Consider the following 72,089-nt stretch of genomic DNA (forward strand, 5'->3'; position numbering starts at 1 on the left):
AGACACACACACTCACGCACGCAGGTATGCACACAGAGCACACATACACACATATGCAAGCACAAAAAAACACACACACTGACACACATTCACGGACTAACAAAACCTCACAATTGCATGCACACACTCACAGCTGCGCATACACATACTCACAACTGCATACACACTCAGGCACGCGGGCAGGCAGGCACACAGACAGACACACCGTTATGCAAAACTTTTCCCATTAATATGGACGAGTTAGGCAGAAAAATGTACACGACTGATAGAGAGCAGGAGTCTTCCCAGCAAACCTAAAATTGGTTCTGAAAATCAGTTAGGTCGATGCAAATGTTCTCATGACACAAAAGCTGTCCAGTTGTAGATTATAGAATGTTTGTTTAAAACATTTGCCTGATGTTGCAAGAACGTTCCTAGAACACATTTACTCTGTTCTTTAAAGGTTCCCAGAATGTTTAATTAGGATTTGGCAACATTGTGGGGACATGGCAACCGATATGTTCCCAAAACACAAACATTTGCAGTTGTGCTAACACTCATATAAATGTTTGTTTCAGGGTGCTCAAAACATTGTTGTTGATGTTGGAAAGAATGTTGACAGAGCAGCCATTCTGAGTTCTTTAAAGGTTCCCGGAACATGTAATTAGGTTGTGGGACAAGAGATATGTTCCCAAAACAAAATATGCTCAGTTGTTATGACATTCATACAATGTTAGGCTCAGATATACTCTACTAAAAGAGGGGATGTCTTCATTTCGACCATATTTATAAATTTAGTCAAATGAAAAGTGTAATCAATAAAATATTGTGTTAAAATGGACTGTTCAACTTTAAAGAATGCACCCGATATATTTCTTACTTGAAGACGCTTGATATGTTCCCCCTTGGCTTATTTTACATGATCTGAAAAGCAAAAGTGATCTTGTATCAGCACTCATAGTCTTGGATACCTTGTAAATATGGGTGTAGAAGTACGCAGCATATAAAGAGGATGGGTGAAGTGATGGTGAATAACCCAGTTACCAGAATTGTCCTTGGGTTAGTTCTGACTAAAGCCCCATTTATACCTGGTGCTAACATGGGTCATTTTTCCTGAGCTTGTCTAGATTCTGATTGTGTCCACATTTCTGGACAGGTGTAGATGATTAAAAGACGCATTGTGATCTGATGATTGTGATCAAACCTTATAAGTGGAAACAGACAAGATTAGGTCAAGATCAGTACAAAATCAGGATGAAGGAGGCAGGTTAAAGGCAGGTAGAAACATGTCCTAAGAAGACAACAAAATTAAGCATAGGATGAAAGACCTGGCTTGGGAATCTAACATTGCATGTTCAGACCCCACACGTGCAGATTGTCAACAAATGAAGTGTAAAATAAAAAAAGAAGGTTATATGTGTATGTTCAAATGCTGTTGAAATTTCCTATGAATAAAGTAATGTGCAGATTTAAATAAAAATGACATTTGTCTCTGTATCACCTATAATACAGTCCTCAAATATGAATTGCTATTAAATCTGGAGAGAAACATGAAATGGAAGTAATCTGATTTCTTATGCTTTAATTTGCATGCTGAGAATGTTGTGGTAATATTAGGTCAAACTTAAAAATGTATATTGCATGAACATCAATGAAATATTATGTTAAACTTAAAACAAATATGCTATGAACGTCTTAAATCTGACTTCTTTCATTCTTACTACCTAACTTAAACATTGTATGAATGTCATCACAACTGAGCATATTTGGGGTTTTGGGAACCTAACTCTTGTAATGTACCCACACTGTTCGCACATGCTCTGGGAACCTTTAAATAACTAAGAAAGGCTGTTCTGTCAACATTCTTGCAACATGAAAGTCAGCAGATGGACAGTTTTTGTGTTTTGGGAACATTTTTATTTTTACCTTTATTTAACTAGGCAAGTCAGTTAAGAACCAATTCTTATTTTCGATGACAGCCTAGGAACAATGGGTTAACTGCCTGTTCAGGGGCAGAATGACAGATTTGAACATTTGAACCTTGTCAGCTCGGGGGTTTGAACTCGCAACCTTCCAGTTACTAGTCCAACGCTCTAAGCACTAGGCTACCCTGCCACCCCATATCTCTAAGTCATATCACGACAATGTTAGCACAAATGTATGAAACGTTCTGGGAATGTTCTTGTAACATCAAAGTCAGCAGATGGACAGTTTTTGTGTTTTGGGAACATATCTCTTGTCATATCCCAACAATGTTAGCACAAATGTATGAAACGTTCTGGGAACGTTCTTGTAACATCAGGTGAATGTTTCTTCCACCCTAAAATAAACATTGTACAACTATTCAAACAACTGGACAGTTTTTGTGTTTTAAGAACATATATTTTGTGATGTCCCCACAATGTTCACCCAGACTGTTCCCACAACCTAATGAAACCTTTAAATAACAGTTTCAATGTTTTAAGGAACGTTCTTGCAACATCAGGCAAATGTTTTAAACATGTTATGAGAACATTTGTCGCTACCTACCGAATGATCTGGGAACGCTCATCAAACTAATTTTGGTTTGCTGGAAAAATATTACTGGTCCATTGAGTTATCAAATAAAATTGCATTTGTCACATGCTTACTTACAAGCCAACAAAACAGTTTTAAGAAAAAATAGAGTTAAGAAAAATATTTACAAAATAAACTAAAGTTTAAAAATCAAAGTAACGAGGCTATATACAGCGGGTACCGGTACCAAGTCAATGTGCTGAGGTACAAGTTAGTCGATTACATATGGTTAGGTACAGGATAGTTATTATATAAGGTTAGGTACAGGTTAGTTATTACCATAACAGGATACCTACTGTAATAAGATATTTTGGGGAATGTTCTGTGGTGGTTATTACAGGTGCACATTTAATTTAAAATCTCTTTTGAAAATTAAAAAGATTTTGTTATCAAAAACATTTTGAATGTACTTGGGGATGTTATCATCCTAATGTTAGATAAAACCCTAACTAAAAAAAAAACCTTGAGTTTTATATATCTGTACATCACGATATAAAGAGGGACAATTTATTGAAGCCAATAACAAATTACAATCACAAAGATACATACATGAACAGTAGATAAGACATTTCCACACAAATATGAATCCAGTATTTTCATAATGAAGTACATGAACTTTAATTGATGTGGATGTGTGTTCCAGACCGTTAGACCACTCAGGTTTTACCAACCAGTAGCAACGCAGCTTGTGGAGGAACAATTTACATAAGGTCATTACAGTAATCAAACTAATTGGCAACGCCACCATAAAACTAATTGAGCGTGAATGCCAATCATGATTATACAATATTTCAATGTTTGGCAGGGGTGAATCAATCAGACCCCTCTTTGTACAACGTGAATCCACTGCAGACTGACTGACTAACTAACTGGGAGGATATTGATATTAACACACATGCACGCTTGCGCACACACACATGGCCACACACACATGGCCACACACACACACACACACACACACACACACACACACACACACACACACACACACACACACACACACACACTGCCCCTGACTGGGGCGATGTTGTTCATATTTACTCAGGTCAGGTGGAATGTTGTTGTTGTTTCCCAGCCCCTAAATGCCACTGCCTCCGTACATGTCGTTGAGGAGAGACAGACATTTAACAGGCTGTTAGGTGGGCTGCTGTAACTGTACATGTCGTTTAGGAGGGACAGACATTTAACAGGCAGTTAGGTGGGCTGCTGTAACTGTACATGTCATTGAGGAGAGACAGACATTTAACAGGCTGTTAGGTGGGCTGCTGTAACTGTACATGTTGTTTAGGGACAGACATTTAACAGGCTGTTAGGTGGGCTGCTGTAACTGTACATGTTGTTTAGGGACAGACATTTAACAGGCTGTTAGGTGGGCTGCTGTAACTGTACATGTCGTTTAGGAGGGACAGACATTTAACAGGCTGTTAGGTGGGCTGCTGTAACTGTACATGTCGTTTAGGAGAGACAGACATTTAACAGGCTGTTAGGTGGGCTGCTGTAACTGGAACCTTCTGGTCAAGTTTTCCAGGCTGCTACACCTCAACCAGTGACAGCAGCATAGAGCATCACCCCTGTGGATAAAGGAGCAGTGGACAAGCGGATAGTAACTCCACAATGCCACCAAGAGGTGTGGCTGTGTCATGGTAGGGCCATATAGGTACTATGGCTGACACATGGATGCCTCGGTTCTGTGTGCCGTGGCGAACCAACGACTTACAACATTTAACAACAACACCTGAAATATGTCTGAAATATGTCTTGAAATTGCTGCTGCTCTCTCTCTCTCCCCCCCCCCTCTGCCCCCCCCCCCCACACACACACACACACACATCAACCAGTGTGAGTTGCTTATTCAGGACAAATAGTTAAAGTTTTCCTCCAAAAACCTGAGAGCCATTGATAAGGGCTTTTGTGGAGAGAGCAGACTGCAGGATAGGAAGAGCTGAGCACACATGCTCCTCTCTTAGTCAGCAAATACCATGCAGTATCTATCCATACAGTATCTAATCTAACATAGACAGTAGAGGACCCAGGACCGCAACAGCTTTCAAAGGATTAATACTACACTGTGTTTCAGGGTAGTTGCATTGACGAGTGAATATTTCATAAAGATGAACCCGTTTTCCTTAGCTGGATCCAAAGCCACAGTAAGTGTTTCAATTGAGAAATATTATGCTCTCAATAGGAACCCATGAAGCAGAGGATCATACAGTAAAGTTTTAGCCATATTTAAGCTGTATTTTATATTTGGGGCAGAAATTACTTCATTAGCTTAGATCTCATTCTCACAGAACTCAAAAAGCAACACAAAAAACAACAACACAAAAATAACTAAATACTATTGACCTACAGAATCGAATCTGACAATTTGACTGGTTCCTTTTGTGAGAAACAGCTCAAACACTACTATAGCAAGTGGACAAACAGAGTTAAAAGCCTTGCGAATTCCTTTCTCTGTCAATGGAGAATTGTGCTCACAGTTTAAAACCTTGGATAAACTTCCAGTAAAGGAAAGACTAACACATTGGGATAGAAAACCTTATACAATAACCACTCACTAAGGGAATATATTCTCTCTCTCTCTCTCTCTCTCTCTCTCTCTCTCTCTCTCTCTCTCTCTCTCTCTCTCTCTCTCTCTCTCTCTCTCTCTAGTTAAATTCAGTATACTTTATTGACATGGAAAGTAAACACTTACAATGTCAAAGCAAACATATAGAGATGATGGTGAAAGACAGAAATGTACTAAACTGTGTGTGTCAGGAGGTTGCTAAAACACAGCATTTTGTTTTTCGCCAAGTATGGATTTATGTTTGTCTCCATCATTCAGGCTTTCAAATTCTTCGTATTGGTTCATCATTTTGGGGAAATAATGTATTTCTCATGTCAGAATATCTGTTACAGTTTGACAGAAAATAGAGCTCTAGCTCTGTCTCTATCTCTTTGAGAGGGCAGAATGAGCTCAGCCCGTCCTCTCTGGGCTGCCAGGTTTGCCTGTGATGACCGGTCTCTATGGCCAGGCTGTGCTCGTTGAGGGCTTTGTAATGGTAGGAGTGGGGGTCACTTGTTTTTTTATGATTATAACACTTGTTGGCTGTTTGTTGGATATTAAATCAGAAGAGGTAATTGGCCTGACTCTGCTCTGCATGAGATGTTTGGAGTTTTTCTCTGTACTCCGAGGATGCACTCTGAAATCCATCTATGCTGCACAAACCAACTAGTCAATAAGCCCCTTTGGACACACACACACACACACACACACACACACACACACACACACACACACACACACACACACACACACACACACACACACACACACACACACACACACACACACACACACACACACACACACACACACACACCCACCCCCTGGCCACCTGTGAATCAATATAGTTCAGTTATAATGAATACACTCACTCTCAAAGCCCATGGGTCACAGCATCCCAACCCCCTCCAGTTCACACACTTCACTGTGCCTGATGGATCCACTAACCCCCTTCCCTCCTTTCTGACCTGCAGCTCCGCCCCCATCCTTCACGGCCGTTAAGAAGAAAATGACACATTACAACGGAATATCAAACTCTATTAATGCTTATGAGAAAGCAGAGAAGTCAGGTTAGAGATTTGTTAATATCAAACTCTGTCTCTAGACACATGAACAGCAGTATACAGTCTCACTCAGTTAGTTAGCCTATTAGCCTACAGCCTTTGTGTGTAAAATGGTGTGAACCAGAGCCATAGATATGTGGTGTAAAAAGATATGTTGTACCTCTGTGTGTGTGTATAGTTCCTTGGCACAGTGACATTATATTGCCTGCAACTGTCTACTGATGGTGTGGGACAAACCTCACAGGATAGTGCTCTTAATAATAAGTCAGTTGTACAAAGCTCTTGATGTATTCTGTACATGCAGGTAGGTAGACTATAACTGTATATCATTTTCAGCTTCCACTTCTTCTGGACCCCAACGTTTCATCACACACTGCCAGTAACACGTTGATGTGAAGTCATTTGTCACAATACCAAGTGGCTTAACTCACATTCTCAAAAGCATCGCTAGCGTTCCATACAGTAGACAAATGGTCCAAGAGGAAAGGCACACTATCAAAAAGGATGTGAAAATGCACATTATGGCGACCAAGCTATCAATTCACTTCACTGTGCAAAGTGTTTGTCTAAAAATGGTATATAATCGGTCATATCTATGAGAGATGAAGGTGCAGACAGACTGAGGCTCACAGTACTTGATGTATGATTCCTATGTGATGGTCACTGACTGCAAGGGAGAGATGGAGTTTAGGAGCATAAACTCCTTGGAAGTTGTGGGAACGTATGTTTTTGGTATTCCATTGGTTCTGGGAATGAAGCCATATATTTCCTGGATGGTAAAACTGAACATTTTTTAAATGTTCTGAAAATGGAAGGGAAAAATGTTGCTTGTTCTGGGAAATACATTTTTAGGTAGCAGGGAGGTTCTGAGAATATTTTACTATGGTTCCTGAAAGTTTTCCTGGGAGGTTTTATTAACGTTCTGAGAACGGAAATTATAGGTTATTTGAAGGTAATTAAATAACATTCTGAGAACATGTTTCAATAAGACTTTAAATAACACTGCTAACACTGCTAGCTTAGTGTGGCTGAACTGTTTTAAACTCAGACAGGACACATGGAAAATAATTAGGCATTAATCATGCAAATACATTTATTTTTTATTGTGACACAGCGTCAGTGAAATGCAAACCTATGATCTTCTGTTCTCTCTTGTCATGACATTGGCCTGTGGGTAAGGTTAATGAGCCCCCCCCATAAATACCTTTCTCTCCTCTCTCTCTTGACTCTACTTAAGGACTCTTGAATAGCCGTTGTTAAACATAGAGAGTCTGGGAACATCAAACGGTGGGGGGAAAGGAACCATATTTCGGTAATCCAACCAGTTGAAAATATGTGTTGGTACTTAATGAATATGATGTCAGTTCGGTTGTCATTTGAGACATTATGACTGATGACAGGATGACATAAACTGTATCTGGGAAAGTCTACACATTATAGTTATCAGAATCACATGGAATTGTTGTGCAATTTAAATGCAATTTAAATTAAACTATTTGTGAAAAGATTAAATGTAATTTTAGCTTCCAAATGAGAGATTTGTGAAGAGACATGGTTTATAAACTATGAAACACACCCTTCTCTCCCTCCACTATATAAGCCCTTGACGAAAATGTAACCTTCTGTTTCAAGGACGATAGGACGACGGTCCATACGTTGAAAAGGATGAACATGTCAACTACAGAACTAAGCCAACCTCAGCGTGAGGTTGGTTGCGAATGGTATGAACTTTGAACTCTTATTCACTACAGAAGTGATACCTCCTAGCCGTTGAGTTAGCAGCGGCCACTGTAAACGTGGGCTAGGAAAGGACGGAGACACCACCAGAGACACTCTTCAAAGGACTCTCTACCACCAACCTATTGAAGCGCAGCTCAGAGTAAATATTTATTGCATTTTCTTTTTCCAAATGGGCGGTAATTTAGAATACATGAGATTCTGTATTTACGATAGAGTAGCTGCCTACGGCCCGATAGAGACATAGCTTCTCCCTTTGTTCCTCAAGTCTTCCCGCTCTTTCACTCAAACCCAACCTCCGTTCTTTGTGTAACCAGCTGTCATATCTATTCCGTCCGCTAGGGACATTTTCCTTTATGACATAATTTGTAATCAATGTATGATTCATTCTGTGTATATGTCATTCTGTGTGATTAGTTTGGTATTTAGTAAATAAATAATTAAACCCAATTTTGTATTGCTGATTCAACTTGTTAGCCAGGGTTTGTGAAGATAACCAGAAAATCTACGATGTTCAGATGAGACTGAAATACGGTGACAATTAATATTGACTACTATTGATGTAAAATATTACTAGGTCTTTCAGAGTTTATTTGGAAGATAACAGCTCTATAAACACTCAAGTGGTGCCCCGACTTTCTAGTTAATTACATTCACATGATTAGCTTAAATCAGGCAATATTAATTACAGAGAAATTAATTACAGAGAAAGGATTTTATAGAATAGCATGTCATATCACTTAATCCGGCATAGCAAAAGACACAACACTCTCCATGGAATGAAGATGGAGCTAGCATGCCATGTTTTTTAAAAAGTTGTTAATTTTAGTCTATTTAAACAGACGCCATTTCAAAGGTAATAAGCACTCACCGAGATCAGGTGTGGCTAATTAGTGGGCGCACCCAACACACCCAAACACAGTTAACAATATAGAGAATAGAGAGAGTTTTGCTGTTTTTAAATAACATTCTAAGGACGTTCTCTTAACAATACTAAAGTTTTCTTGTGGTTTTTACGATAAATTTTGTTAATGTTCTCAGAACAATTTTAGAGCATGACTTTAAATAAAAGCATGAGGAAACCTGTAGGAAACCTTATGCTGAAGTACTGAAAGTCCCACAGAAGAACGTTGTTTCTTAACGTTCTGTTAACTATTTGAGAAAATTCTCAAAGTCAAACCGTTGGAGAACGTTCCTAGAACATTACTATAATTTAAATGAACTGTAACCATGTTTGAACTTTTAGGAAACGTTCTGGTAAAGTAATGACATACCAAGAAAATAACGTATTTTTGTCAAGTTCTTTAAATGTGCTGAAAATGTTCCAAAGCCAAGAAACTATCCTGCACCATTCTCAGAAAGTTGTGGGACGGTTATATGCAAAATACCTATAGGACAACCACAGTCTCACCAAGCTCTAAGAAACATATGGTTCCTAGCACGTTATGTGCTAGCTGGGTCTGTAGCTGATGGCTTTACAGCTCTAGACGTCACACTGAGGGAGGTAGCTGTCAGGTCTGGCACAACTCTAGTTGTTTTTGCCGCAATGAAACTTGAACACACAGTCACTCGCATGCACACATGCACACACACACATACACACACACACACACACACAACGAAAAAGTAAAACATTATTAATCAGTAAGCTGCTATACTGTATGGCCTGAGCTCTGTCAGGATCTTCTACCAGGCTGTGCTGGTTAAATGATGAACATGTCTATAACGTATGGCGGCACTTACAGCCTAACGTTACATTTTCCCCTCTCCTCACAGAGCTCTGCTTCCCTTGAGATTGATGTGAGAGGGAGAGCAATGCTTTCCACGCTTGATTTTGAAGTATTCTAAGACGGTAGAGAAAGTGGCAGCTCTTTATAGTGAAATAACTTTATAGTTCATCAAAGCACAGAGCTGTCACCACAGGCGTAGCAGAAATGACAGCACAAAATGAAGGAATGTTACAGGGTGCCGAGATTAAACGTTTTCAGTGACTACAGTAGTCTCTGGTACACAAGGCAAGGGGGGCAGGTGTGGCACACAAAACACGAGAGTTAAGGAAAGAAGGGAACTTGGCTGGGAATGAGAAGAGGTTGACATTGACATGCAATCTAAGCTGATATCTGTCTTCATGGCATTATAAATAGATTCACTGTCATTTGATAGATGATTAATGGAAATGTAGAAAACTGTTTATTTTAACCTGGTTTCTCAAAAACCTACCCTAGTTGTTCCATGCACCTGACTTCATCTGATCATCACAAATCTGTGTTGGGCTCAGCATCAAGAAAAATCTAAATTGGAATTTTGGAACACACAATCAGAATCAGATCACTGTGGACCAGGTGGCCGGTTTCTAAGGGCCACAGTGATGGGGAAGAAGCTGTTCAGGTAACCGGTTGCTAAGGGCCACCGTGTGGATGAAGAAGCTGTTTAGGTTGCCGGTTGCTAAGGGCCACAGTGTGGATGAAGAAGCTGTTCAGGTGGCCGGTTGGTGAGGGTCACAGTATGGTTGAAGCTGTTCAGGTGGCCAATTGCTAAGGGCCACAGTGTGGATGAAGAAGCTCTTCAGTTGGCAGGTTGGTGAGGGCCACAGTGTGGATGAAGAAGCTGTTCAGGTGGCTATTTGGTGAGGACCACAGTGTGGGGGAAGAAGCTATTCAGGTGGCAGGTTGGTGAGGGTCACAGTGTGGATGAAGAAGTTGTTCAGGTGGCAGGTTGGTGAGGACCACAGTGTGGATGAAGAAGCTGTTCAGGTGGCAGGTTGGTGAGGACCACAGTGTGGATGAAGAAGCTGTTCAGGTGGCCTGTTGGTGAGGGCCACAGTGTGGATGAAGAAGCTGTTCAGGTGGCCTGTTGGTGAGGGCCACAGTGTGGGGGAAGAAGCTGTTCAGGTGGCAGGTTGGTGAGGACCACAGTGTGGATGAAGAAGCTGTTCAGGTGGCCTGTTGGTGAGGACCACAGTGTGGATGAAGAAGCTGTTCAGGTGGCCTGTGGGTGAGGGCCACAGTGTGGGGGAAGAAGCTGTTCACATGGCCAGTTGGCAAGGACCACAGTGTGGGGGAAGAAGCTGTTGAGGTGGCAGGTGGTTTTGATAATGACTGAAATCAAAAGTCCTAACCAAAATACACAAGTTAGCACAAGTATGAAAACAGCAAGTAGGAAACAGGCTGTTGAAGGAAGAAGATCTGACAGCTCAACATTGACCCCTTGTGGTGAGAGAACAACACTGTGGTATGGGAGGGAACTTTGGGACTGGATGCCTGGGGCTAACAGGCCTAGGGAGAGGGACCATTTTGCACGACTGCAGATATCTAAATATTAGTGAGGAAAAATTGTTTTGTTAGCATTCCACAGATAGCAGTAATGGTTTCGGTAATTAGATGAAGCAATTTCAGTTATTATGATAATACATTTTGTAATTCCATTCAACAACTCAGTTGACTTTAATGATTTTAATGTAATGACAGCTCTCACAGCATTAAGCCTGGTGTGTGTGTGTGTGTGTGTGTGTGTGTGTGTGTGTGTGTGTGTGTGTGTGTGTGTGTGTGTGTGTGTGTGTGTGTGTGTGTGTGTGTGTGTGTGTGTGTGTGTGTGTGTGCATTCGTGCGAATGTGTATGTGTTATAATAAAGTGGAGAAATCCAGAGTGGATGAATCCGTCTTGGCCCAAGCAGGAAGCCATCAGGACAGTCTGATTATAACTATTACCAGTCCCCAGCCTCCAGGCATCCTGCCCTGTCACTCTTACTACACGGGCCCTTTCACCCAGCAGACACACACACACACACACACACACACACACACACAGTAGTAGTGTGGTGTAGTGTGCTGTGGTGTGATGTAGTGTGGTGTGGTGTAGTGTGGTGTGGTGTTGTGTAGTATAGTGTAGTGTGATATAGTGTAGTGTAGTGTGGTGTGGTGTGATGTTGTGTGGTGTAGTGTGGTGTAGTGTAGTGTGATTATGGTGTAGTGTGGTGTAGTGTAGTTTGGTGTAGTGTAGTGTGATATGGTGTAGTGTGGTATAGTGTAGTGTAATGTGATCTAGTGTGGGGTGTTGTAGTGTAGTGTGATATAGTGTAGTGTAGTGTAGTGTAGTGTGCTATAGTATGGTGTAGTATGGTGTGGTGTGATGCAGTGTAGTGTAGTGTGATGTAGTGTGGTGTGATGTGGTGTGGTGTAGTGTGGTGTGTTGTATTGTAGTGTGATGTGGTGTGGTGTAGTGTGTTGTATTGTAGTGTGGTGTAGTGTAGTATGATGTCGTGTAGTGTGATGTAGTGTGGTGTGTTGTGGTATAGTGTAGTGTGATGTGGTGTGGTGCAGTGTGGTGTGGTGTAGTGTGGTGTATTGTGGTGTAGTGTGATATGGTGTGGTGTAGTGTGGTGTTGTGCAGTGTGATGTAGTGTGGTGTGTTGTGGTGTAGTGTAGCGTGGCGTGATGTGTAGTGTAACGTTGTGTGATTTGGTCGCTGTGTAGCTTTGGGCCCGGACAGGGCTTTGTCTGTGTGCTAGTATTTCACAAACAGTAGCCGTCAGAAGGAGAGTGATGACCTCTAGCCCTCTGATAATCACCCTGTCCGATCGACCCTATCGGTTCACCAGCCGGGGGTTAATACATATACATACACATACACATATATATATATATATATATATATATATATATATATACACAGTGGGGAGAACAAGTATTTGATACACTGCCGATTTTGCAGGTTTTCCTACTTACAAAGGTAAGTAAGTAGAGGTCTGTAATTTTTATCATAGGTACACTTCAACTGTGAGAGACGGAATCTAAAACAAAAATCTAGTTTTTCATTAAGAATCCTTCCTGTTCTCCACTCATTACCTGTATTAACTTCACCTGTTTGAACTTGTTACCTGTATAAAAGAAACCTGTCCACACACTCAATCAAACAGACTCCAACCTCTCCACAATGGCCATGACCAGGGGGCTGTGTAAGGACATCAGGGATAAAATTGTAGACCTGCACATGGCTGGGATGGGCTACAGGACAATAGGCAAGCAGCTTGGTGAGAAGGCAACAACTGTTGGCGCAATTATTAGAAAATGGAAGAATTTCAAGATGACGGTCAATCACCCTCGGTCTGGGGCTCCATGCAAGATCTCACCTCGTGGGGCATCAATGATCATGAGGAAGGTCAGAGATCAGCCTAGAACTACACGGCAGGACCTGGTCAATGACCTGAAGAGAGCTGGGACCACAGTCTCAAAGAAAACCATTAGTAACACACCACGCCATCATGGATTAAAATCCTGCAGTGCACGCAAGGTCTCCCTGCTCAAGCCAGCGCATGCTCAGGCCCATCTGAAGTTTGCCAATGACCATCTGGATGATCCAGATGAGGAATTGGAGAAGGTCATGTGGTCTGATGAGACAGAAAATAGAGCTTTTTGGTCTAAACTCCACTCGCCGTGTTTGGAGGAAGAAGAAGGATTACAACCCCAAGAACACCATCCCAACCGTGAAGCATGGAGGTGGAAACATCATTCTTTGGGGATGCTTTTCTGCAAAGGGGACAGGACGACTGCACTGTATTGAGGGGAGGATGGATGGGGCCATGTATCGTGAGATCTTGGCCATCAACCTCCTTCCCTCAGTAAGAGCATTGAAGATGGGTCGTGGCTGGGTCTTCCAGCATGACAACGACCCGAAACACACATTCAGGGCAACTAAGGAGTGGCTCCATAAGAAGCATCTCAAGGCCCTGGAGTGGCCTAGCCAGTCTCCAGACCTGAACCCAATAGAAAATATTTGGAGGGAGCTGAAAGTCCGTATAGCCCAGCGACAGCCCCGAAACCTGAAGGATCTGGAGAAGGTCTGTATGGAGGAGTGGGCCAAAATCTCTGCTGCAGTGTGTGCAAACCTGGTCAAGAACTACAGGAAACGTATGATCTCTGTAATTGTAAACAAAGGTTTCTGTACCAAATATTAAGTTCTGCTTTTCTGATGTATCAAATACTAACCGGTATGTCATGCAATAAAATGCAAATTAATTACTTAAAAATCATAAAATGGGATTTTTGGGATTTTTGTTTTAGATTCCGTCTCTCACCGTTGAAGTGTACCTATGATAAAAATTACAGACCTCTACATGCTTTGTAAGTAGGAAAACCTGCAAAATCGGCAGTGTATCAAATACTTGTTCTCCCCGCTGTATATATATATTCTCGCTCTGCTCAATGGGAATTTACATAAAGTCATCCACCTTTGTTTCCTGTCACAGAGCGTGACACACGACCCCACCCTCACCTCTGTGGCTCAACACAGGAGGGTTAATGGATAGATATTAGGGGTGTGTGTGAATTCTTTCTGGCATGCGTACACACATGCATGCATGTGTGTGTGTGTGTGTGTGTACTATATAAAATAAAGTATTGGCAGAGCACCAAAAGTGTTGCCCTGCCAATTCATATGGGCAGGTCAGGTCTGGTCTGTCCCATCTAGGGCAGCAATGAAATTCACATGGCCTGTAAACCCAGGGAAGTGGTCCATGCCGGACACTCAGCACCCTTAAGTAATCCGGCTGCACTTTAACACAACAGCCTCTCCTCTTTACAGCTCCTAGCTCCTGTCCTGCAGAAGAGAGATATCTGCATTCATGGCTGTACCGCAGGCATGGCCAAGGGCCCGGGAATAACAAGGAAATTACTACCCTCTGGACTGGTGGAGAAGTGTGTCTGTGCGTGTGCATGTGTGTGTAAATCTTCACATTAAGAAACCCTCCAAAGAGTACATTTTCTTCACCTGTTCTCACTCAAGAAGTACTCCAGCCATTTTTATTTATTTCACCTTTATTTAACCAGGTAGGCAAGTTGAGAACAAGTTCTCATTTACAATTGCGACCTGGCCAAGATAAAGCAAAGCAGTTCGACAGATACAACGACACAGAGTTACACATGGAGTAAAACAAACATACAGTCAATAATACAGTATAAACAAGTCTATATACGATGTGAGCAAATGAGGTGAGAAGGGAGGTAAAGGCAAAAAGGCCATGGTGGTAAAGTAAATACAATATAGCAAGTAAAACACTGGAATGGTAGTTTTGCAATGGAAGAATGTGCAAAGTAGAAATAAAAATAATGGGGTGCAAAGGAGCAAAATAAATAAATAAATAAAATACAGTAGGGAAAGAGGTAGTTGTTTGGGCTAAATTATAGGTGGGCTATGTACAGGTGCAGTAATCTGTGAGCTGCTCTGACAGTTGGTGCTTAAAGCTAGTGAGGGAGATAAGTGTTTCCAGTTTCAGAGATTTTTGTAGTTTGTTCCAGTCATTGGCAGCAGAGAACTTGAAGGAGAGGCGGCCAAAGAAAGAATTGGTTTTGGGGGTGACTAGAGAGATATACCTGCTGGAGCGTGTGCTACAGGTGGGAGATGCTATGGTGAACAGCGAGCTGAGATAAGGGGGGACTTTACCTAGCAGGGTCTTGTAGATGACATGGATCCAGTGGGTTTGGCGACGAGTATGAAGCGAGGGCAAGCCAACGAGAGCATACAGGTCGCAATGGTGGGTAGTATATGGGGCTTTGGTGACAAAACGGATTGCACTGTGATAGACTGCATCCAATTTGTTGAGTAGGGTATTGGAGGCTATTTTGTAAATGACATCGCCAAAGTCGAGGATTGGTAGGATGGTCAGTTTTACAAGGGTATGTTTGGCAGCATGAGTGAAGGATGCTTTGTTGCGAAATAGGAAGCCAATTCTAGATTTAACTTTGGATTGGAGATGTTTGATATGGGTCTGGAAGGAGAGTTTACAGTCTAACCAGACACCTAAGTATTTGTAGTTGTCCACGTATTCTAAGTCAGAGCCGTCCAGAGTAGTGATGTTGGACAGGCGGGTAGGTGCAGGTAGCGATCGGTTGAAGAGCATGCATTTAGTTTTACTTGTATTTAAGAGCAATTGGAGGCCACGGAAGGAGAGTTGTATGGCATTGAAGCTTGCCTGGAGGGTTGTTAACACAGTGTCCAAAGAAGGGCCAGAAGTATACAGAATGGTGTCGTCTGCGTAGAGGTGGATCAGAGACTCACCAGCAGCAAGAGCGACCTCATTGATGTATACAGAGAAGAGAGTCGGTCCAAGAATTGAACCCTGTGGCACCCCCATAGAGACTGCCAGAGGTCCGGACAGCAGACCCTCCGATTTGACACACTGAACTCTATCAGAGAAGTAGTTGGTGAACCAGGCGAGGCAATCATTTGAGAAACCAAGGCTGTCGAGTCTGCCGATGAGGATGTGGTGATTGACAGAGTCGAAAGCCTTGGCCAGATCAATGAATACGGCTGCATAGTAATGTTTCTTATCGATGGCGGTTAAGATATCGTTTAGGACCTTGAGCGTGGCTGAGGTGCACCCATGACCAGCTCTGAAACCAGATTGCATAGCAGAGAAGGTATGGTGAGATTCGAAATGGTCGGTAATCTGTTTGTTGACTTGGCTTTCAAAGACCTTAGAAAGGCATGGTAGGATAGATATAGGTCTGTAGCAGTTTGGGTCAAGAGTGTCCCCCCCTTTGAAGAGGGGGATGACCGCAGCTGCATTCCAATCTTTGGGAATCTCAGACGACACAAAAGAGAGGTTGAACAGGCTAGTAATAGGGGTGGCAACAATTTCGGCAGATAATTTTAGAAAGAAAGGGTCCAGATTGTCTAGCCCGGCTGATTTGTAGGGGTCCAGTCATCCTTAAGATGTGCTTGATTGAGCTGGCCTGGAACAATGGAACCAATGGAATACCAACCATAGAAATATAATCTCATTGTGTTAATGGTTTAATCTGTCCTCTGGAAATGTAGAGCCAGAAAGACTGTTTAAAAACGCTGGTTACATTTATGACTCTATTTACGACTTAGACATACTCTGAATAACAAATCAAATCAAATCAAATCAAATTTATTTATATAGCCCTTCGTACATCAGCTGATATCTCAAAGTGCTGTACAGAAACCCAGCCTAAAACCCCAAACAGCAAGCAATGCAGGTGGAGAAGCACGGTGGCTAGGAAAAACTCCCTAGAAAGGCCAATACCTAGGAAGAAACCTAGAGAGGAACCAGGCTATGTGGGGTGGCCAGTCCTCTTCTGGCTGTGCCGGGTGGAGATTATAACAGAACATGGTCAAGATGTTCAATGTTCATAAATGACCAGCATGGTCGAATAATAATAAGGCAGAACAGTTGAAACTAGAGCAGCAGCACAGTCAGGTGGAAGTTGAAACTGGAGCAGCAGCATGGCCAGGTAGACTGGGGACAGCAAGGAGTCATCATGTCAGGTAGTCCTGGGGCATGGTCCTAGGGCTCAGGTCAGTTGAAACTGGAACAGCAGCATGGCCAGGTGGACTGGGGACAGCAAGGAGTCATCATGTCAGGTAGTCCTGGGGCATGGTCCTAGGGCTCAGGTCCTCCGAGAGAGAGAAAGAAAGAGAGAAGGAGAGAATTAGAGAACGCACACTTAGATTCACACAGGACACCGAATAGGACAGGAGAAGTACTCCAGATATAACAAACTGACCCCAGCCCCCCGACACATAAACTACTGCAGCATAAATACTGGAGGCTGAGACAGGAGGGGTCAGGAGACACTGTGGCCCCATCCGAGGACACCCCCGGACAGGGCCAAACAGGAAGGATATAACCCCACCCACTTTGCCAAAGCACAGCCCCCACACCACTAGAGGGATATCTTCAACCACCAACCTACCATCCTGAGACAAGGCTGAGTATAGCCCACAAAGATCTCCGCCACGGCACAACCCAAGGGGGGGGGGGGGCGCCAACCCAGACAGGATGACCACAACAGTGAATCAACCCACTCAGGTGACGCACCCCCTCCAGGGACGGCATGAGAGAGCCCCAGCAAGCCAGTGACTCAGCCCCTGTAATAGGGTTAGAGGCAGAGAATCCCAGTGGAAAGAGGGGAACCGGCCAGGCAGAGACAGCAAGGGCGGTTCGTTGCTCCAGAGCCTTTCCGTTCACCTTCCCACTCCTGGGCCAGACTACACTCAATCATATGACCCACTGAAGAGATGAGTCTTCAGTAAAGACTTAAAGGTTGAGACCGAGTTTGCGTCTCTGACATGGGTAGGCAGACCGTTCCATAAAAATGGAGCTCTATAGGAGAAAGCCCTGCCTCCAGCTGTTTGCTTAGAAATTCTAGGGACAATTAGGAGGCCTGCGTCTTGTGACCGTAGCGTACGTATAGGTATGTACGGCAGGACCAAATCAGAGAGATAGGTAGGAGCAAGCCCATGTAATGCTTTGTAGGTTAGCAGTAAAACCTTGAAATCAGCCCTTGCTTTGACAGGAAGCCAGTGTAGAGAGGCTAGCACTGGAGTAATATGATCAAATTTTTTGGTTCTAGTCAGGATTCTAGCAGCCGTATTTAGCACTAACTGAAGTTTATTTAGTGCTTTATCCGGGTAGCCGGAAAATAGAGCATTGCAGTAGTCTAACCTAGAAGTGACAAAAGCATGGATTAATTTTTCTGCATCATTTTTGGACAGAAAGTTTCTGATTTTTGCAATGTTACGTAGATGGAAAAAAGCTGTCCTCGAAATGGTCTTGATATGTTCTTCAAAAGAGAGATCAGGGTCCAGAGTAACGCCGAGGTCCTTCACAGTTTTATTTGAGACGACTGTACAACCATTAAGATTAATTGTCAGATTCAACAGAAGATCTCTTTGTTTCTTGGGACCTAGAACAAGCATCTCTGTTTTGTCCGAGTTTAATAGTAGAAAGTTTGCAGCCATCCACTTCCTTATGTCTGAAACACATGCTTCTAGCGAGGGCAATTTTGGGGCTTCACCATGTTTCATTGAAATGTACAGCTGTGTGTCATCCGCATAGCAGTGAAAGTTTACATTATGTTTTCGAATAACATCCCCAAGAGGTAAAATATATAGTGAAAACAATAGTGGTCCTAAAACGGAACCTTGAGGAACACCGAAATTTACAGTTGATTTGTCAGAGGACAAACCATTCACAGAGACAAACTGATATCTTTCCGACAGATAAGATCTAAACCAGGCCAGAACATGTCCGTGTAGACCAATTTGGGTTTCCAATCTCTCCAAAAGAATGTGGTGATCGATGGTATCAAAAGCAGCACTAAGGTCTAGGAGCACGAGGACAGATGCAGAGCCTCGGTCCGATGCCATTAAAATGTCATTTACCACCTTCACAAGTGCCGTCTCAGTGCTATGATGGGGTCTAAAACCAGACTGAAGCATTTCGTATACAGATATAATAACAGATATTATGAGGGAATATGTGGCTGCTTATCTATTGTTAAAGCAGAGTCTGAGGCATCAACAACATGCATAAATTCCTTCATTTATTTTCCAATGATGATAAATGCAAATGTGACCACAGTAACACAGCTCACAATCTGTGGATGCAAAATGCCTACTTATGACTCGGTAAAGACAAGGTCATCTTGATTCATATTGTATTTGTGGATATGACAACTGAGCACTAGAGTCGAAAGCTCTCACAAACTAGTGATTGGCAGTTTCAATTAAAACAATATGGCAAGTGTTGGGCACAATGTAGGACTATACCTTTGTGTGGCTTCCACTGCAACCATTGCCCAGTGCCTCTTGAGGACAATGTCAAGAGAGCCCTTTCCCCGTGAGCCAGCCTGTACTGTATAAGGTGATAATGAGGGAGCAAGTTAATCCACTGTTTCTGCTCAGAAACCATTACATCTGACTATATAATATTCTTCTGGTTAAAATATCTAACTATGCCCCAGGTATTGGCCCAGTGAAGGTGTGCAGGCTGGCTAAGCACCTGCTTGCAAACATTCCCCACCACTGGACTGGACTGGACACAGACAGCGCATCATACAACCTGCCACTGTGGTGCCTATTTGGACATAGAGCACCCTTCTGGACGACTACTGTTTCAGACAGATAGCAGCACAGCAGTCCCTCATCATCAGACAGACACAGGGAGTGGATCCAACCTCGGCAGTTAGTCTCTCTCTCTCTCTCTCTCTCTCTCTCTCTCTCTCTCTCTCTCTCTCTCTCTCTCTCTCTGTGTGTTAATGAGCTTTGATGTGTTTCTCTCTCAGGTGTCTCTCAACTCCCAGATATGTGTGTTTGTTTGTACCTCATGAACTATTTTGTGAATATGTTGCTACACTCACCACATGGGATCTTGTTGGTGGAATATCTAGAGACCCAGAAACACCATTAACAGGATCAATAGAGATCATACAATATGGGATGAGACCCTGGAATGTTCTCCTGACCTGAAATGACCTTCCTTTCTTTCAGGAAATGAGCTTGGCTGGGATCCATGATAAACACAAGTTAAAGAATTACAGCAAGAAGAAAATCGATATTCACAGTGAGATGACGGGGAATGAGGAATCCAGAATGAAGAGCAGTGTTTTGTCAAAGTGAGTATATATGTTACAGTGAGATGAGGAATCCAGATCTAGTACTTTGTCAAAGTGAGTATATCTGTCAGGAGCCACACTGTCTTATCAAATACTCTATTACTGTTTTGGGCTGTAGAAAAATACATGTTTCTAACCTCAGAAAGAAAAGCATTTTCTTATGTCTTATTACAGTCTGCAGTATAGACGGTAATTACCAACGGAATCCTGTCTCCATACATGACCATAAGAGACTACTTTAAAAATGACTACAGTTCACAAGGACTTATTGGCAGGGGAGATAGAGCAGAGTGGAGCGGAGTTGAAATACATTGAGTAATTGGCTTTTCCCAAATGTTCAGTCTCCATCTCTATCTAATTTAACCCAAAATCAAATGTTTCTGTTGTTTCTGCTTCTTTTTAACCTGCAATACAGCCTATTGATAGGCCAAGTAGATTCTGTACAGGGAATAGTCTAATATCTGAACCAATCTCTTCATAATGAGCATATGTTCTTGATACACTCCTCAGAACCCAACCCCGGTAACCAAGACAACCCGCCATGAAACCTTGGAGCGTAAATTACAAGCAAATGAGTTCCAAACGATGGCAGGCTGAGGCAGGGAGACTTGCAGGCGGTAAGGCAAACAGGCAGTCATGTAGGCAGTCTTGGCAGGCAAAGAACCAGGCAGGCAGTGTGCTGTGCCTCTGCAGTCAGATCAGTAGGGATTAACCCATTCGGTGATACAAATGTACCCTAATCATTCCTATTTGGTCCTGTGACTAATCAATGTGAGCAGAATGTGTTGCTTTTGGAACAGCTGGGTGGAGCTTACTAAAGCAGCCCTAACCCTCCAGTGCCTGTAACGACTATACAGATTGTTCCCACAGAATAAAACAATGGGCTTTAAAGGCTGATCTGCCCTGTATTAATATACAGTGCCTTGCGAAAGTATTCGGCCCCCTTGAACTTTGCGACCTTTTGCCACATTTCAGGCTTCAAACATAAACCATAAACCTGATGGAGTCTGCAAAAGACCTGAGACTGGGACGGAGATTTGTCTTCCAACAAGACAGTGATCCAAAACATAAAGCAAAATCTACAAATCTACAAAATAAACATATCCAGGTGTTAGAATGGCCAAGTCAAAGTCCAGACCTGAATCCAATCGAGAATCTGTGGAAAGAACTGAAAACTGCTGTTCACAAATGCTCTCCATCCAACCTCACTGAGCTCGAAGCTGTTTTGCAAGGAGGAATGGGAAAAAATTTCAGTCTCTCGATGTGCAAAACTGATAGAGACATACCCCAAGCGACTTACAGCTGTAATCGCAGCAAAAGGTGGCGCTACAAAGTATTAACTTAAGGGGGCTGAATAATTTTGCACGCCCAATTTTTCAGTTTTTGATTTGTTAAAAAAGTTTGAAATATCCAATAAATGTCGTTCCACTTCATGATTGTGTCCCACTTGTTGTTGATTCTTCACAAAAAAAATACAGTTTTATATCTTTATGTTTGAAGCCTGAAATGTGGCAAAAGGTCGCAAAGTTCAAGGGGGCCGAATACTTTCGCAAGGCACTGTATGTTAGCTAGCTGGCTAAGGCTATCCAACACTGGAACTCTTCCAAGTCAAGGCAAGCTTTCGATTGTGTTAATTTATTGCCACCTTTGCCCGCCGGTGTAACTGCTAAACTGTTTGCTGTACACTGTACTACATGATTGTAGCGGGTTTACTAACGCATTTGTTCTAGTAGCTATGTTTACTATGACGTTAGCTAATATGCTGACAACAATTTAATGTCGGCTGTGTGTAGCGGTTAGCCGTTATGGTATGAAGGTTTGGCTTAGAGTTTTTTACACCTGGTCACAGACAGTCGTTGTGTTGTGCACTGAAATCCACAAGCCAAGGGAAAAGGTGAGAGGAGAAGAGCACATAGATGCAAGAAGGAATTATACAATGAGAAAAGTGATGATGCTGTTTGTATCTGGCTGTTATTAAAACCTCTTTCGGCTAGGGGGAGCAAGAAGCAAGGATATGCATATTATTAGTAGATTTGGATAGAAAACACTGAAGTTTCTAAAACTGTTTGAATAATGTCTGTGAGTATAACAGAACTGGTTTGGCAGGCAAAACCCGGAGCACAATCCATCCAGGGAAAAACAATTTTGAGCTAAATCTGTTTTCCATAAGATTTCTATGGCAATCCCTTTTTAATAGAAATATGCTTGCAGTTCCTATGGCTTCCACTAGATGTCAACAGTCTTTAGAAATTGGTTTATGTTTTTCCTTTGAGAAATATAGAAATAGCCCTGTGTCACTCCAGATACACTCTAATGGTTTGGTGCGCGCGACCTGGAACGTGCTTCACTTTGTTTTTGTCCGGTATTGAGCACAGTATTTCCCATCTTAAATTATAATTATTATTTACGTTTTAGGATATGTTTGGACAAAGTTTACAGGTAACTTATTAGATACAGTGGGGCAAAAAAGTATTTAGTCAGCCACCAATTGTGCAAGTTCTCCCACTTAAAAAGATGAGAGAGGCCTGTAATTTTCATCATAGGTACACTTCAACTATGACAGACAAAATGAATTTATTTGCAAATCCAGGTGTCGCCCATCTTCCCCAATTTTCCCCTGGGTATTTATACCTGTGTTTTCTGTGCCAGTTCATCTTGTTTGTCAAGCTTACCAGCGTTTGTCCTGTCAGCCCCTCTCTTTTCCCAGCCTCTCTTTTTCTCGTCCTCCTGGTTTTTGACCCTTGCCTGTCCTGACCCTGTTCACTAATTGGTCTTTTGACCAATTAGATCTGATGTAATTGGTCAAATGTATCAGATTTGGGATGCCTGTGTAAACGCAGCCATAGTGTTTGATAGTCAAATATTCTACATACATTCAATGAATGACAATAACAAGAGTAATTCAAAACAATTTGTGGCATTTACATTTTTCATGGACAAATAATTCAAAATTGATTGTGAAGCTTAAATAAATAAAATATATTTAACCTTTATTTAAGATTAATTACATTACCTTAAGATGATTTGGACATGATGCATGTTTGGACATGACACACAGAAAATGCTAATATCTTGGATATTGACTTGAATTGTTTGGTGCCACAAACACTAAAAAGTTACAATTTGGAAATAGTGGACTGGTAAACAAGACCAAAGCATGGTGTGCTGTATTACCTTGTCCATATTCTGCCTACAGGGTAAGGAAACCAATATGTAATTTTGTAATTTGGGCGAACTATGCCTTTAACTTGTTCATGAAATAGTTGAAAAGATATAAATGATATGGCTAGATGAAATGTTGGTAGAAAACAGGGCCCTTAAAACTTCTTAGGGATAGGGGGCAGTATTTTCACGTCCGGATGAAAAGCGTGCCCAAAGTAAACTGCATGTTACTCAGGCCCAGAAGCTATGGTATGCATATAATTGGTATATTTGGAGAGAAAGCACTCAAAAGTTTGTAAAACTGTTAAAATAATGTCTGTAAGTATAACAGAACTGATTTGGCAGGCAAAACCCAGAGGACAAACCATCCAGAGGAAAGAATTTGAGGTCATAGTATTTCCCAATGGTTTTCTATGAGAGGCCCTATTTAATAGGAACCTGGTTGCAGTTCCTATGTTTCGATGTTTTTCTTTTGAGAAATGAAGAGGTATGGCTGTTCTTTGTAAGTGTCACTCTGAAGGTCTCTAGTATTTTGGTGCGTGTGAACTGGAACGCCCTTCACGTTGTTTTTGTCCGGTATTGGAAACAGTTTATCCCGTCTTAAATTTGATCGATTATTTACGTTTATTTACGTTTTAGGTTGTATTAGGAACGTTGATTGAAATGTTTGGACCAACTTTACAGGTAACTTATTAGATACTTTGTAGTCATGTTGGGTGAGTTGGAACCGGTGTATTTCTGAATCAAACGCGCCAAATAAATTGACATTTTGGGGATATAAAAAAGGAATTTATCGAACAAAACGACCATTCATTGTGTCACTGAGACATTTGGGATTGCAAAAAGAAGAAGATCTTCAAAAGTAAGGGATTTATTATATCGTTATTTCTGACTTTTGTGTCGCCACCTGCCTGGTTGAAAATTATTTGCATGTGTTTGTATGCGGGGCGCTGTCCTCAGATAATTGCATGGTCTGCTTTCGCCGTAAAGCATTTTTGATATCTGACACTGCGGCTGGATTAACAAGAAGTGAAGCTTTATTTTGATGAATTACACTTATATTTTTGTGAATCTTGAATCTTGATATTTCTGTAGTTTGAATTTGGCGCACTGCAATCACTAACAGGTTTAAAAGAAATATACACTCATCAATACACATTTAGCAAAACTTGATGCACTAACTGTAAGTCGCTCTGGATAAGAACGTCTGCTAAATGACAAAAATGTAAAGTGTAAATGTTCAGTATTTTAGTGATGGGGTGTTATTATCGTCACACTTCCATTCTGAGACCTATCAGAATGAAACCACTCATTTGATAAGGTTTCAGAGGTTTCTTGGGAAAGGTATCCATTTCAAACTGCTTGTTCCTTTTCCTGAGTTGAGCAGTGGTAGTCTAAGAGTGAATTGAGCTTTGTATTTACAGAATGTCACTGCATTTATGCGCATTGAGCGTGGAAAATGCGCTCTACAGAAATAATAATAATTATAATTATTGTTCAGCATGTCCTTTTTTTGCATTTGTGAGAATAAGAGACAAGAGAATTATGTTTGCTTTTTCGTTATTTGTTTGACGTTTAAAATAAGTGAATAGAACTAGAATTACTAGAGCAGACATTCCATTAATTATTCCATTATTCCATTGCACTGTCAAATTGCAGTGGTGTGAGGGGCTTTGTCCATTCTAGATGTCCTATTTTTATGGCTCCTACATTGCTTAGAAGGAAAGTAACACAAGGTCTGTGTCTACACAGGCAGCCCATTTCTGATCTTTTTTCCCCTAATTGATCTTTTGCCCAATCAAATTTTTTTTCATTTTGAAATGTATTTTTCAGAGCTGATTTGATTGGTCAAAAGATCAATTAGTGGAAAAAATATCACAATTGGTCTGCCTGTGTAAATGTAGTCATAGAGGCTAGAAGGGTACTTAATGGGGCAATCAGCAGTTGAAACAATTACAACGCGTACACCCCACCCCTGTTTCTGTAAAAATATAAACGGGTGGGGCTAGACCACTCTCAAAGTCATAGACAGAGCTATGGATGCAAGGGTTGAACATTATTGATATCAACATTTTACTTTGACTAGGTTTTTAGGCTATTTGGTGTTTGTTTACAAACATTGGAGTAAAAATAAGCTTATTTGGGGTTCTGTTGGGGTACAACAGTTGAATTTAGCTCATGAGGCATATGTTGTATTCTTAAAAAATCAATGAGTACATATCATTAATTTCTATGTTCAAAAATGGATGTAGCAAATGCTGATTGCTCCTTTAAGTTCAAATGTACATTTCCATTTCCAAGCAGGGGATCAGAAAATAGTTGACTCCTCTTATCCAAACAAAACTCCAATCCACCCAATATGACAGTCATCACATACCAGGAGATAACTTTGAGAAAATGAAGCTGTCAGCGAGAGTGTTCAGATTTTCTGACATATAAATGAACCCAAGCTGTTGTCACAACACTTCAATATTTAATCAGTTACACAGTGACTTCTCTATCATCATGAGATGAGTTTATCATATGGGGTTAGTGTGGTGCTTATCATTGCTCTATAGCACCACTATGTGGCTTTAGTGGAGTACATCTATGCCAACCAGCCAGTTGATCTTCAGACTGTTTCTTTTTTTAAATGACAGATATTACAGTAAGCATGAGAGGAATGTGTAAGTGGTGGATGGCTATAAAAAAATGTATTGTTTTACTTGGAATGCCTTGATTAGAGTAATCTAGACACTGGCTCCCAGTAATCTAGACATTGGCTCCCAGTAATCTAGACATTGGCTCCCAGTTCCTTTTCTACACACCAATAATAAAGAATATACCGTTCCAGTCAAAAGTTTGGACACACCTACTCGTTCAAGGGTTTTTCTGTTTCTTTCTTTTTTACTATTTTCTATATGTAGAATAATAGTGAAGACATCAAAACTAGGAAATAACACATATGGAATCATGTAGTAACCTAAAAAGTGTTAAACAAATATATTTTATATTTGAGATTCTTCAAAGTAGCCACCCTTTGATAACAGCTTTGCACGCTCTTAGCATTATCTATAACTTAAGTATGCTGTTTTATGAATACGACCCAGGAGAGTTATCAGACATATTGGACTCAGACATGAGTCACAGATGTGTGTGTTATGGCATCCTCACTGAAGACATTCTCAAATATTTTACGGAAAGAGACCCTGACCCTCTCCTTGAAGTCCTGGCCCATAAACACATACAGGACAGGGTTGAGGCAGCTGTTGACATAGGCCAGAGAGATGGCCAGGGGGTACCAATTCCAGGCTTCACCTGCCGAGGCAAACCTACCATACCCAATCACCATACCTATGGTGTGATACGGCAGCCAGCACACAAAGAATGCTGCCACCACAGCCAGAATGAGCCAGAAGGTCCTCTGAGACTTGAAGTGAGCGCTGCTCACCCTCCTGCCGATGAGCAGGTAGCAGACAGCGATGACCGTCAGGGGAACGAGGAAGCCGAGGACCAGCCTGGGAACATGGGTGGCTTTGATGGCAGAAAAGAAGCCCCTAATGTTGTTTTCGCCAAGGGGGTGTACAGAGGTGCACATAATAATTTCATCATTGTCGACACTATCAATGGTCCCATTATGAATCATGGTGGGGAGGCTGAGGAGCAAGGCCAGGACCCAGGCCAGACCACACAGCAACCAGGCCAGGGTGATGCTCCGGTGGTTCTGGGCCAAGACAGGCAGGATGATCAGGACAAATCGGTCCAGGCTGATGAGAACCAGGGTGAAGACGCTGGCAAACATGTTGAGATACATGACAGAGGGGATAACCTTACACATAGCCTCTCCGAATGGCCAGTGTTGGTTCAATATGATTTCAACCAATGAGAAGGGTATGGAGATACAGCAGAGGAGGTCTGCTACAGCCAGGTTTACAAACCAGACTGTGTTGACTGTTCTCTTCATCTTCACTCCAGCTATCCAGATGACAAATGAGTTTCCTGGGATACCGAGGACACAGGTTATGCTGTAGATGACTATGGACACCACCCGTATGGACTGAATTAGCTGCTCTGATTGAGCAGTTTGAATGAACATGTCATAATAATCCTCCAAGTACTCCTCTGAGAAATTCATGTTGTCACTAGGGGAGGAATTGTTTGATACACAATGTCACTCATTGTAAAACACACCATTTTCTAAATGTATGTTTTAACTTAACTTAGCATTGCAGTAAGGGTTCTCAGTGAGGTCATTCTTATAACCAGTCATAATTAATGTCAATGGTCTTGCTGTTTATATACCATGTGGCTGCATTAATGAACAGAATTGAAATTCAAACATTAGCACCTTCAATGTGGAAAATGTTGGTCCTTAGTTTCTATTGTCATGAAACAGAGGGGTGTCAAATCCTCTTCACAAAGTTAAACAAATATTAGAAAATAATACTATCAATTATTTTTCCCAAGTTAATTATTTAAAAGGAGCTACGTAAGAGCACACCTAAAATTCAACTGAACATTTATATCAAACTCACCTCTTCCTTCAGGTCTCTGTTCTGATTTGGTCACTTATCTTTAAGGTGTTTTGTTTTTGAGGGATAGAACGTGGCAGGGAGGGACTAAATCGATGGGACGGAAAGTGACAAAATGCATATTAAAGTCAAAGAAAGAAGAAGTATTGAAAGTACCCGCTGGACACACCACATCATTTCAACGTAGATAATTGGGTAATATTTGGTTGAGACATTGAGACGACAACCAACTCAAAAAGACAGGCAAAAGTTAGCTGAATGTTCAATGAGTTATTACTATGCATTCAACCATCTAAATGCACAACTAAATTCCAATATAAAAACAATGTATACTTGTCGATTTAGTTGTCAGCCAAATGTTTATCACTGCTCTTTCAATCATTTAAAAATACAGAAAAGTTCAAATGGGAATACAATGTCAGATATTTTATTTATTTATACAATATATTATGTTGTCCCTGTGCTTCATCTAATAGCAGAACCAAACTACCTGGATTGCAGTTGAGATTACATTAAAAGTACATGGCGAAAGTAATCAAAGCCATTCGAGATTCTGCACAGATTATTACAGCACTTGTGAAGATCTCCACAGACCTGCCTCAACCTATGCATGCCATCTTATACTCAAAATGTGGCCATGGATGTGTTACTCATTTTAAGGCTGAATGTTTGGCTATTTACTGTATTACAAAAGTAATATTGTGTTTGGTTGACAATGCAACCAAATATCAACATTTAAAGGAGACGTACCCTACTGTTTGGATAGTTTAATCTGAACCACTGGCTTGATCCCATTCATTAACTTCATTAACTTAATTCAATTTTTGGTTTTAATGTGACTACAACATTTCATTTGTTAACATGTAGACAAGTTATTAGGCTATTTATTGTATTCCAAAGGGGATATGGAATTGTGTCTACACAACCAAATATCAACATTTGAAGGAGATGAATCCCATTTGATATGCAGGGGTGTAAAGTACTTAAAGAGAAAAACTTTAAAGTACTACTTAAGTAGTTTTTTGGGGTATCTGTACTTTACTTGACTATTTATATTTTTGCTAACTTTTACTTTTACTTCACTACATTCCTAAAGAAAATTATATACTTTTTACTCCATACATTTTCCCTGACACCCAAAAGTACTCGTTACATTTTTTTTATGCTTAGCAGGAAAGGAAAAATGTACACACTAATCAAGAGAAGATCCTTGTTTAATCCTTACTGTCTCTGATCTGGCGGACTCAAAGACTCAGGAAACGCAAATGCTTTGTTTGTAAATCATGTCAGAGTGTTTGAGTGTGCCCCTGGTTATCCGTAAATTAAAAATATTAGTTTAATGTAGGGAATGTGAAACAATTTATATTTTTACTTTTACTTTTGATAATTTGTATATTTTAGTAATTACATTTACTTTTGATACTAAAGTATATTTTAAACCAAATAGTTTTAGACTTTTACTCAATAAGTATTTTACTGGGTGACTTACTTGAGTTTTGTTATTAAGATATCTTTACTTTTTCTCAAGTATGACAATTGGGTACTTTTTATGTGACAAAACAAGCAAGTACAATGTAGAAAATCATTGCAAACCATCTAAAACCACTCTGATTTATCTTTTCAATAACCCAAAATATTGTATTTTCAGCTGTTTGAAGCTGGCGTATAAAACCGAAAGTTAAAAGAAGCAAAAACTTAATTTAAGAATGGGAACCATAGAAATTTCTAGGTGAATTTGGTTGGGTCTCCCAAAAATATACATATTGCAGCTTTAAAAAAAAGTTTGAATTAATTTAGTCCTATTCTTTAACCTAGACTTTTGGTGGAGATGAAGGCCTATGATTTCCTAATCCGGCCCTGGATACATCTCCTTCAATAGTTGATAGTTGGCTGCAATGACAACCAAACACAATCCAATATCACTAAATATAATTACATTTGAAATCAACCAGAGCTTGAAACCCGAGGCCTATTGTCTGTTTAGTTCAATTCTGGTTTGAATTGAAACAAGAGCTGTTGATGACTTTAAAAAAATCTATTAGCATAATTGATGAGATATGAGTGATAAAGTATGGTCACATTTTATTTGCACTTTAAAACCTACCCTTAAGAATGACTTCGATAGCAACAGTGAATCTATTTAGGTGCTACGCAAGAGTTCACCTAAAATTCAACTGAATATTTGCATCAAACTTAACTCTTCTTTCAGGTCTCTGTTCTGATTTTGTCACTTATCTTAAAGGTTTTTTGTTTCAGTGGAAGAATGTGATAGGGAGGGGCAAAAATCTATGGGACATACGTGACAAAATGAGTAATAAAGTTCAAGAAAGAAGAAGTATTGAAAGTACCCATTCGGCAAACCACAATTTCAACATGGATAATTATCACATTTTAGGAAAGACCCAGATGCAGACAAAGTAAATAGTGAAGTAAGTAATAAGTAAGTAAGTAATACAAGTGTATTACTAGAAGAGGGGGCAGGCAAAACGACAGGTCAAGCAGAGGTCAGTAATCCAGATCAGAGTCCATAAGGTACACAACAGCAGGCAGTCTCAGGGCAGGCAGAGGTCAATAATTCAGTGTGGTGGGACAAGGTACAGGACAGCAGGCAGAATGGTCAAAACTAGAAAACGGGAACTTTAGAAAAGCCAGGAGCAAGGGGGAAAACACTGGTAGGCTTTACAAACAAAACAAACTGGCAACAGACAAACAGAGAACACAGGTATAAATACACAGGGGATAATGATGGGAGATGGGAGACACCTGATGGGGGGTGGAGACAAGCACAAAGACAGGTGAAATAGATCAGGGTGTGACAGGTAATACTTGGTTGAGACATTGATTAATGAGATTACAAACTATACACACCAACTCAAAAAGTTTACTGAATTTCCAATGTGTTATGATTAGGATTTCAACCATCTAAATGCAAAACCAAATTCCAATCAAAAAAACAATGTCTGTTTTGCGATTTAGTTGTCAGCCAAATGTCTATCACTGCGCTTTCAACCATTTAAAAGTTATCTCCACAGACCTGCCTTGACCTCTGAATGCTGTCTTTTACATGCCCACTTTATAGGATTACATAAGAAGAAATGTATAGTTGTTTTGTTAACATTTCGACAAGTTATTAGGCTATTTATTGTAATCCAAAAGTGATACTGAATTTTGTCTACACAATCAAATATCAATATTTGAAGGAGATGTATTTTCTGCTTGGATAGTTCCATCTGTGCCACTGAATTAGTCTGGCTTTAATTCTAGTTTGTCTACAAATTAATCCTTTGATTAATCACTCTGGATGAGAGTGTTTACCAAAATGTAAGAAACTAACGTGTGTGGTTTGGCTGGAGCAAGAAGTTAAGGTAGCCCTGAATATTATAGATAGATGAATACACATTTAGCTAAACTTAGGGAAATGTTTAGTCTTAGTGAGGATGTGTTCCCATCATCACAATTCCACTTTGAGGAATGTGGGAATAAAACCACTAATATTAATAAACAACAATGCATGTGAAAAGTTTCAGATGTGACTGGGAAAATATAATATATAATATTATTTTTTCTAAAAAAGGAACTAACATTTTAGGTCTATCACTTCTCCACTCAGAAAAAGGAACTAACATTTTAGAGGTCTATTACTTCTCCACTCAGAAAAAGGAACTAACATTTTCCAAACTTTTCATGTGCATTTTGATCTATTTAAATGAATGGTTTTATTCTCACAAGCCTCAGAGTGGAACACATCCTTACTAAGACTGAACATCTATCAAATCAAATCAAATGTAATTTGTCACATGCACCGAATACAACAGGTGTAGACCTTACAGTGAAATTCATAATTACAAGCCCTTAACTAGCAATGCAGTTTTAAGAAAATCTCAACAAAAAAAAGTTAGAGATAAGAATAACAAATCATTAAAGAGCAGCAGTAAATAACAATACAGGGGGTACAGAGTCAATGTCAATGTGCGGGGGCACCGGTGTCGAGGTAATTGAGGTAATATGTACATGTAGGTAGAGTTATTAAAGTGACTATGCATGGACAATAACAGAGAGTAGCAGCAGCGTTCCAGAGGGGGGGGGGTGCAAATAGTCTGGGTAGCCATTTGATCAGCTGTTCATGAGTCTTATGGCTTGGGGTAGAAACTATTTAGGAGCCTCTTGGACCTAGACGTGGCGCTCCAGGACTGCTTGCCGTGCGGTGGCAGAGAGAACAGTTTTTTAGACCATTTTTAGGGCCTTCCTCTGACACCGACTGGTATAGAGGTCCTGGATGGCAGGAAGCTTGACCCCGGTGATGTACTGGGCCTTACGCACTACCCTCTGTAGTGCCTTGCGGTCAGAGGCTGAGCAGTTGCCATACCAGGCAGTGATGCAAACCGTCAGGATGCTCTTGATTGTGCAGCTGTAAAACCTTTTGAAGATCTGAGGACCCCATGCCACATCTTTTCAGTTTCCTGAGGGGAATAGGTTTTGTCGTGCCCTCTTCACAATTGTCTTGGTGTGCTTGGACCATGTTAGATTGTTGGTGATGTGGATGCCAAGGAACTTGAAGCTCTCAACCTGCTTCACTACAGCCCCGTCGATGAGAATGGTGGCGTGCTCGGTCCTCCTTTTCCTGTAGTCCACAATCATCTCCTTTGTCTTGATCATGTTGAGGGAGAGGTTGTTCTCCTTGCAACACATGGTCAGGTCTCTGACATCCTCCCTATAAGCTGTCTCATCATTGTCAGTGATCAGGCCTACCACTGTTGTGTCATCAGCAAACTTAATGATAGTGTTGGAGTCGTGCCTGGCCATGCAGTCATGAGTGAACAGGGAGTACAGGAGGGGAATGAGCACCCACCCCTGAGGGGCCCCCGTGTTGAGGATCAGCGTGGCGGATGTGTTGTTACCTACCCTTACCACCTGGGGGCGGCCTGTCATGAAGTCCAGGATCCAGTTGCAGAGGAAGGTGTTTAGTCCCAGGGTCCTTAGCTTAGTGATGAGCTTTGAGGGCACTATGGTGTTGAAGGCTGAGCTGTAGTCAATGAATAGCATTCCCACATAGGTGTTCCTTTTGTCCAGGTGTGAAAGGGCAGTGTGGAGTGCAATAGAGATTGCATCATCTGTGGATCTGTTGGTGCGGTATGCAAATTGGAGTGGGTCTAGGGTTTCTGGGATAATGGTATTGATGTGAGCAATGACCAGCCTTTCAAAGCATTTCATGGCTACAGACGTGAGTGCTACGGGTCGGTAGTCAATTAGGCAAGTTACCTTAGTGTTCTTGGGCACAGGGACTATGGTGGTCTGCTTGAAACATGTTTGTATTACAGACCCAGACAGGGAGAGGTTGAAAATGTCAGTGAAGACACTTGCCAGTTGGTCAGAGCATGCTCGGAGTACACGTCCTTGTAATCTGTCTGGCCCTGCGGCCTTGTGAATGTTGACCTGTTTCAAGGTCTTACTCACTTAGGCTGCGGAGAGTGTGATCACAGTCGTCTGGAAAAGCTGATGCTCTCATGCATGTTGTAGTGTTACTTGCCTAGAAGCGAGCATAGAAGTTATTTAGCTCATCTTGTAGGCTCGTGTCACTGGGCAGCTCTCGGCTGTGCTTCCCTTTGTAGTCTGTAATAGTTTGCAAGCCCTGCCACATCCGATGAGCGTCGGAGCCGATGTAGTACGATTCGATTTTAGTCCTGTATTGAGGCTTTACCTATTTGATGGTTTGTCGGAGAGCATAGTGGGATTTCTTATCAACTTCCGGGTTAGAGTCCTTCTCCTTGAAAGCGGCAGCTCTACCCTTTAGCTCACTGCGAATGTTGCCTGTAATCCATGGCTTCTGGTTGGGGTACAGTCACTGTGGGGCCGACTTCCTCGATGCACTTATTGATAAAGCCAGTGACTGATGTGGTGTACTCAATGCCAGCAGAAGACTCCCTGAACATATTCCAGTCTGTGCTAGCAAAACAGTCCTGCAGTTTAGCATCTGCTTCAACTGACTACTAAATACTTATGTTCCACCATAATTTGCAAATAAATTCATTAAAAATCCTACAATGTGATTTTCTGGATTTTTTTTCTCATTTTGTCTGTCATAGCTGAAGTGCACCTATGATGAAAATTACAGGCCTGTCGTGGAAATTTCCTCTATTTACCAAATCATGAGCGCAAACCACACACAAGTCAGAGTTAGTTATCAAGGTCCATCTTTAATTATATCAGCTCTATCACAATCCTGTGACTCTCAGGTAAATTCAGTGTCTCTCAATGAATTCTCTGAGAGCCACTCACACATTGCAGCTGAGTTCCTTTAATAGCAAAGAACACACATAGTCAGACAGCATAGACATAATAAATCGTTCAGCTTTGTCTCCTTACTCAAACCCTAGAACCATAAACCAATCCTCCATATCAACAGGCATATATCAAATTGTCATTTAGATACAACCAACTCTAAATACAACCAATACTGGACAAGCTCACGGAGAGGATAGAATGATTTCAGACACTGCCATTCTCCTTTCCCCGATGGGAAAAGTAGGGAGTGACTGGCACACAGACACAGTGGAGCAAAAGATATGTTTACACATGATGATACTTTGACCTCTCCCCTCTCTGTGGCCCATGCAACTTAGTCTTGACATAGAACAGATACTGCAACCCTGCCACAGTATTATACAAAAATAACATTCTTGATGAGAAGTAACTTACAAACATATGATGAATATAAAACATCTTACCTATGTTACCAACCAATTCTGATTATTCCACAACAGGCCTCTCTCACCTTTTTAAGTGGGAGAACTTGCACAATTGGTGGCTGACTAAATACTTTTTTGCCCCACTGTAATCTCTGGTATACAGCATCCTCATGTGACTCTTTCTGAGTTGTAAAATCATACATTGTCAATGACTAAGGACAGAAAGTAACAAAATGTGGGAAAGTCATTGGGTCTGAATACTTTCCGAATGCACTGCATTATTGTTTTATTTTTTACTTTTACAAATGTTCACATTTTTCTCCCACTTTGACAGTCAAGTATTTTGTGTAGATTGTTGACAGAAAAATGACAATTAAATGCATTTTAATCCCACTTGTAACATAACAAAATGTGTAAAACGTCAACAGGTGTGAATACTTTCTGAAGGCACTGTGGACAATGTGGAGATCAAGGAATAACAAAAATATATTTATTAACTAAAGTAAACTATAAACAAGTAACAATCGTGTGTGTAGACAGTTGTCTGCCTTCAATTAATTTCTTTCCAACTCTCTCTTTCCCCTCCTTGCCTCATTTGACCTAACTTTTCGCAATCCCCTCCAACTCACAAGGCAAGTAATACGCTTGGCCTCATCTTTACTAGAGGCTGTTCACCTACTAATCTCACTGCAACCCCCATCCAGTTCTCTGATCACTACTTTGTTTCCTTTTCTGTCTCCCTTTCCAACCCTAACCACTCAGCCCTAACTCAGGTAGTCATGCGCCATCGCAATCTTCGCTCTCTCTCTCCCACTATTCTCTCCTCTTCTATCCTATAATCTCGCTCTTTTTCTAAATCCTTCTGCCTCCTGTCTCCTGATTCTGCCTATTCGACCCTACTCTCCTCCCTGTCTGCATCCTATGACTTGCACTGTCCCCTTTCCTCCCTGCGTACTCAGACCTCCCCTCCTGCTCCGTGGTTGAGTGACTCATTACGAGCTTACAGAACAGGGCTGCGGGCAGCTAAGCAAAAATTCAGTAAAACTAAACTTCTGAAGGACCTATTATCCTTTCACTCCCTCCTCTCTACCTTCTCTTCCTCTGTATCTGCTACTAAAGCCACTTTCCATCACTCTACATTTCAAGCTTCCTCCTCAAACCCTAGGGAACTATTTTCTTTCTTCTCCTCCCTCCTTAATCCTCCAGCCCCTCTCCCTCTCTCCTCCCTCTCTGCGGACGACTTTATCAACCACTTTGAAAAGAAGGTTGACAACATCCACTCCTCATTCACTCAGCCTATTTAGTACACTGATCCCACTCACACAGAACTACCCTACGCCTTGACCTCTTTCTCCCCTCTCTAACAAGATTATATTTCTCCCATCTCCAGAGAACTTCTCCCATTCCTCACTTGTCTCATCAACTCATCCCTGACCACTAGCTGAGTCCGCATTGACTTCAAAATGGCCCAAGTCAATCCCCTCCTCAAGAAACCAACACTCGACTCATCTGACGCCAAAAACTACAGACCTGCATCCCTACTTCCGTTTCCTTCCAAAACACTTGAGTGTGCTGTCTGTGATCAACTCTCTCATTATCTCGCTCAGAACAAATCACTTCAAAACGGGTCACTCAACCGAGACTGCTCTTCTCTGTGTCACAGAGGCTCTCCACACTGCCAAAGCTGTCTCTCTCTCCTCTGTTCTCATCCTCCTAGATCTATCGCTGCCTTTGACACCGTGAACCACCAGATCCTCTTCTCCACCCTCTCAGGGCTGGGCGTTTCAGGGTCGGCACACTCTTGGATTATCTTCTACCTGACAGGCCGGCCGCACCAGGTGAAGTGGAGATGATCTCTGTCTGCACCTTGTACTCTTACAACTGGTGTCCCAAGGGGCTCAGATTTAGGCCCTATCCTCTTCTTTCTATACACCAAGTAATTTGGCTCTGTCATATCCTCACATCGTCTCTCCTATCATTGCTATTCGGATGACATTCAACTACTGTTATCCTTCCCCCCTTCTGACACACAGGTTAGGACACACATCTCTGGGTGCCTGGCAGATATTTCAGCTTGGATGTAGGCCCACCACCTGCTCTTCCTCCCGGGGAAGGCAATAGAATACGGGCTTCACAAAAAGCATTTACAGCCTATCTATCTATAGGTAACAGGTTTGACGCGTTATGCTCGACCTGCTCAGTTTTCCACCACAAAACTGCAAAAAGAGTAGTGCCAGCTCACCTGATTTTACACTATGGGCTCTATTTGAACAAATGCAATGGTAAATGTTAGCGTTGGCGTATTTGAGCTATTTTCACAGCATGAATTATGAGCACAATAGATGGAGTTGGTGGGAAAGGACTGGGTTTTGTTTTCCGCCTGTGGGCTGCCATTGTAGTCAATTCTAGACCACGCAGTCACACAAGAGTAAGCTACAATGTAAACTCCACTTCTACAGCCTGAAAATGGGAGACTCTGGATAAAAATGTGTTTTAAGCGCTTATTTGGCAGCGAAGGACACAATCAACACGTCAAATTGTAAGTATTCTTTCAAGGGAAATTGGATATGCCTCTGTTGACTGGCAACTTTATTTGGTGAAATAGTTTAGATTTGGTTGATTAAGGACGCCAGGCTACAGAAGCTGTAAACAATGGCTCGTTGCGGAATGAAGCATACAAGGGTCTAAATACGAGGGTCGCCAGCATCTCCTCATCTCTTTTAGAGATTATACAACAGATTTTGCTCTGTCTCTTATGTGGATGATGTTAAAAACATTTGTTGGTCTGTTGGTGATTAATAAGGAGCATCCAGACGCTGCACTTGATGAATATATGAAATTGCTTCTTTCAATTATTGATAAACATGCACCTGTTAAGAAACTGGCTATTCGAACTGTTAATCATTCATGGATTGATAAAGAATTGAACAACTCTATGGTTGAAAGAGATGGAGCAAAAGGAGTGGCTAATGGGTCTGGCTGCACATCTGACTGTCTAACTTACTGAAATTGAGAAATTATGTGATTAAACTCAACAAAAAGAAGAAGAAACTGAATTATGAAACAAAGATCAATGATATAATGAATGATGGAAAAATGAAATTATGGGCAGAAAAACAAATTGAATCAGATGTATTATTCATCACAAAACCATTTAATGTTGCCAATTATTTTACAGATTTCTTCATTGGCAAAGTGGGCAAACTAATGCAAGAAATGACAATAATGAACAGTGAGCCATGTACTCATGCATAAAGAAAACAAATAATGAAAGAAAAGCTTTGTAAGTTTGAATTTTGTAAAGTTAGTGTGGGAGAGGTGGAAAAATTGTTATCGATCTATAATGACAAACCTCCTGGCATTGACAGCGTAAATGGAAAGCTACTGAGGATGGTAGCTACTCCTACAGTATCTGTCATATCTTTCATCTGAGCCTAGAGGACAGTCTTTGTCCTCAGGCCTGGAGGGAAGCCAAAGTCATTCCATTACCCAAGAGTGGTAAAGCGGTCTTTAATGGTTCTAACAGCTGACCTATCAGCATGCTGCCAGCTCTTTTAAAGGACACAACGAGAGGGAAAGTTCCGTTAGAGGTAATTGCACGTTACGATTCTTTACTTACTGAACATATCGAACTTTCGACTGTCTTTTCGGGATGTCAAAAAACAATTCAGAATGATTTGATAGCTTCCATCGTATTATCCATTAAAAGTTAGATTAAAGAGAGAGGTTGACAGCAATTTTTTTTCGCATGCGCTCAGGTAGTCTTTCCACTTTTCTACGGTATTTATTTAGCAAAAGATGATAACACAACACTCCAGACAGACACAAGCAAAAACTCATGACATGAATGTTGCAGCAGCCTAGGCTACACCTAAACATTAGAAATCTGACATTCTGTATCGGATGAAAACAAGAAGATTTTTCAGTCTGATCAACCAGTCTGCTTGCAGTCGTCAGTTACCATCAGGTATGTGGATGATCAGGCCTTTATTCAGGTACATTTGTTGGGATGCTTTAATTTGTCAAGTGTGCGAGATGTGCAGTCTGTGTTTGACTTTTGAGATGTCTGAGTTCAAGTTCATAGAGAAATTCTTTGTCCAAACCTACGATGGCGCAGCTGTAATGGAATATATCTGCTATTTGTATTTACAGCTAAGTCCCCTCCTGTTCCCTGATTTAAGAGGTGATGACTACTCCACTCCAATACCATTGTCAACTTTCTCCTGACATGAACCGAAGCCACGTCTCAGGTGCCCCCTCATCCACTGGCACATTGAATGTTTCCCCTCCAAGCACTGTGAGTACCCCTATCAATTTTCTCTCATTACTGTATGTAGAGTCAATCACATACACAATCACATTATAACACATCAATGATTTTACTCCTTGCTTGGACTAACTCATTCTAGGCTCTTTTGTCTAACTCTGTAATGTGCTGTCTTATAGTTTTTTGTCTTCCCAGTCAAATCCTGTCCTGCACTGGTCAAGCCTATGAACACCTCAACTCATGCCTCATACCCTCATTCAATCACTGCTGTGATCCATTTCCAACACGGTGTAAGTAGCCATCTCATTCCCATTCCTCTCTGATTAATGCCCTCCTTGCCTAGTCTTTGAGTTTTGGTGGGCAGCCCTCTCTTGGCAGATGTGTTGTGGTGCCATATTCTTTACATTTTTTAATAATGGATGTCATTTTTTTAGAACCCAACTCTGATCTGTACTTCTCCACAACTTTGTCCCTGACCTGTTTGGAGGGCTCCTTGGTCTTCATGGTGCCGCTTGCTTGGTGGTGCCCCTTGCTTAGCGGTGTTGTAGACTCTGGGGCCTTTCAGAACAGGTGTATATATACTGAGATCATGTGACACTTAGATTGCACACAGGTGGACTTTATTTAACTAATTATGTAACTTCTGAAGGTAATTGGTTGTGCCAGATCCTATTTAGGGGCTAGCAAAGGGGGTGAATAGATATGCACCCACCACTTTTCAGTTTTGAATTTTCTTAAATGTTTAGCTATTTTGTGCATGTCCATTACATGAAATACAAATAAAAATCCATTTAAATTACAGGTTGTAATGCAACAAAATAGGAAACGCCAAGGGGGGTGAATACTTTTGCAAGGTGCTGTATTTGCCTGTTTGTCGCCCGCCTATTAACTTTCACGATTCTTGCCATTTTCCTTCGACCTTTTCTCAACAAGCTATTATCAAAATGGGTGGTGCAACTCAATATTAGGTAGGCATTCCTAATGTTTGGTATACTCATTGTATATCAGGCAATATACCACAGGTATGACACAAATACTTCTTTACTATTTTATTTATGTTGGTAATCAGTTTATATTAGGAATAAGGCATCTTGGGGGTTTGTGGTATATGGCCAATACACCACGACTAAAGGCTGTTCTTACGCACAACACAACGTGGAGTGCCTGGATACAGCCCTTAGCCGTGGTATATTGGCCATATATCACAAACCCCAGAGGTGCCTTATTGCTATTATAAACTGGTTACCAACGTAATTAGAATAGTAAAAATACATCTCTGTGTAGTCACCTTTGGTATATGATACGGAGTACAAGTAGTGGCTAAATAGACTGGTACTGCTATACACACAATGTGGATGTGTGTAACTTCGTCTACCCTGTATATATTCTGTCTGTTCTGTATATGTTCTGCCAAATTACTGGTGCATGTAAATGTAACTGGCAAATAAAGGTGATCCTGAAGTCCAGACAACTGGTTGCCCTTTCAGCAAGGTGTGAATGTTCTGGAAGCCTAAAACTAACTCAACCAGTTTTAATCAATATTGGTGCCCACCACTAATAAATACACATTTAGGAAAACTTGTTGGAAATGTTCAAACTTAACAGTGAGGATTTATTTTCATCATCACACTTAGTTCCACTCTGTGCGAATGAAACCACTCATATGAGTAGATAAAATGCATGTAAAATGCATGTAAAATATCAGAGGTGTCTGGGATAATATATCCACTTCAAACTGTTAATTCCCTTTTCTGAGTTGAGCAGAAATTATGCTGGCTGACTCTGAAATCGTTTTTGCCTACTACAAGTTCTTACACCTAGCAACCTTGTTAAGCAGTTCAGATATCTTGACGTAACAGATTAGGTTGTTGGGATGATGACAGTCAATGATGCGGGTTTGAGTCTTGGTCGGGGCTACTCCCTGAATTTTTCTACATTGGTGTTAGAAGTTGGATGGCGCTGGTGAGGCCATCGGAGAGGCATGCACACATGAGGGACAAATTAGTGAAAGGGTCCTATGTCACTGTGTATGTTTAGCGGACGCGAGTCGGGCTCACGGTCTTGTGATGAGGTAGCCCTGCGTGTGACCTCCAAATCTGTGTCACCCTCGGCCAAAGAGAGAATTTACTTTTGGTCTAACGGTCAAGACATAGGTTTTCAACACATTTAGGGAGTTTGTTTTTGCTTGCCCTTGCCCAGGGCCACATTCACTTGCCATACAATGTCGTATGTTGTTGTTTATAGTAAGAACAAGAAATACCATTGATGATACAAAATGGATTCTGTTCATCTTCTTTTTCATTTAGAAAGTATCTCTGGATAAACTTTATATGGGCAAAAAAAGAGCAAAACAATCCCTAGCCTTCTAATGTCCTATATGTTTGATGGTATTTCCCAGTTCGAAACAAGAATGCACTTAACTTGTATCTATGACTTCACAACTGGTAATTACCACCTTCCCACTTGGTAATGAATGCAGCATTAGTTCCACTCTGAGGCATGTGAGAATGAAACCAGTCATTTGAAAAAATACAAATGCATGTGAAGTTTGAGGTGTCTGTGAAAATGTGTCCACTTCAAACTGTTAGTTCCTTTTTCTGAGTTGCGCAGAGGTGAAATAGTCAGTTTTATGGTGTAGGCATGGTTTTGTAATAAGAAATATATGGTTTGTAATCTGAGACTTTTATTCTGGCATTGCCATAGATTTAAATATTATAATGGAAGAATAATTTGGCATTACCCTTCCCAGACTCACCTGCATGTGAGGAGAGATTCACATAGGAGAGGAGTGACAGAGAATGAGAGTGATGGAGATGTAACCTGTTGTGCCATTAAAGTTGTTCTGCTGCTACTTGGATGGATTAAACTGTAGAAAGGAACTTAATTTTGACTCTTTATCATCAAACCCACAGGCCTTTCAGAGAAGGTTAAAGATAATTAAGTATATAAATTAGAACAATCACCCACTTTGTTGTGTAAATTCTTTATTTTTTTAGTATTTCAATATTTAAAAAAATCGAAAGGTGTTGATTCAGAATCTTCCATTTTCATTGTTCAATAGCTATTGACGAGAGAGAACCAAATATCCGATGTAAAAACAAATTTTTATCTAGGTGCCAAACATAACCATAAAGTCTACCTACAGGCTCTAAAAAGTTGGGTAAACAATACTTTTCCTCTAGATATTTTGTCAAAAATGTCAAGCAGCTGAAGGATAACCCCACATACAATTACATTTAAACTCTACTCGTTGTATTCAACATTCAGGCTTGTAAGAAAGACTTACACAATTGTGCAGGCAATTATTGTGTATTACAGCCTGTTTAATCAGAATAGATGTCACGGTGATACAGTATACTGCTCAATGGGGAGAGTTTGCACCGCAAGCCAGCAACTTAATTACACGGGGTCCTACTTTCTAAACTGGGAGAGGCTATACAGACACGCCTGGTGCCCAAATTGATGACGTAAGTCACTCATCTGAGATTCCAGTGGAGACAAATGGAGACAAATGGATTCAGTTCAGTTTGGGTTTTAGTGAGGTCCGCAAGGTGTTTTGGGCTCATTTAGTGCATTTCTAAACAATTAAAACACTTTAAATGCTATTTGGAGAACATCAAAAACAAGCAAATATGTACCTCAGTGAATCTACAAACCCATTGCCTTTTAGTTATTAAATTGTACTGTTATACCCCTGAAAGGGAAAATATGAGACATGATTCACACAGACACGTAGCATCAGGAGCTAAATGAAAACATATGATATTTCTGGAACTGTATTGTTTGAATGTAAACATATAGATAATATAGGCCATGTGGAGATCTTCATATTGAAAGATAATTTATTTTTTTAAAGTTCCTAACTGGTTTGATTTTCTCAGGGGACCGCACATGGGGCCTCGACCCCAAGTTTGGGAACCACTGTACTACCTCTCTCTCTGCTTGCTTCTTCTCTCTGTCTGTCTCCTCTGCTTCGTCCTGCATGCATTGCAGGCTGCCTCATGCTTCGATCACACCCACAGTGTCATTGCATTTTGATACACCAAAATTACAGGCAGTTGTAATGTGTTCGTTGTGGTGCAGACGTTGGATTTATGGAATGTATGCTCAAACTGTATGCGTAGATGGCTGACAGAAATGGTAGCAGAAGTTAGAAGAATACTTTCAATATATCCAACATATGCACCACACTGCCTCTGCCTCTGCAAAGCAATGCTGCGTTTCATTGGAAATGAATGTAATTCTGGTGTACCAAAATGCAATGACATTGTCGAACATCGAAGCTTTAGCCTCACCATCCACATCACTGTCTGTCTCAGTAGCTTACCTTACCGTCTCTCTGTAAAGCAAAGTTATGAGCACTTAATAACGTATCTTTTGCTCCTGCTGAGGTAGGCTCCGTTTACTGTTAGCTTCTTACTTCATCCTTCTAGCTTGCGAAGTAATACTAGCCAGAGCCCTTCAAGATTACAGCAATAGATGTCTCTGTCGGTGTGGTGAGAACTCGATCTGTTTGAATAAGGTTATATGAGCGCTTGTTTCATAGAGCGTGCTGTAAGCCACGCCCCAGTGGGCAGAGCTAGGCACGTTGGACTGAGACACTTTTTAATACAATAAAAAGGCTCTCATTTTACAATGGGTCCACCATGGTTCTGTGTAGCCTAGTTGTGCTGATATATTTCAGATCAGTGTATTGCAGTTAATTTAATCTTTGACATAATAAGAAAATATATAATGGTGTAGTAAACAAGGAAACAAGGAAACAACGAGTCAGACAATTTGCAAGAGAGCATAACAGAATCTGACCAAAGGGGGGCATCGTTTACTAGGCTACCTGAATAAATAGGATCATAATGGTTGCCACCAGTGTTTGGAAAACATTGAGTTTGTTGACAAAACAGACCATGGGACAGACATCTTTTCACACAATGTATTTGTCAAAGGTCCGCGGTGGGTCTGTAAACCATGTGATTATATTAAAATATGGGCCTGGCTGACATTAAAAATACATTAAGGGTAAAGGATCCACATACACCAGAGGCTGATGATCAATCTGCACATCTCTTTAATTACAATGTTGTCTGTCATGTTTAACACAAATGCAGGATATTAAATGCTGTCTGAATTGACTCAGAAAGGTAACACAAGTAGGCCTACGGTATCACTGGCCGGACAAACAGGTGTGTGTGTGTGTGTGTTAGTCAGATTATCCAGTGTCCACAACAACACTATTGATTATTCTCTTCTCTACTCTCCCCCAGTCTCTATTCTCTCCCCCAGTGAATGCTTGAAACCCTCATCTTGTCTCTGTCTCCCTTTCCGGAGGACCTGAGGCTCTTGGACCGAGACTGAGTACTCCCTGGCCTGACACCTGGAGGTGCCTAGCCCAATCCCACCTTGTCACGCTCTACCTGCTACCTGCCTATTGCTGCCTTCACTGGTTCTTTCTCCTCAAACACTGACCCCCACTCCCCACACACCCAGAAACGGGAATTTCCATTACTTACCATGACGTCTGACTATAGGGTCTTGAATGTATGCTTTTATACGGTCTGTATCTCTGTATTAATGTAAGTCAAATAAATATTGTGGACTGGAAGTGTGACTTCTTTTTTTTTTCACCTTTATTTAACCAGGTAGGCTAGTTGAGAACAAGTTCTCATTTGCAACTGCGACCTGGCCAAGATAAAGCATAGCAGTGTGAGCAGACAACAAAGAGTTACACATGGAGTAAACAATTAACAAGTCAATAACACAGTAGAAAACAAAGGGGGGTCTATATACAGCCGACTAGAGCATACAAGTCGCAGTGGTGGGTGGTATAAGGTGCTTTAGTGACAAAACGGATGGCACTGTGATAGACTGCATCCAGTTTGCTGAGTAGAGTGTTGGAAGCCATTTTGTAGATGACATCGCCGAAGTCGAGGATCGGTAGGATAGTCAGTTTTACTAGGGTAAACTTGGCAGCGTGAGTGAAGGAGGCTTTGTTGCGGAATAGAAAGTCGACTCTTGATTTGATTTTCGATTGGAGATGTTTGATATGAGTCTGGAAGGAGAGTTTACAGTCTAGCCAGACACCTAGGTACTTATAGACGTCCACATATTCTAGGTCGGAACCATCCAGGGTGGTGATGCTAGTCGGGCATGCGGGTGCAGGCAGCGACCGGTTGAAAAGCATGCATTTGGTTTTACTAGCGTTTAAGAGCAGTTGGAGGCCACGGAAGGAGTGTTGTATGGCATTGAAGCTTGTTTGGAGGTTAGATAGCACAGTGTCCAAAGACGGGCCGAAAGTATATAGAATGGTGTCGTCTGCGTAGAGGTGGATCAGGGAATCGCCCGCAGCAAGAGCAACATCATTGATATACACAGAGAAAAGAGTCGGCCCGAGAATTGAACCCTGTGGCACCCCCATAGAGACTGCCAGAGGACCGGACAGCATGCCCTCCGATTTGACACACTGAACTCTGTCTGCAAAGTAATTGGTGAACCAGGCAAGGCAGTCATCCGAAAAACCGAGGCTACTGAGTCTGCCGATAAGAATATGGTGATTGACAGAGTCGAAAGCCTTGGCAAGGTCGATGAAGACGGCTGCATAGTACTGTCTTTTATCGATGGCGGTTATGATATCGTTTAGTACCTTGAGTGTGGCTGAGGTGCACCCATGACCGGCTCGGAAACCAGATTGCACAGCGGAGAAGGTACGGTGGGATTCGAGATGGTCAGTGACCTGTTTGTTGACTTGGCATTCGAAGACCTTAGATAGGCAGGGCAGGATGAATATAGGTCTGTAACAGTTTGGGTCCAGGGTGTCTCCCCCTTTGAAGAGGGGGATGACTGCGGCAGCTTTCCAATCCTTGGGGATCTCAGACGAGATGAAAGAGAGGTTGAACAGGCTGGTAATAGGGGTTGCGACAATGGTGGCAGATAGTTTCAGAAATAGAGGGTCCAGATTGTCAAGCCCAGCTGATTTGTACGGGTCCAGGTTTTGCACCAGTCTTTCCCCAATGATGTCCTTAGGCTGATGTATTTAGCCAGTTCTCATTCCATACCAAGGCTGGATGAGCCTGAATGGCAACAACACCACACACAACTGCAATAGATCTAAATAATCTCATTGGTACATGACTGTTCAGTCTGTTGAATATTCCACCAATGAAAATATGGATTTCTCGTCTGAATTAAGGTTTTATTAAAAGGGACACACATACACAATAAAGGAAGTTTATAAAATAAAATAATTGACAGGAAAAGGGTAAGTACATCAATTATAGTCAGAGCCTCTCCCCTTCGTTTGCTTAGCTGGGAGAATGGAATGGAGAAATGGTTTACAATAGGCAGGGTGGGGTTCAACAGGCGGAATGCATCCAAAAAGATCTTTGGGCCCTGGTCAAAATTTGTGCACTATGTATACGGAATAGGGTGCCATTAGGGACACATATCTGTTGATGAAGCCACCTGAAATCAATTGCTGCATACCAATTGTCCATCCCTCTCCTCATGGATATCCAATAATTGGATAGGTGTAAGCATTGGTTTGAGCTACTTTACATCATTGTTAAATTCCTGAGATGAGAAGAACTGTGCAAGTCCACACTTTGGAAAAAAGACAATGGACATGCAGCCAATGTTAATGGTCACACACCTTGGAGTCATTAGTTAAAAAGGGTATTCTATAAAAGTGGAAATAATTGACTCAAGTTGTTGCAGTAGTAGGTAAGACAATGGATCCAGAGCTGTATAGGTTAATTATGGACTTTAAAAAAAGCAGACATTGAATTTCACTTTGAGCATGCTGAAGTTATTAAATTACACTTTTGATGGTATATCAATACACCCAGTCACTACAAAGAGGAAGGAGAGGAAGGAAACCGCTCAGGGATTTCACCATTTTCCAAAACATGCTTAGTGTTTGCAATAAGGCACTAAAGTAACACTGAAAAAAATGTGGCAAAGAAATGCACGTTACAGTGGCTAACGAAAGTATTCACACCCTTGGCATTTTTCCAATTTTTTTGCCTTACGACCTGGAATTAAAATATATTTTGGGGGGGAGGTTGGTATAATTTGATTTACACAACATGCCTACCACTTTGAAGAAGATGCAAAATATTTTTTATTGTGAAACAACAAGAAATAAGACAAAAAAAAAACTAAAAACTTGAGTGTGGCACATCTAGCCACTTGGATTTACCCAGAAAGACTCACATCTGAAATTCTAACATGTATTGACTCAAGGGGTGTGAATACTTATGTAAATGAGATATGTCTGATTTAATTTTCAATAAATTTGTTACAAAATCACTTTGTCATTTTTGTAAGTAGATGGGTGAGGAAAAAAATCTATTTAATTCATTTTGAATTCAGGCTGTAACACAAAAAAAATTGGAATAAGTCAAGGGGTATGAATACTTTCTGAAGGCACTGTATATCCACACACTCTAAAAATAAGGGTATGGTTTGGGTATAGTGTGGTTCCATGGGGTTCAAAAATGTCAAAGGTACAGATGAGGTATCTTTAGAGGTACATATAGAAACTCACATGGTACTGTGTTGTACCTTTAGGGTATATGCGCAGATGATATAGTATAATGATGCATCTTCTACCCAATACTGCGCTTTTAAATCTAAGTGGGGCAATGTACTGTTGGGGCTCAGTAGCCAATGGGGCATGATCTAATGTATATGTATTTGCGCCAACCGCAGAGGAAGTGTTGTATCAGTTTAAGTAGTTATCTTCTTATGGCTTGAATCCCGCTAACGGGATCGATATGACAACAGCCAGTGAAAGTGCAGGGCACCAAATTCAAAACAACAGAAATCTCATAATTAAAATTCCTCAAACAGACAAGTATTTTACACCATTTGAAAGATAAACTTGTTGTGAATCCCACCACAGTGTCCGATTTCAAAAAGGCTTTACGACGAAAGCACACCAAACGATTATGTTAGGTCTGCACCTAATCACAGAAAAACACAGCCATTTTTCCAGCCTAAGAGATGAGTCACAAAAAGCAGAAATAGAGATCAAATTAATCACCAACTTTTGATGATCTTCATCAGATGACACTCATAGGACTTCATGTTACACAATACATGTATGTTTTGTTAGATAAAGTTCATATTTATATACAAAAATCTGAGTTTACATTGGCGCATTATGTTTAGTAGTTCCAAAACATCCGGTGATTTTGCAGAGAGCCACATCAATTTACAGAAATACTCATAATAAACATTGATAAAAGATAATATTATGAACTATTATGAATGGAATTATAGATACACTTCTCCTTAAACGCTGTCTCAGATTTCAAAAAAGCTTTACGGAAAAAGCACACAATGCAATAATCTGAGTACAGCGCTCAGAAAACAAATCAAGCCATACAGATATCCGCCATGTCAACAGAAGTCAGAAATAACATTATAAATATTCACTTACTTTTGATGATCTTCATCAGAATGCACTCCCGGGAATCCCAGTTCCACAATAAATGTTTGATTTGTTCGGTAAAGTCCATCATTTATGTCCGAATACCTCCTTTTGTTTGCGCGTTTAGCCCAGTAATCCAAATGCTCAATGCACGATTGCTTAGTTCAGACGAAAAGTCCAAAAAGTTATATTACAGTTCGTAGAAACATGTCAAACGAAGTATAGAATCAATCTTTAGGATGTTTTTATCATAAATCTTCAATAATGTATTCCTTTGTCTGTAGAAATGCAATGGAACTCAAGCTAACTCTCACGTGAATGCGCGTGGTCAGCTAATGCCTCTCTGCCAGACCACTGACTCAATTGCCTCTCATTCCCCCCTCATTTACAGTAAAAGCCTCAAACAAGGTTCTAAAGACTATTGACATCTAGTGGAAGCCGTAGGAAGTGCAATTTGACCCCATGTACACTGTATATTTGATAGGCAAAGAGGTGAAAAACTACAAACCTCAGATTTCCCACTTCCGGGTTGGATTTTTTCTCAGGTTTTTGCCTGCCATATGAGTTCTGTTATACTCACAGACATCATTCAAACAGTTTTAGAAACTTCAGAGTGTTTCTATCCACATCTACTAATAATATTCATATATATTCATATTCATATATATTATATATATATATATACAACTGGGCCTGAGTAGCAGGTAGTTTACTCTGGGCACCTTATTCATCCAAGCTACTCAATACTGCCCCCAGCCATAACAAGTTTTAATTACATAACGTTGAGCACCTCTTTTGACACTGTCAGTTCTGCAATCACTGTAAGAGCATGTGACACTAAAGAGCTGCATTATAAAGAGATTACTGTCCATTTCCCAGTAACTTAATGGCAGTTAGTTCAAAGTAAATTGCTGTTAATTTTGCATTACCTAATTGGCAGTCAGCTGTCAGTAAGTTATTGTAAAATTCAAAGTAACTTACTTGCAACCATTAAGCCTCACGTGGCCAAAATGTCTTGGTTGGCCGTAAACTGACCTTCCTACCACACCACCAGGTCAGTGAGCGTAACAGAGATCAGCCACAGTAAGTTACTGCAAAATGTACATTAACTCACTTGCAAGTAGCTGACAGTATGTTATCGAAAATTTGAAATTAACTTCTTGGCAACCAGCTGCCATTAATTTACTGTAAATTGCATAGTTAACAATATATTTGGAAGAAACACTTACCATTATACTAGATTATGCATACATGTATCCTTAAAGGTACCGACTAGGAATGTTCCCTCTAAACTGCCGTGTGGGCGCCCCAGGACTGCTGCAGAAGAAATATCAGCCCACAGAGAGAAGCAGGAGATTGAACTTCACTCAACATTCTAGAACAGTGGTCACCAACCGGTGGATCGCGATCCAAAAGCATGCCTATAGATAGACTGTCAACCAATGCAGCAAAGAACTGTTGTTTTTAAAAGTGAGTTCATGTTTAAATTCTTACTCAGCACTGTCAACACTTTGTAATCAACCCTTTTATAAGCCAGTTAACCCACCCTTCCCCGGGGGCCGAAGACATGGATGTCGATTATGGCAGCCCCCCACACCTGTCTGATTCAGCGGGGTTGGGTTAAATGCGGAAGACACATTTATGTTGAATGCATTCAGTTATACAACTGTACAAATGTGTATTATTCCTATTTCCACTCAGAGCTACAACAAGCACTGCAACAGCAATGAATGAGTAGGCATGTGTGGTGTATTATTAGCGACTTGGGTCTTGTTCAATATCAAGGAACATTTTACTTTCTCTATTTATAGGAGGAACAACATGAATTTGTGCATGAGGCAGAAATAATGCGATGCAACTCGAGTTTCACCATCAGCTGGAAGACAGTGTCCCTTTTTGGTCAGTGTCAGTGAAGGAAAGAGAGAGCGGAGGGATGTTGAAAGGCGAATACTCAGTCTGCTGCTCTCTCCCTCCACTGAGACTGACCATCAGACACAGGCACCATCAGCCCAGTAAAATTAAAATAAAAAGCAAATAATGTAAACGTATGCTCACTCACCTGTGTCTCACAAGTAATATAATAACATATCTATTACCTGTGTGATCTTATAGCCTACCTCAAATGTTGAGGATTTAGGTGTGTTGTAAATATGTAAGTGATATGATAGATAAAAGAACAGACAAAGAAACTGATAAAAGAAAACTGATTATCTACCAGTCCATGAAACATCTCCAATATCCAGAGTAGCATGGAAAGCTCGGCCATACACTTTAAATATTTTAGGTCCTGTTACAAGATGTCGCCAAGGTAATAGATAGCGTTGCTGTTATGTGTATCAGAGTGTGATGCTATATAGTACTAGCGAGCCAAGTTAGGCATTACTTACTATGCAATGAATGGAGCTGTAAGCATGCTACTGAGTGATGCTGAAGTAAAGACTTTCTAATCAACATTACCTTGGTTTTGTATAGAACAAACAGCACACAAAACATTTTAATTATTTTTTAAATTTTACCTTTATTTAACCAGGCAAGTCAGTTAAGAACAAATTCTTATTTTCAATGACGGCCTAGGAACAGTGGGTTAACTGCCTGTTCAGGGGCAGAACGACAGATTTGTACCTTGTCAGCTCGGGGGTTTGAACTTGCAACCTTCCGGTTACTAGTCCAACGCTCTAACATGGTCAGAAGTCAGAACCAAATAGGTATATCCTTGACTAATCAAAATGACACATGGATAAATGCAAAGTAGGAAGGGACATGCCAACTAGCTAACCAGCTACAAAAAATGATAATAATGACAACAATGTCTTACCCAGTAATTCCAGTACCAGAGCCTATGAAGGGCAATACATACAACAACTGGACATTCTTTCGAGCACAATGGGAAAACTATAAAATAGCTACCGGTCTGGATAAAAAGGAAGCAAAAGTCTGCATAGTAACTCAGCTAACCGTGATGGGAAAGGAATATAATCTCTTCATATGCCTGAAGCAGAGACAACTGATCAGGTAAAAATGATAGAGGCACTACAGAAACACTTTGAGCCATCCAGGAACATGATCTATGAGAGGTACATGTATAATGTTTGTCAAAAATATCAATGTGAAACAACAGAGCAGTACAGACGTGAATTTGGCACATTACGAGAGGAAACAGTCTGTGACAGGCTTGTCATAGGCACTAAAAAGTTTGCTGCACGTGTGCATGCTCAGAGAACCGAATCTCACACTGAACAAAGCTATTGACGTGTTGTTCAAGTGAAAGCACAAAGGCAAATCAGGAAAATTGATAGAGGTGAACCAGAGACTGTACATTATACCTCCCGTGAGCAACATTCAGAATTAAAATGCCAAACATAAACAGACAGAGTTTACAGGGGATAATAACAAACATAGAATGCCAAACGACGTACCATGTCATTACTGTGGTTCATGCCAAAGCCAAATGCTCAGCATAAGGTGTCACCTATAAAGCATGTGGCAAACGAAACCACTTTGCCAGAGTTTGTAAACAAACACAACACAAACCTCAACTCAATCTAGTAGAGGAAGATAATGAGTCAGATAACCAAACAACAGACGCAATGTGGTACATCTCACAGGTTAATTCTGTGGAAAGCAAGGCTAAAAAAAGGGTTCATTAACCTTAAGCTAGCTCCACTCAGTGATGAGCCATTGACATATGACCTCAGCTATACAATTAAATGTCAGCTAGACACAGGATCAACAGTGAATGTCATAAGCTATGGGGACCTACTGCAAGTCATGCAAGACGGCAATCCAGTTCTCCTACCCATCGAAGCTCCACTCAAGCTATATGATGGCACACTGATAAAGCCAACAGGAGAATACAATCTCAAAGCAGATCATGATGGACAAATGTTTCATATCAAATTTCAGGTCATGGAGACATCCCAGCTTCCTCTGCTGTCAGCTGACACGTGAAAGACTCAGCCTGCTACATGTGCACCACAGCCATGTGTTACATCACGTCGACACCCAAAACACCACATCCACTGAGGTCATCATGACAACTGAGGAGATCATCTCCAAGTACAAGGACGTGATCGATGGGCTTGGATGCTTTCCTGGAGAGCTACACCTGGAAGTAGACAATGCAGCCCTGGCCTGTGCAGCAGCTACCAAAACAGATACCTATTCCACTGAAGAAAAGGATCACGAAGGCCACAGAGCCTACACTGTGGATCAGTAACAAGGTTGTCATTGTAAAACCTGATAAGCTACAAATATGCATGGACCCCAGTGCACTCAAAAAAGCCTTACTGAGATCGCACTTCCAGATGCCCACAATAGAAGAGATTATACCAGAGATATCAACGCAAAGGTATTCTCAGTACCCGATGACAAAGTTATAGATGGCTGAGAATGCCATTTGGAATTAAGCCAGCAGCTGAAGAATACCAGTGCAGACAATGTGAAGCACTACCGACTTAAAAGGAGTGAGTGTGATCGCAGATAAGGGAATAAGTGGTTTCTTGCATCAAACAACATTATGATTGTGCCTCCCGGGTGGTGCAATGGTTTAGCGCACTGCATTGCAGCGCTGGCTGTGCCACCAGAGACTCTGGGTTCTCGCCCAGGCTCTGTCGCAGCCGGCCGCGACCGGGAGGTCCATGGGGTGACGTACAATTGGCCTAGCGTCGTCCGGGTTAGGGAGGATTTGGGCGGTAGAGATATCCTTGTCTCATCGCGCACCAGCGACTCCTGTGGCGGGCCGGGCGCAGTGCACACTAACCAAGGTTGCCTGGTGCACGGTGTTTCCTCCTCCGCACATTGGTGCGGCTGGCTTCTGGGTTGAATGAGCGCTGTGTTAAGAAGCAGTGCAGCTTGGTTGGGTTGGATGCATGGGTTTCGACCTTCATCTCTCCCGAGCCCGTACGAGAGTTGTAGCGATGAGACAAGATAGTAATTACTAACAACTGGATAACACAAAATTGGGGAGAAAAGGGGGTAAAATTAAAACAAAACAAAAAAACAACATTATGATTACTTGGCCACTGTTAAAACTAACTTGAAGGGGGCACAGCCTCAGTGTTCACAGTAAACATGCGCTGGAAGTTGTACAGGGTACAACACTGTACTCTAACCATACTTTTATTTTTGAGAGTATGGTAAATATGTATATATATATACATATTATTATTTTTACCAAGAACCTACATCCACATACTCTCAAAAATAAAAGTATGGTTAGAGTACAGTGTTGTACCCTGTAGAAAAAAGTGTATATATACAGTGGGGCAAAAAAGTATTTAGTCAGCCACCAATTGTGCAAGTTCTCCGATTTAAAAAGATGAGAGAGGCCTGTAATTTTCATCATAGGTACACTTCAACTTTGACAGACAAAATGAGAAAAAAAATCCAGAAAATCACATTGTAGGATTTTTTATGAATTTATTTGCAAATTATGGTGGAAAACAAGTATTTGGTCACCTACAAATAAGCAGATTTCTGGCTCTCACAGACCTGTAACTTCTTCTTTAAGAGGCTCCTCTGTCCTCAACTCGTTACCTGTATTAATGGCACCTGTTTGAACTTGTTATCAGTATAAAAGACACCTGTCCACAACCTCAAACAGTCACACTCCAAACTCCACCATGGCCAAGACCAAAGAGCTGTCAAAGGACAACAGAAACAAAATTGTAGACCTGCACCAGGCTGGGAAGACTGAATCTGCAATAGGTAAGCAGCTTGGTTTGAAGAAATCAACTGTGGGAGCAATTATTAGGAAATGGAAGGGGGGGGGGGTGTTAGAATACCATTTTGGTATTTTGTATATAGTTATTCCATTCAAAATGTATACCTTCACCAATTTGGACACTTGGGTACATTTGGGCTACATGTGTGGGACACCTGGGTGACTTCATGATAAATGTCATGTAGCACACTCATTTTGGAAGTTAACATTGTGAAACTTTGCACATGTACTGTTGGCCTCTTATGTGTTTCACTGAAATTGTCCCCATCATCCTATCTGAATGTTTGTTTTGTCTTGTTCATTTTAAAGATGATGATACAACAATAAAAATAAAAAACATGTGTTTTTTTCATTGTACTATCTAAACCAGATATATTGTGTTATATTCTCCTACATTCAATTCACATTTTCACAAACGTCAGAGTGTTTTCTTTCAAAATAAACCAAGAATATGTATATCTTTGATTCTGGGCCTGAGCTACAGGCAGTTAGATTTGGGTATGTCTTCACGGGGAAATTGAAAAAAGTAGGGGGGTAGCTGTATGAAGTTAACCAAGTTTAATTCTTCCAAATGGTTCTGTACAGCTGCAATTCAGACAACCCAACATTTCTCCCATCACAGATATATATATCCCACTTAAGATACTCCTTCTCTCCAATCCTTACATCTTATGGTTCCACAGGAAGTGGGTAGTTAACCCATATTACCCCCCTCAGGGGATCTGACCTCACCTCCTGACATCAACCCCTCCTTCACCTAGTCCACAGATATCCATCTGCCTCCCCTATAGCAATCCTTTGATCTCCTCCCATCCACCCAGCACATTCCACAGCCACTCTGTCTTTCTACAGATCTCACTCCTTAATAAATATACTATGCGTCTGATCTATCATGTCTTTAATATCTCAATGTGCAAAATGTCAAATCCAACAGTCCCTTCTCTTGAACAATAGAATCCCAATGTTCAATTTATATAAACTTGGAAATGACTAATAAATGGATATACAATGATAATAAAACATGAATAAAAAAATGAACAAATCATTATGAAACATTAATTAAACTAACAAAGGGAACAAACAATGAACATAGTTTTGAGGTTTACAAATTCAGAGACGTACGGCCTCTGTACTATGATCACACAATTTTATTTCCATCTATCATCACACAACAAAATGCCATTCCAGCTGAATCTGGGGTCTCGTTCTATGGCAGATGGAGCAGATTTTAGTTTCTCCACTTCCCCCCTCAGGTTCCTAAGAGAGTAATAGCACAAGACTTTGAAAGCAACAAAAATACACACAAAACATAACAGTATTAATAATAGTGTGATAAGCTATGCATAATTATATATGCATGAAAACCAAAATCTGAGACCATGACAATTCCCACTCTCTCTTCACCTGTCTCTATGCCTCCAGGATACTTTCCTGCTGTGTTCCACAAAATGAAAGCTCTATAAAGCTTCCTCATGCTTTCACCCAGTCTTCCCCTTTTCCCACTTTGTTCCCCATCTATTCCATTTCACATGATAGGCATGTCACCTGATAAGCAAGTGTGTATCCCTAATCCACGTTCCATCCTCTTGAGGTAACTCAGCACTGTATATGCTTTCCATCAATGACTTCAACATTTTGTTCAGAGGACAATTACCCCTCTATCCTCCATCATATGATGCATTAACCAATAAAGCAGCTAAACCCCAAACCAACTACGATGTTTATAGTAGCTCCCAGACCCAACCCATCTGTACGTCTTACAGTGGAATCTAGTCTCTCTCTCGCTCTGCTTCCTGTGTCATGGGGTCTTCACTCACCCATTATGCAGCTGGACGTCACTTCACGTGAGAACTATGCACCCCCCAAGGAGAGACATGACGATCTTTACCCTTGCTGGTACTGTACGGAGCAGTGTGTGTCTCAAACCAATGCTGTCCCAACACCCCCACCTGGTGTCTCTTGATGTACACTCAATCTCCAGAATTCAGCCCGTGCCCTTGGTTATATCTCTGCTTTCACCTGAGAATATACACACTGCACCACATGGGTCATTTCCTGACAACATAATTTGTGACATTTGAATAACCACATCCCCTGTCCTCCCATCGGTCCCCCAGTTACCAGTTACCAATTCATGTGACATGAGTCCTCATAAACTGATATCCCAACAATGCTACTAAAGTAACCATTGCTACTTCCAAAATGGCCCATGACTATAGTCTCACAATACCCCTCATTTGCGCAGTAGTACAATTCCATGCTATCAATACAGCATTCTTCGCTACTAGTACTGCGCCTTCAGTTACTGCGCCTTCAGTTACTGCGCCTTCAGTTACTGTCCCTACAGCTCCTTCAGTTACTGTCCCTACAGCGACTGCCATGAGAATACCTCCTGCATGTAATCTGCCAAATGTTCGCCGGCTGTTTGAAATTGGAGAAAAATTAATGATTTGGGAATAATATCCAACCTAACAAAACTGAGTCACAGTCATCCTGAAAGTTTACCATAGTGTCTGAAATGCCACTGGTATCTCTTCTACTCTCACCATGATCTAGGTATGTGTAATGTTCAACTAAATTCCCATATTGTGTACAGTTAGCTGTCCTCCCTCTTCTATGAGCTATCTCCTGAAACAATATACAGTCTCTGGGAATGATACTCTTCTATCATGACATCTAACCCATAACACACTAGTCACTACCCCGATTGCATTTTCCACAGTTATAAACATACTAACACATTCTCACATCAGTTAGTCAATATACATCATTCCCTCCTCTGGAACAATGAACACCCTCATGTTCCACCAAACCTAAAAAATATATTGACTTAAAAAGAAAAGAGAAACAAAGTACATGTTTAATAACTTAGCACCACTCATTGATGCTATGTAACATAAACATTCTGAATCCAGGGTAAAACATTTTTTTTTAACTTTCATGGTTGTCCAAGCTATCATCCAGTGATTCCCCCAAACAAACCACCTCCCCTCAGGATGACACTTGGAGATACGTTTCTGTAGAATCTCGGCCAAATAAATATTCGCAGCGCACCCACCCCTCATCGTGCTTTAGCAATTCTCTCTCGCTGTGAGAGAGACTAACAACTAAAACATTTTATAAATTATCCAACCCAAATTTAGAATGACTGACCTCAGTGCTTACTTTGAGTCTAGGGCTCTAAGTCCAGTTTATCAACTTAGCACAGATCATCCCTGTTAGAACACACATTTATAAACCACCTTTTATTGCCTGTCATAACTCTTCTCATTACAGTCCACCCTTGTCCCTGTTTTCCTGTAATGAGTGGCCTGGTAAAGAAAGATCAGTATCTCAATGCATTCTTAGTTTAAATAATTAGCAGGGTGTATACCACCACCCCCCCCCCCCCCCCCCCCTTCCTTCACCCTGCACTTATCATTCTAGCGTGTCTTCTTCAGATATCGTTTACAGTTCATTTTCCCAACGGCACATGTCACATTTCATGGCCCTTGATAATGTACCGATTTTAATATCCAAGTAGATACTTCCGTTTCTCCCACATACACGTGTCTCTCACCTGAGCTTGTTCTCTCTCCACGCTAACTCCACACGCGCTTTCAGCACCCCGGCCCTGGTTTATGGCTCAGACTCTAATAGGAGTGGTAAAAGTCACTGTCTCTCAGTGCACGCCTTTGTCACTCTTTCTTCAGCCGGTTAGTGAGGGTTTTGAGGTTTACACACACTGTCTATGGTCTAATTATTCCTACCATGCATTAAGACACGATCTGACGTCACCTTCCATGATAACCTCAAAAGAGCACAGATCATAACAACAGTTAAGTTTTATTTCTGTTTCAGGAAATTCAGACAAACATTGACTATATACCTTTTCTTAATAACATCGCTAAAACAAATGTCAAAAAAGCATAACATGCTGTTACTGCTAAAACCATTTTCTACATTAGTCCATACTCACTTATTCTACTGGTGACCTCTCGGAAGAGTTACCAGATCATGAAGTTAGTACCCTAACCCCTCGCAGAACTCCCACTCCAGGATCCCAATCTGGTAAAATTTGTATCAAAACAAAATCATAACATGAAATCAGCAAGACATATATCACAATCCATTTGAAGTAACTGTCATCCCTTATTAAGCAGACTGAACACAGTACCACTGTATAAGTACACAAAGATCAGGACCTCAGGGAACTGGTCATTTTCCCTTCCAAGCACATGATAAAAAATGAAAATAAACAAATTCGAATAACTAATCAATTTAGAATTACAACTCTTTATAACTCCCTACGGAAATAATAATAATCTCCTAAAGTAATGGTACAATTTGGATAGAGAATGGTGTTTCTCATGAATTTTATAATTAAATCCCCCTATTCCGTTAATTTCTAATGAGGTTGATCATTCCTCATTAGGAATTTTCTCCCTTTCTTTCCCTGTCCTTCGGAAACCATTAAAATTCCTCTTCAAAACATTTCCATCCTCCTGCATACCCAATTTAACTGAATTGAAAAGACCCCATTCAATAAACCCCACAACACGGCGACAGTGTCTCCCCACCGAGTCTAACGATTCACCGGTCTCCTTTTCCCCATGATTCTCCATAACCACCACACCACATTAAAAAAATAATAATAATAATTTTAGGTTAGGTAACCCCTATACTAATTCCTTGTGATCCCAGTTCATTTTAGGTTAGGTAACCCCTATACTAATTTCTCGTGATCCCAGTTCATTTTAGGTTAGGTAATTCCTTGTGATCCCAGTTCATTTTAGGTTAGGTAACCCCTATACTAATTCCTCGTGATCCCAGTCCATATTATGTTAGGTAACCCCTATACTAATTCCTCGTGATCCCACTTCATTTTAGGTAACCCCTATACTAATTCCTCGTGACCCCTCCACCCTTTCGTCCATTCTAGAATCATATTCCAGAATAAGACGATATCAAACGTAACTTTATTTAAAAAATAAAACCACATAAAATGTCTCATGATTTAAAAAATCGCTGTCGCTGTTAACACGCCCCATTGTGACCAGAATGTAGCAAAATCATGAACTACTCCAAATGCATACCACACACAGTCTACCCCGTTACGTTACTCGCTTCCCTTCTGTGTTGTAACTAGAGCCATCTGCATACAATATTTTACCCATTTCCAATGATGTCTCTTGCAAACCAGGACTGGGTTATGAAGTAATCTGATCTGGGTCACATGTATGCGATTCACCCTCTCCATGCAACGGCATTAATGACGCAGGATTCAAACCACCAATCTTATGTAATTGTAGATTTTCCCCATTTAATGTTAACTTCTTTGTTTGTCCATCTTGCACTAGTAACATGTTATGCTTTTGTGCTGTCCACTATGGTTGCTACTGCCTGTGGAACATAAACTCTACTTTTTGACCCATTGTAATTGAAGCCGTGTTTTGCAACCCCATTTAAAAGAACATTTTAGGTTTGGCAATTCCAATGCTGGCGCTTGACCCAATTGCTTCTTTAACTCGACAAACGCTTCCTCACACTCTTGATTCCACTCTATATGGGGACCCTTCCCCCCCCCCTTTCTTCCACTCTGTAAGTTTCTCAGCAATTTCAGAGAATAACGAAATAAAATGTCTAACAAAATTGAAAACTCTTAACGCGCGTGCACTAAGTTTTTTAAGTACAATAAAAGTTAGTAGAAACATGCTGGGTCCTAAGTCTTTGTATGGTGGATAGGCTTTCAATGGAAAAACAGCCTTTCAAAATAATAGTACTTCCTGGTTGGATTTTCCTCTGGTTCTTGCCTGCCATATCAGTTCTGTTATACTCACATACATTATGTTAACAGTTCTGGAAACTTTAGAGTGTTTTCTATCCAAATATACTAATTACATGCATATCCTATATGCTGGGCCTGAGTAGCAGCCAGTTTAATTTGGGCACACTTTTTATCCAAAATTCCAAATGCTGCCCCCTACCCTAGTGAAGTTAAAGTTTTCATGAGCGTGCAAGGAGTGTTTGGCATTGCCAAAGAATGCATGGTTTCTACCCGATCCCGGGTAATGTGTATCTTGCCCTTAGAAATCGAAACCCCCAAATATGTTACCTCTTGCTTTGCTAGTTGTGCTTTCTCATACATTTATGACCCTGTTCTGCCAAATTGTCTACCAATGTGGTGCAGTCTCACAAAAGAGTTTCTTCGTCTTTTGACGCTAATAACAATCATCCACGTATTAAACCAACACATAACCTACAATTGATACCCTTTTAATGATTGTTTCAATGCAAAATGATACCAAGTGGGACTATTTGTAAATCCCATCGGTACTCTACTAAAAGTTAGGTAAAACGTGATCTCTGTAATCTCGATGAACCACTTATCGATCGAACAGAGACCCGCAATTATCGTTTGGATCACAGGGTTCAAACCTGCCATCAAAGCAGAAGTGCAAATTCTATCAATACACTCCTGTTCCCAGTCCTTCTGTGGCAGCATACTGGTACTCATTCTGGGTTTATCGTGATGCAATCTTTTGTTGATAGAATGCTGATATCAAAACGCTGGTATATTGAGCTTTTGATTCTGGTTTTATGTTTTTATGCCAAGTCATAATTGCCTCCCTGGATTCTTTATTAGATTTGAATTCTCCGTTAGCGGGAAAATGTTGTCCAATTTTATCTAATTTGCTAAATTTATCCCATATTCCAGCCGAATTGGTAGAATGCTCGGGCGCTTCTTTCAGCACCTCTATGGCTTTATTAAACACTGCTAGCTCTATATGTCACGTTCTGACCTTAGTTATTTTATTATGTCTTTGTTTTAGTATGGTCAGAGCGTGAGTTGGGTGGGTTGTCTATGTTCTTTTTTCTATTGATTTGGGATTGCTGTGTTCGGCCTGGTATGGTTCTTAATCAGAGGCAGCTGTCAATCGTTGTCCCTGATTGAGAATCATACTTAGGGAGCCTGGTTTCACTTTTGAGTTGTGGGTGTTTATTTTCCGTGTTAGTGTCTGTGCCACACGGGACTGTTTCTGTTTGATTACTTCACGTTTATTGTTTTGTTCTGTGTTCATTACTTTATTAAAAAACATGAACACTTACCACGCTGAGCTTTGGTCCTCACCTTCTTCCACCAACAACAGCCGTTACACTATATTACGGGTCCGGTCCGTCTGTCACCATATCAATAGATATTAATCCCTAAACACTCCCAATGGTGTTCAGGGTATTTTACATTTCTTCACTCCCGTCTAAAATACACACCTTTTATTAACTATGTGCTAAGATAGCACTACACACTTCCCCGGATAATAATTAATTGGTCACGGCACTTAATACTTTGTATTAGAACCGATACCATAGCATCTGCAAAGTTATTACTGGAGAATACGATTTCATAATGGCTTTGTGCCATATCTCCTCCAATATCCCTATTATTGATAACACACATCACCAAAATTATTCACACTTGTCTTCATATTTCCACATAATTGTCCATGGTTCAGTACCCCAACAGGTCACACAACTAACCTAACACACACACTTTTATGGCTACTACAACTAGGCTCTCACTCAGTTATAGGTTATGCAGGGAACCAACACTGCCGGAATTTACCCCCTAGGACTTACCCTTTGCAGGTTCCAGCCTACCAGGGCTTACCTTCTGGGACTCACCCTATATTTATAGTAATCACAGGTATTAACCCACTGGGGTTTACTATTGACTTTATAGTACTAGCAGGAACCAACCTACTAGGGATTTACCCCCTAGTACTTACACTACAGGTACCAGCCTGTAAGAGTTTACCTTCCGGGCCTTACCATTTATAATAAAGCTAAGACCGGTCATTACACAATGGGCCTATAGAATTAAACTTAGGCTCTCCAGGTCCGTATCCCATAATTAGTTCAGCCAACGATCCTCATCTCCCCAAGATGTCAAAATTAGTGGAAACAGATATACATGTAGGAACTAGCATACCTTGTTTCTTGCCAGCTCTGCTCCACTGATCTGGACTCTTTGGTCTGACTACAAATTGTGGTGAATCCTGTCGACGCCGCCTTCTGTTAGGCTCATATTTTTCAGAGTAAATAACTCACAGACACTAGAAAAGCTTTAACCAAGTTTAATTCTTCTCAAAAGTTCTGTACAGCTGTAATTCAGACAACCCAACATTTCTCCCATCACAGATATATATATATATCCCACTTAAGACACTCCTTATCTCCAATCCTTACATCTTATGGTTCCACAGGAAGAGGGTAGTAAACCTATATTACTCCCATCGGGGATCTGACCTCACCTCCTGACCTCAACCCCTCCTTCACCTAGTCCACAGATGTCCATCTGCCTCCCCTATAACAATCCTTTGATCTCCTCCCATCCACCCAGCACATTCCACAGCCACTCTGTCTTTCTACAGATCTCACTCCTTAAGTATACTATGCGTCTGATCTATCATGTCTTCAATATCTCAATGTTCAAAATGTCAAATCCAACAGACGGTACTATGGTGTTGTTGACCAGCTGGTGATACAATAGGACAGATGAGAGAAGATCATTGCATGTAAATACAACTTGGCTGCCTGTGTAGAGAGTGAATTCAAAACATTTCAGAGAATATACAGTATCTGATACTGTGGACATATTTTTTATGTGTTTTTTTTAAAGTTTAAAGTATAGGATAATGCCCAGATTTTTTAAAACTCTTGTCTGCTCAGATTTTTTTTCTGTGGATGAGTATGTCTGGGTACACCTGTCCGTTTAGTTTTGTGGAGAAGTACATGCTTTTTTTAATCAAAGCACTTGAGATGAAGATGGATAGCTTGGAGAGGATGTTGTGGCTAACAGTGTCAAAGGCTTTTCTGAGGTGGAGAACTGCACCTACAACACCTCGTTTGTCCAGCTTGGCCTTGATCATCTTTAGGAGATAGCAATATACATTTTCTGTAGAGTCTGTAGAGTGACCTAAACTGCATGGGGTGAAGGGGAAAACTACCCACATTCAAGTGGGCTGTTAGCTGTTCCATAACCACTTTCTCTGAAACCTTGGAGATGACAGGGAGGATACTGATTGGTCTGTAGTTGCTCACGTCATATTGGTCTGGTGATTTATATATTGGTGTTACAATAGATGATTTCGATGCCGTAGGAAATGTGTTTTTACGTATTGAATGGTTCATTATTTGGGTGTATCAGGATTTCTTTGTACTGTTTTAGAAGTGTGCTTTGAAAGACCACAATGTCAATGGATTTAAGGTGTTTTTTCCTCCATTGACGTGCGAGGTATGCTATGTAAAGGATTAATGCTGTTTTCTTCCTTTCAGTTAGATGTAATGAAAAAATTACTGAATAAGAATAAACATTATCTCTGGTATACAGCATGCGACTCTTTCTGAAGTATGACATCATACATTATCAATGACCAAGGACACAGCTACTGATAAAAATAGAATTGATTTATTTGATCAAATATGCAACAGATGGATGGTATAACATTTAAGTGTAATTATTGTCCACATCAATACACTATAGCATTGGCCAATGATAGTCATACAGGACATAGAAGGCAGATTCCAAGTTTAAATACAGAAAGATAATTACTGGAACGGACATTCCCTTATGTGTACTTTCACATTGTTGTGGTCTGAGGGGATTTCTTCATTCTCGTCATCCTATTTATATAGCTCCTACATCCATTAGGAGGAATGTAACACAGGGAAGATAAAAAGGGAACTCAGGGTGAAATATAAGTTTCAGTTTCCCAGCAGAGGATCAGCTAATAGTTCACTTCCTCCTGTCCCAATTAAACTCCATCCCACCCAATGAAAGTCATCACATACTCATAACAGGAGATAGCTCTGAGTAGGCCTGTCAGCAAAAGGGTATTCTGATTGTTCTGACACATGAAAATGAACATTTCAATATATTCAGTTCCACGGACAACTACACATGCAGCATATGGGGTTAGTTAAGTTTAATTGTGGTGTTTCTCGAAGCTCTTAACCACATTGTGGTGCATATCTAGAGATGTTTATTTAACCTTTAACTAGGTAAGTCAGTTAAGAACAAATTCTTATTTATAATGACAGCCTACCCCGGCCAAACCCAGACGATGCTGGGCCAATTGCGCCCTATGAGACTTCCAATCACAGCCGGATGTGATACAGCCTAGATTCGAACCTTAGTGCCTTAGACCACTGCACCACTCGGGAGACCAACTACACCAACCAGCCCCAGTTGATATTTATTGGTTTGTTTTTTTAAATGATAGATGTAGTGCTACATGAGGGTGTAAGATGGGTGTGTGACTAAAACTTTTTTAGTATGTCTTCAGAGTAATCTACAGTGGTGGTACTTCCTTCCTCCACACCCCATTATAACTACACTGATAAGAAAAACACAAGTGTAATAGATGAGAGTTTATAGGACAAATTTCAAACAAAAACCCAACAGCTTTACACCAAACCATACATGTAACATTTCAAATCAGGCATGGATGGACTGAACTTTAAAACCTATTTTGTTACTGTCAAAGCCTAATTTCTTAATTGCTTATAAAATGTTTTATATATCAGATTACTCATTTTAGGTCTGAGACATTTCTGACTCAGACCTGAGCCTCAGACGAGTTGGTGGCCCGTGAGAGCTGTGACTGTCCCTTGGAGTACACAGAGGAACGCAGAGTCACATCCTCACTGAAGACCTTCTCAAATATTTTACGTAGAGAAACCCTGACCCTCTCCTTGAAGTCCTGACCCATGAACACATACAGGACAGGGTTGAGACAGCTGTTGATGTAAGCCAGAGAGATGGCCAGGGGGTCTAGAGCCCTGGCCATGACCTGGGAGGCTTCCTTGCCATACTCGATCACCAGTCCAATGACATGATAAGGCAGCCAACACACAAAGAACGCCGTCACCACAACCAAAATTATCTGGAAGGCCCTCTGGGATTTAAAGCGGCCGCTGCTCACCCTCCTACCGATCAGCAGGTAGCAGACAGCGATGACCAGTAGGGGGATGAGGAAGCCAAGTATAAGCCTGGTGATGTTGGTGGCTTTGATAGGCGACTGGTTGCCCTCAGTTTTGTCTTGTAGGTGGTTATAGATGCACAGTGTTATGTTCATATCATCATGGACTACAATTTCTCTGTAGATCATAGAGGGGAGGCTGAGGAGCAGGGCCAGGACCCAGACCAGACCACAGAGCAGCCAGGCCAGGGTGATGCTCCGGTGGTTCTGGGCCCAGACAGGCAGGATGACCAGGGCAAAGCGGTCCAGGCTGATGAGAACCAGTGTGAAAACACTGGCGAACATGTTGAGTACAACCATGGACGGAAGAATCTTACACATAGCCTCTCCATAAGGCCAGTGAGAGTTCAGTATGATGTCAGCTATGGAGAAGGGTATGGAGACACAGCAGAGAAGGTCTGCTGCAGCCAGGTTTACAAACCAGACAGTGTTGACTGTCCTCTTCATCTTCACTCCAGCTATCCAGATGACAAAGGCATTGCCTGGGATACCGAGGACACAGGCAATGCTGCAGAGAACTATGGACAGCACCCATATGGATCGATGCCCTTGTTCTGACAGAGAGGTTTCGTGTAACGGGTCATAATACAAGTCAAACTCCCCATAAGCTTCTGTGACATAATTCTCTAAGAAATTCCCATAATGCTCTGAGAAATCCATGTTGTCCCTATGGAGAAATTGACACAGAATGTCACTCATATTCTGACTTAATCATTAAAACACAATCTATGTTCTAATGTAATGTTTCATGGCATTGAGGATTGTCATTGACGTCAAATAACCATTCATGATTGATGGAAACTGTCTATATGGCATGTGTAACTACATCCTGGTATTAGAGCATTTCGTATTATTCTATAAGTAAATCTGAAAAATCAATTTATGTTACAAATTAATTTATGGATGTCCAGCATCCATTTTATATGTTCCAACTACAATTTGCATTATATGTTACGAATTTGCAAAACATGTTATGTTACGAATTCTAGCTAGGTGGCTAACTTTAGCTGGCTCGCCAACGTTAGTTAGGGGTCAGGGTTAAGTTTAGGACTTAGGTTAAAGGTTTAAGGTTAGGCTTAAGGGAAGGATTAGCTAAAACGGTTTTAACACATTTTTCGCCTGCTTTGAGGATAAAACCAGTGTTAGTGTGTTTACAGACATATTCAATCTCTCCCTATCCCAGTCTGTTGTCCCCACTTACTTCAAGATGTCCACCATTGTTCCTGTACGCAAGAAAGCAAAGGTTACTGAACTAAATTACTATCGCCCCATAGCACTCACATCTGTCATCATGAAGTGCTTTGAAAGGCTAGCTAAGGATCATATCACATCGCCTCTACCTTACCTGACACCCTAGAAGACCCACTTCAATTTTCTTACCGCTCCAATAGATCCACAGACGATACAGTTGCATTTACACTCCACACTGCCCTATTCCGTCTGGACAAGAGGAATACCTACGTAATAATGCCATTCATTGACTATAGCTCAGCCTTCAACACCATAGTACGCTCCAAACTCCTCATTAAGCTTGGTGCCATGGCTCTGCATCCCATCCTGTGCAACTGGGTCCTGGACCTCCTGACAGGCCGCCCCCTCAGGTGGTGAAGGTAGAAAACAACACCTCCACATGAAGTGGTGTAAAGCTCACCACCATTGAACTGTGGAGCAGTGGAAACACGTTCTCTGGAGTGATGAATCACGCTTCACCATATGGCAGTCCGACTGACAAATCTGCATAGTGCCAACTGTAAAGTTGGGTGGTGAAGTAATAATGGTCTGGGGCTGTTTTTCATGGTTCAGGCTAGCCCCTTAGTTCCAGTGAAGTGAAATCTTAATGCTACAGCATACAATGCCATTCTGGATGATTCTGGGCTTCCAACTCCATGGCAACAGTTTGGGCAAGGCCCTTTCCTGTTACAGCATGACAATGCCCCAGAGCACAAAGCAAAGTCCATACAGAAATGGTTTGTTGAGATCGGTGTGGAAGAACTTGACTGGCCTGCACAGAGCCCTGACTCTCAACCACATCGAACACCTTTGGGACTAATTGGAACACTGACTGCGAGCCAGGCCTAATCACCCCAACATCAGTGCACAACCTCACTAATGCTCATGGCTGAATGGAACCAAGTCCCCGCAGTAACGTTCCAACATCTAGTGAATAGCCTTCCCAGAAGAGCAGAGGCTGTTATAGCAGCAAAAGGGTGGACCAACTCCAAATTAATGCCCATATTTTTGGAATGAGATGTTCGACGAGCAGGAGTCCACATACTTTTGGACATGTAGCAGTGATTCATATGTTAATGTAAAGAATATTTGCTGGTCTGTGGTGTGTGAATGTGGAGCAACCAGAAGCTGCACTTGACACATGAAATTGCTTATTCCAGTTGCTAATAAAATGGAAGCCTCTCAGACATAATCCAGGTAGAATCAGGATTTCCCCAGTTTAGCTGGGGGAAACGACACACCACTGATGGAGTAATGCCGGAGTGTCTATGTATGCGGATGACGCAACACTATACACGTCAGCTACAACAGCGACTGAATGACTGCAACACTTAAAGAGCTGCAGTTAGTTTCAGAGTTGGCGGCAAGGAATAAGTTAGCCCAAAGTATTTCTAAAACTAAAAGCATTGTATTTGGGACAAAACATTTACTAAACCTCAACTAAATCTTGTAATAAATCATGTGGAAATTGAGCAAGTTGAGATGACTAAACTGCTTAGATTGTAAACTGTCATGGTCAAAACATATTGATACAGTAGTAGCTAAGATGGGGAGAAGTCTGGTGCCACAAAAAAAGGACTTAGGAAAATTGCAATTGGCTCAGAACATGTCAGCACGGCTGGCCATTGGATGTACACAGAGCTAATATTAATAATATGCATGTCAATATCATCTGGCTCAAAGTGGAGGGGGTATTGACATTGAATGAACTGAGCTGTCTGCCTAAACTACTGGCTCACAGCTTGGACACCCATGCATACCCAACAAGACATGCCACAAGAGGTCTCTTCACAGTCCCCAAGTCCAGAACAGACTGGACTGGAGGCGCAGAGTACTACATAGAGCCATGACTACATGTAACTCCATTCCACATCAAGTAACAGATGAAAGCAATGAATTTAGATTTTAAAAAACAGATTAAAAAAACACCTTGTGAAGCAACACAAACGTAGGCACAGACATTACCAAACACACACGATAACATGTACTATGCACTCCACACACACAAACACACACACGCACACACGCACACGCACACACACACACATGGATTTAGTACTGTAGATATGTGGTAATGGTGGAGTAGGGGCATGAGGACACACAGTTTGTTGTGAAATCTGTGAATGTATTGTAATGTTTTAAACATTTTATAAACTGCCTTAATTTTGCTGGATCCAAGGATTTACGTACAGAATAATACGAAATGCTCTGAGCCTAGGCTGGTGACTAAATGGGGATACATAATAAATACAAAATGTAGTGTAGCAAGTAGTTGAAAAGTTGCTAACTAGCTAAAATGATCAAGCTGTTCGTGTTATACGCCAGCCCATCCACCCTACTTTTGATTTTGCCTTAAGTAACCATCTGTCTTATGCAACCATACCAAAAGTACCATATTATTCCAAATGAGGTGTCTCGGATTTACGTACAGAATAATATGAAATGTTCTGAGACTAGGCTGGTGACTACAATGTAGTCAGAATGTTGTTTGTTAGTTTGCATAATTAGTAACTGAAGAGTAAATTTCTTCTCACAACGCCACAAAGCTGCTGGTAAAGGCATTTATAATTTACTGCTAAGCTATGGTCTATCACAGTATCTTCCATCCACAAGTAAATAACTTAAACAGGTACTACACAAAAGTTCACCTACAATTCTACTGAAAATACAAATAAAACCTACCCCATCTTTGAGCTTTCCTTTCTAAATGTTGTTTTCAGTTTTTAACCACAAGAGAGAACTGAGGCAAACCCACAGGAAACTACATCAGCAGCTGTTGATACCATCTATCCAACAACATCCGATATATACAGTAGGCAAATCCTTACCAAAGCAATTCCCCCCAATTCTAACCACAGATACATCTCTCGCACATTATTGGAATAAACTCTGCTGTCATCAGATGAAAGCTGAAACGATGGCTATGCGTAGACTTATAGACCTACAGTACATCCAAAGCATTTGACACGGTTGATCATTAAATATTACTTTCTAAATTGCATTAAGGTTTTCATGATTACACATACAATTAGTTATATAGTTATGTTTATGATAGAGAGCAATTTGTTCATGCAAACAGGTGCGCATCTACCAGGGCCAAGATATCCTGTGGAGTGCCACAGGGTTTGGTAATTGGAATTTTGTTATTCCTAATCTATATCAAGGTCCGTGCTGCTGTGTTCCGTACTTCCCATTCTCTTTGCTGATGATACCAATTTGATTTTATTGCACTAATTAATGAAGACAAATGTTCTGAATGGTTCCAGATAAACAAATTATTTTTTAAATGTAAAAAAATAAATATCTAACTTTATTGTATTCACAAGTAAGAATAAGAAATATTGTAAAAAATATATATAAAAAAAGTGGCAGAATCTTAAATCGGTGGGAATTAAATGAAACAAGTCACATCCACTAGATTCCTCTGAGTTCTAAATAATGAAAAGCTATCCTGGAAAGATCATATTCAATAATTTGTCTGTAGCAAAGTGAAGAAATCTTTTGGTATCATCAGAAAGATTACTGGTTTGGTTAATCAAGCTTGCTTGCTCTATACTATAGTTTAATTTAGCCATATCTCAATTACTGTAACATTGTCTGGGCCAGTACATACGCCTCCTACCTACACAAATTACTCATCATACATTTGCAAGACTAGCCACCTCTATTTGCCCGGTTCCGTCTGCACCTTAGTTTAAGAAACTCAATATCTTGTCTATTTATGACATTAATGTATGCCAAATATGCATTTTTCATCTACAAATACTCATACCTCCCAGGTACATCCTCTTTCCATTGATCATCCTTGAGATGTTTCTACAGCTTGGAGTACACCTGTGGTAAATTCAGTTGATTGGACATGATTTAGAAAGGCACACACCTGTCTATATAAGGTCCCACAGTTGACAGTGCATGTCAGAGCAAAACAAAGCCATGAGGTCGAAGGAATTGTCCTCAGAGCTCCGAGACAGGATTGTGTTGAGGCACAGATATGGGGAAGGGTACCAAAAGATGTCTTCAAAATTGAAGGTTCCTAAGAACACAGTGGCTTCCTTCATTCTTAAATGGAAGAGGTTTGGAACAACCAAGACACTTCTTAAAGCTGGCGGCCCGACCAAACTAAACAATCGAGGAAGAAGGGCTTTGGTCAGGGAGGTGAGCTCCAGAGTTCCTCTGTGGAGATGGTTGTCCTTCTGGAAGGTTCTCCCATCTCTGTAGCACTCCACCAATCAGGCCTTTATGGTAGTGGCAAAACGGAAGCCACTCCTCAATAAAAGGCACATGACAGCCCGCTTGGAGTTTTCCACTCAGACCAGAAACAAGATTCTCTGGTCTGATGAAACCAAGATTGAACTCCTTGGCCTGAAGCGTCACATCTGGAAGAAACCTAGCACCATCACTACGGTGAAGCATGGTGGTGGCAGCATCATGCTGTGGGGATGTTTTTCAGCGGCAGGGACTGGGAGACTAGTCAGGTTCGAGGCAAAGATGAACGGAGCAAAGTACAGAGAGATCCTTGATGAAAACCTGCTCCAGAGCGCTCAAGACCTCAAACTGGGGCGAAGGTTCACCTTACAACAGGACAACAACCCTAAGCACACAGCCAAAACATCACAGGAGTGTCTTCGGGAGATGTCTCTGAATGTCCTTGAGTGGCACTGCCAGAGCCCGGACTTGAACCTGATCAAATATCTCTGGAGAGACCTGAAAATAGCTGTGCAGCGTAGTTCCCCATCCAACCTGAACGAGCTTTAGCGGATCTGCAGAGAAGAATGAGAAACTCCACAAATACACGTGTGCCAAGCTTGTAGTGTCATGTCAAAGAAGACTCGAGGCTGTAATCGCTGCCAAAGATGCTTCAACAAAGTACAGAGTAAAGGGTCTGAATACTTAGGTAAAAGTTGTACTTAAAAAATTTTTTTTTATACATTTGTAAAAATGTCTAACAACCTGTTTTTGCATTGTCATTCAGGGGTATTGTGTGTTCATTGATGAGGGGATTTTTTTTTTGAATAAGGTTGTAAAGTCAAGGGGTCTGAATACTTTCCGAATGCACCGTATCCCCAAAATATGTCTTTTTACAATTACATGTGACTGATGGCATAAACATCACATGTAGGCCTATACAAAATGACATCACCTAAATTAATCTTCTTTCATTCTTTCTGCCACTGTACCAGTTCCTTGCGAAATACTTCCTTCCTTAGTATTGTTACTGTGCGAAACCAACAAACAGCAACATGGGCGACTTTGTGTGGCTACTTCCTCTTTTTCTTGCTTTAGCTTTTTGCTTTAGCTTTCTTGCAGCTTTCCTGCTGCCCTCCCCTTGCTGGGAGCCAGAGTCTGCCACCGATCCAGGTCTTCAGTTTGGGGATCATCTCAGCACAGTAGATCATCACGTATTTACCTTCGGGGACATTCAGACAGGATAATAAAGCTGTAGTACTAAAGTGTGTTTTACACAACTGTGTTGCATCCACAAACTGGAATGTGTAACATGTAGGAGGGCAGTGTTAGAGAAGGACCGTAGTGCAGAACTTTCAAACATGGATCAGAGAGGAGAATCATTTTAAATAACATAAAGCAGTTGATGGTAAAACTAACTGCATTGCTTCCCATTTTACTAACTTCAGCCATAGGTCATTGCTTCTCCCCTTCACAAACAAGCACTCACGTGATGCAAACTTGTCTGGGCAGAGAGTTCCATCCTCCTGCTTCAGCTGTACACGCACTCTTCCTCCGAAAGTCACATCCCTGTTC

General features: G+C 41.1%; 2 protein-coding genes, 1 long non-coding RNA gene and 1 pseudogene across 4 annotated transcripts; 1 reads left to right on the plus strand and 3 right to left on the minus strand.

Annotated features, from left to right (window-relative positions):
- Positions 1 to 23,267: 23,267 nt before the first annotated feature.
- Positions 23,268 to 28,071, minus strand: LOC109892050 (C3a anaphylatoxin chemotactic receptor-like). The gene is made up of 2 exons (XM_020484469.2): positions 27,980 to 28,071; positions 23,268 to 27,586 (listed from the first exon to the last, which is right to left on the minus strand). The coding sequence occupies exon 2, from the start codon at positions 27,577 to 27,579 to the stop codon at positions 26,578 to 26,580; it is 1,002 nt and encodes a 333-aa protein (XP_020340058.1). The 5' UTR covers positions 27,580 to 27,586; positions 27,980 to 28,071; the 3' UTR covers positions 23,268 to 26,577.
- An 8,856-nt stretch (positions 28,072 to 36,927) lies between these two features.
- On the plus strand, positions 36,928 to 44,528 carry LOC109892051 (uncharacterized). Of its 2 annotated transcripts, none has more exons than XR_004210193.1 (4): positions 36,928 to 37,201; positions 38,815 to 38,959; positions 39,109 to 39,219; positions 44,191 to 44,528. It is a non-coding gene; the product is annotated as an uncharacterized LOC109892051 (long non-coding RNA). The 2 variants fall into 2 exon arrangements; XR_004210194.1 differs by having other exon boundaries at positions 36,931 to 37,201; positions 39,125 to 39,219.
- An 18,976-nt stretch (positions 44,529 to 63,504) lies between these two features.
- On the minus strand, positions 63,505 to 69,274 carry c3ar1 (C3a anaphylatoxin chemotactic receptor). The gene is made up of 2 exons (XM_020484882.2): positions 69,012 to 69,274; positions 63,505 to 65,766 (listed from the first exon to the last, which is right to left on the minus strand). The coding sequence occupies exons 1-2, from the start codon at positions 69,014 to 69,016 to the stop codon at positions 64,677 to 64,679; spliced, it is 1,095 nt and encodes a 364-aa protein (XP_020340471.1). The 5' UTR covers positions 69,017 to 69,274; the 3' UTR covers positions 63,505 to 64,676.
- A 2,220-nt stretch (positions 69,275 to 71,494) lies between these two features.
- Positions 71,495 to 72,089, minus strand: part of LOC109893635 (signal recognition particle 19 kDa protein-like) — a 1,997-nt pseudogene continuing 1,402 nt past the window's right edge.

This window comes from Oncorhynchus kisutch, linkage group LG6 (assembly GCF_002021735.2).
Source record: "Oncorhynchus kisutch isolate 150728-3 linkage group LG6, Okis_V2, whole genome shotgun sequence".
NCBI classification, from domain to species: domain Eukaryota; kingdom Metazoa; phylum Chordata; class Actinopteri; order Salmoniformes; family Salmonidae; genus Oncorhynchus; species Oncorhynchus kisutch.

Bases quoted from the DNA above. Each gene is read 5' to 3' on its own strand.
- LOC109892050 (XM_020484469.2), bottom strand. From the start codon at position 27,579: ATGAATTTCTCAGAGGAGTACTTGGAGGATTATTATGACATGTTCATT.